The 64,631-nt window shown below is 32.0% G+C and overlaps 5 protein-coding genes and 1 long non-coding RNA gene across 15 annotated transcripts; 3 read left to right on the top strand and 3 right to left on the bottom strand.

The window, feature by feature from the left end:
- Positions 1 to 4,863: 4,863 nt before the first annotated feature.
- LOC121128018 (protein TTE1956) lies at positions 4,864 to 15,369 on the bottom strand. Its single transcript, XM_071892833.1, has 7 exons — positions 15,228 to 15,369; positions 14,841 to 15,167; positions 14,677 to 14,785; positions 11,220 to 11,500; positions 6,348 to 6,669; positions 6,042 to 6,295; positions 4,864 to 5,367 (listed from the first exon to the last, which is right to left on the bottom strand). The coding sequence occupies exons 4-7, from the start codon at positions 11,237 to 11,239 to the stop codon at positions 4,971 to 4,973; spliced, it is 993 nt and encodes a 330-aa protein (XP_071748934.1). The 5' UTR covers positions 11,240 to 11,500; positions 14,677 to 14,785; positions 14,841 to 15,167; positions 15,228 to 15,369; the 3' UTR covers positions 4,864 to 4,970.
- Positions 15,370 to 24,861: 9,492 nt separating this feature from the next.
- Positions 24,862 to 27,070, top strand: Pus1 (Pseudouridine synthase 1). Of its 2 annotated transcripts, none has more exons than XM_040723257.2 (5): positions 24,862 to 25,381; positions 25,450 to 25,567; positions 25,678 to 25,844; positions 25,983 to 26,253; positions 26,312 to 27,070. In XM_040723257.2, exons 1-5 carry the CDS (start codon positions 25,366 to 25,368, stop codon positions 26,868 to 26,870), a joined length of 1,131 nt encoding a protein of 376 aa, XP_040579191.1. In that variant the 5' UTR covers positions 24,862 to 25,365; the 3' UTR covers positions 26,871 to 27,070. The 2 variants fall into 2 exon arrangements, with proteins under 2 accessions (XP_040579191.1, XP_040579190.1); XM_040723256.2 differs by having other exon boundaries at positions 25,246 to 25,381; positions 25,654 to 25,844.
- A 2-nt stretch (positions 27,071 to 27,072) lies between these two features.
- nvd (cholesterol 7-desaturase nvd) lies at positions 27,073 to 28,836 on the bottom strand. The gene is made up of 4 exons (XM_040723255.2): positions 28,564 to 28,836; positions 28,392 to 28,503; positions 27,694 to 28,220; positions 27,073 to 27,634 (listed from the first exon to the last, which is right to left on the bottom strand). The coding sequence occupies exons 1-4, from the start codon at positions 28,765 to 28,767 to the stop codon at positions 27,278 to 27,280; spliced, it is 1,200 nt and encodes a 399-aa protein (XP_040579189.1). The 5' UTR covers positions 28,768 to 28,836; the 3' UTR covers positions 27,073 to 27,277.
- Positions 28,837 to 46,969: 18,133 nt separating this feature from the next.
- LOC121128486 (uncharacterized) lies at positions 46,970 to 51,051 on the bottom strand. 4 transcript variants are annotated; one of them, XR_011783216.1, is made up of 6 exons: positions 50,661 to 51,051; positions 47,763 to 49,447; positions 47,619 to 47,710; positions 47,363 to 47,531; positions 47,243 to 47,298; positions 46,970 to 47,197 (listed from the first exon to the last, which is right to left on the bottom strand). It is a non-coding gene; the product is annotated as an uncharacterized lncRNA (long non-coding RNA). The 4 variants fall into 4 exon arrangements; XR_011783214.1 differs by having other exon boundaries at positions 46,970 to 47,177; XR_011783215.1 differs by having other exon boundaries at positions 47,243 to 47,531.
- A 1,124-nt stretch (positions 51,052 to 52,175) lies between these two features.
- On the top strand, positions 52,176 to 57,136 carry SF2 (splicing factor 2). 3 transcript variants are annotated; one of them, XR_005868021.2, is made up of 4 exons: positions 52,176 to 52,845; positions 52,897 to 53,069; positions 53,171 to 53,413; positions 54,277 to 56,489. XR_005868021.2 is itself a non-coding variant. In XM_040723630.2 (3 exons), exons 1-3 carry the CDS (start codon positions 52,482 to 52,484, stop codon positions 53,351 to 53,353), a joined length of 720 nt encoding a protein of 239 aa, XP_040579564.1. In that variant the 5' UTR covers positions 52,358 to 52,481; the 3' UTR covers positions 53,354 to 53,836. The 3 variants fall into 3 exon arrangements, 1 of the variants encoding a protein (XP_040579564.1); XR_011783212.1 differs by lacking the exon at positions 54,277 to 56,489 and adding an exon at positions 56,685 to 57,136 and having other exon boundaries at positions 52,358 to 52,845; XM_040723630.2 differs by lacking the exon at positions 54,277 to 56,489 and having other exon boundaries at positions 52,358 to 52,845; positions 53,171 to 53,836.
- A 2,270-nt stretch (positions 57,137 to 59,406) lies between these two features.
- On the top strand, positions 59,407 to 64,445 carry LOC121128059 (uncharacterized). 4 transcript variants are annotated; one of them, XM_040723629.2, is made up of 5 exons: positions 59,407 to 59,913; positions 62,365 to 62,491; positions 62,791 to 63,114; positions 63,214 to 63,491; positions 63,632 to 64,445. In XM_040723629.2, exons 1-5 carry the CDS (start codon positions 59,902 to 59,904, stop codon positions 63,770 to 63,772), a joined length of 882 nt encoding a protein of 293 aa, XP_040579563.1. In that variant the 5' UTR covers positions 59,407 to 59,901; the 3' UTR covers positions 63,773 to 64,445. The 4 variants fall into 4 exon arrangements, 2 of the variants coding, with proteins under 2 accessions (XP_040579563.1, XP_040579562.1); XM_040723628.2 differs by lacking the exon at positions 59,407 to 59,913 and adding an exon at positions 60,498 to 61,188; XR_005868020.2 differs by lacking the exon at positions 59,407 to 59,913 and adding an exon at positions 60,799 to 61,188 and having other exon boundaries at positions 63,214 to 63,573.
- The last annotated feature ends 186 nt before the right edge of the window (positions 64,446 to 64,631 follow it).

Below are 64,631 nucleotides of genomic sequence, written 5' to 3'. Positions count from 1 at the left end.
AGATAAAACAAAAAAGTTGCGCGTTATAGTCGAATTTGTTGTGAATTTTTACTTCCATATGTGGTACGAAATGAAAGTAGATTTAAATATTTTAACAGGTTCGTTACATCAAATGCAATTAATTTTAAACATACAAAAAAAAAAAAAAGGGATTCACTTTCAAAAAAAGTATATCAATGTAACTTGTAGCAAAAGACTCTGGGTATGTTCTACTATCTTTGTCATCAAGGTCTAAGCAAGAAGATAGACCATTAAGGATATCCAAAAAAGAGAAATAGAGTTTTTTCCCCCTCGATTAACTTTTTTTTTTAGAAAAAAGTCCTACAAAATTTTTTGGAAAATCAATCGAAAAAAAATTTCTCAATTACCTTTTTTTAGAAAATAAATCCTTAAATTAATTTTTTTCTATAGAAGTTATTTTTTTAAATTTCTTCATTTGTTAGGATTAGGGGCTACAGCCCCCCCCCTATACGGCGGAAAAACTGTTCAGCTAACATCAAGCGATGCTACTTCAATTATTAATATCCAAAATTGGAACAAAGCCAGTGAGTATTTTATCACAGTAGTCATTCCTCAAAGTCAACTGATTAGTTTTGTCTCTTCACCGCTTCGACTTCTCAAAATACCTTGGCGCACACAAAGTTGCAGTAAAATAAGTAACCCATGCTTTTTCAATTCGGAATACTTATATTAAGTTTTTAGAGTTTATCTCGGATGAAGGATATAATATATATATTCCATAATAAACTAAAAGAAATAAGTCTATAAATTTTGCTTGAATTTATGTTCCTTCTTTCCAACTTGTTTGGGGTAAAGCTTTTATTTGCTATTTAGTTTTAGATTCATTTATGGGGAGATACTTGTACCATACATATATCACCATCAGAGAGGATCGTCGCATTAAGAACCTACCTAATATGTACCAAATGTAAAAATCGTTAGTCTCCAATGATAATAAAAATAAAATTGAAACAAAATATTTACAATTGACCATTTTAATTTATTTCTAATGTGGGTTGTTATTAATGCTGTGTTCCTTTAGTTTTTATTAAATTTAATATCTCATTCATTATTATTTATTATATCTAGTTGGATTTTATTTTAAAACATTATGTGGTCACATTTGTGTATTTCGAGCTTCCGGTATAAGAGCACATTTAAGGACTATTTTTTAGGGATTTTTTATATATGAAGCCTGAAAAGGAAACTTTGTCTACACAACTTCTCAAATTATATGGGAAAAATTGGTACCAAAAACGACGATCCTGAACATACATCGGCAGACAATGGGAGCGAGAGGATCACTTCAAGAAAACTCAGAGGTTCACTTATCTAAGGAGATACGAAGGAATTGGAGGCCTAATAACATAAATCCTAATTGGTCCTACAATGAAACTACTCATACTGCAATAGCAATGCTGTAGGTTGTCTTCAGGCATATTTGCGAATAATTTTAATAAATTTATTCGTTTAGACAATTACTTGATGCGTAATTTTATCTCTTCTGGAGACCATTATCCTTGCTCGAACCTCCCGTCCGAAAAAGAGATGCCAAACCCGGACGTTGAAGCATCGGTACGAATCTCTAAATATGGATTGAATTCCTGGAGGGTAGGAGAGTGCGAGTCTCTTAAATTTCTCGAACATTTTAATTCACTCAGATTCTGAGATGACAATCGGATTGATCGCCGAAAGGAGGCCTCTGAGAAGGTTCTGCTTCAATCTTTCCTCTCTGTTTCTTCTTTGGTTCGGCTCATTCTTTAGGAAGTCTTTTATGCCTTAAGATATTTGTGGGCTATAAAGTAACTTCCCAATTGCATCCAAAGTATCTCTTTTGGAGGTAAGAGCGCCCATACAGTCCTTGTTTTGCATTGCTGTAAGGGGTCCTCCCCTGCTGCTTGTTCCTAATCATGGACTCTAACCTTCCCTTTGAGTCAACATCACCTCAAACTTCTCTCAAGCATGTCTTGGCCTCTGTTTCCATGCTATTTGTATGATCCAGTTTAAACTCAGAGGTTATGGTTGGAACAGCAGCGGGCTTCAAATACTTTTGGCCTCCGATTATGTTCTTGGAAAAAACATTTCATGTTCAAAACTTAATATTATTAACTGAGTGACATCATAGAAAAAGCGACATCTTGCGCAAAAATATTAAAAGTATATTCCTTTTAAATCAATTTTATCCAATAGATAATGGTAAAAAAGAAATTTCGATGGCAAAATCAAGATTTATCATCGAAATTTCACGCCTTTTTTCTGTACTGTTTAAGGTATAACCTACACCAGAGATGGGCAACTTCAATGATAAAGAGGGCCAAAAAAATTTAGCACTAACATTGGAAGGCCATATGACCATGCACTTCAAATAACTGTATATGACAGACGCGACAAATGATTCTCAATAAAAACACATATCATATGTATTTATATCCGTATGTTTATTGCACAACTATTAGAATATATTAAAAAAATGCATTTTTATATGTCCTTCAGAAGCAACAAAGACAAAACATTTGCTTAAAAAAAGTGTGATAATGAATTTTAACTCCTTCCTATAAAAAGTTTGCTTAAAAAGCTATAGTAAATAGCTCTCATTCAATAAGGGCAACATTAATTGAACCTAATGAGAGACCTGTGGTTTGACTCACAATGGATTGGATGTGAATGTCAATTTTTGTGGTTCAAAGGCGCAACAAATAAAACAGAGTATCATCGGAGTGTCTGTTTCTCTCTTTGGACTTTATGTGATTCATGGTGGAAAGGCTGCTCTCATAAATTGTAAGTCCTTTCAAACATGCTGGCCATTGAGAGGGTAAAGTTTCTGATATGTGGACTCATGAAGAAGTCTACAAAATCCGAATCCCCTGCCGTTGCGCTTTGCTTAAAAAAAGACTCAGGTCTACCTGTAGCTTGCAGAGCTCAAGCATATCCGTCCCATATGTACTCTTATCCAAAGCTAATGAGATGTACTTGCAGTTCTGCATGACTTATTTCAGTTTTACCTCGATATGACCGTGAATAAAACCTCCGTGTTACTGTGCGTAGGGACAAAACCACAGCTTCAAAGTTTTTAGCCATGTTTTTGTTACCACATGCTTTGACCATTTACATTACACACATCTTGAACACTTCATCATCCGACAGTGGCTTCTTTGCCGTAGCAAGATCGAGTGCCACATCATAAGACGCTATGATGGCACACTCTTGGCAGGTCGTGACTTTTGTGAAAAAGTTATGTTGTTGACATAATTTAGATTTGAGGTCTGCTACTACAGCGGCTCTGGCATCTCCAGTGTACTTCTCATATTTAACCTCATGCAAGGTGTTGTAATGGTGACTTAAGTTGTAATCTTTTAGGGTTAATAATGTTTCCAAGCAATTGGTTTCCTTTTGAAATTGATGAAGAGGTACTCTGGAAATCTTCGGCAACACCCCTCCCTCAGAACAGGGATCTGAAAATGGATCGTATAACGAGTCTTTCAGTATGAAAACAGGGGCGTCCTCTGCAGGATTATATTTTGTGGAGGACTTGGTTTTTGGAATTTTTTGAAAAAAAAATCCAAAAAAATCAAACATCCACAGTTGTTTACAAAAAATATTTTTTTTTGATTTTTTTTTAAATCCATACCTATTTAACAAAAATAAAATTTTTCAATAAAATTTCAAAAATCAAAAGCATTTAACAAAAAATTTCAAAAATTATATTTGCAAAAAAATCGAAAATTCACAGTTGTTCACAGAAAAATTATTTTTTTGGAAAAAAATATTAAAAATGAAACTTCTATTATTATATTTTTGGAAAAAAAAATTAAAAAATGCATAGCTATTGAGAAAAATTATATTAAAAAAAAAAGAAATTTCAAATATTAAAGTTTTTAGGGAAAAAAAATTCAAAAACCCACAGCAGTTGACAAAAATTAAATTTTTTTGAAAAAAAATCAAATACTTAAAATTTTGGAATGTTTTTAACTTTTTGGGGAAAAAAAACCAAAAGAATTAATTTGAGGGGAGCTATAGCCCTCCAACCCACCCCTTGCGGACGCCTCTGAACAGTGGTTCGATTTTTTTGGGAAACACAATAAAAGAGTAGCCAAAAATAAATACATTAAGTCTTTAGGATTGGCTTAGCCAGTCTCCAGACCTCAATCCCATAGACCTCTATCAGTGTCAAACTTACAAAATCAACTAGGGATCAAATTACTATTTTCTCTTATCTACAAATGTATTGAGGATGATATTATTGTAACTCATGAATATAAATAAATAAACAACTAGAAATTTCTGCTAAATACTTTTGTTTATCAAGGCATATCTTTGATAGACATTTGTGAAATGCTCAATTTTCTTAACTCCCATACATTTTTGAATTAGCATCAGGGAGGCACTTATAGGAGACACTAGTGAAGCCCTTCTTTAGTGACACAAAATCATCATGAAACTGTGCGAGGTTTACATCTCCTTAGTGTTCTAGTTACTTAAATTAAGAATGTTTTGGACGTGGGTTTTTGGCAATGATTTCTACAACCATGATTTTTGCAGATCTATGAATTTTCATTCCCAAGTTTTTTTATATTACGTGATACACCAATACATCGGACTATGAACATGATTAGTTATAGCAAAAGACATGTCTCTAATTCATAACTAATTAAAAAACTTGCTTCTACGAAATCAATAGGGTATGAACGTTAGCTACGGACTGTCACACCACTTTTCGTATAATATATATATATATATATTTATTTTTTTAGTTAGGTCATGCACTATTAATAATTCTCATGTTCTATTTCCTTTTTTATAAATTTGAATTACGTTGCACTATAGTCGAAGCAACGTTCAAATAAAAGTGAAAAATCTTATAAATTTTGATAAATAACATACACACATATATTTTATTTTCTTTCTTTTTCATAAATAAGTTATCAAATGAAGAATTTTATCTTCGATACGTCTTTAAAATATGAAAAATATTAAGTTCTGACGTCCTTATGAAAAGGCCGAGGAAGAACTTTCCATCCCTTCTCATCTGCATGAAAAAGTGCTACAATCATACCAAAGTAGGTTGGAGCCTTTCTACTAAAAATGTCTCCTCCAAAAGCAGATCGATCCAAGATCCCCTGAAGAATACCGAAGATACTCATGGCACATGGAAACGTTTCAAGGGCAAGAGTGAGCGCTCTTTCTAGGAGTATGGTTCTTGATCCCGAACGAATCCACTGCTCAATAGTTTCATCAAAAATTATAGCCTTTCTAGATTTGGGAAGTTCCGCAGAGCCAGGTTCGGGCAGGAATATGGGATTTTCTTCTAAAGTTTTGTGACAGGGAGACAGATTTGCACTGGCAATGAAAAACACACGATAATCAGTTCTGAAAAAGAAAATATATTATACTTATGGGTATTATTGAAAGTAGTTTTATTGGAAGCATTACTGTAAGGCTTTGGAGTTTAAAGATACATACACGTACAAAAAGTTATAAAAATATAAGAAAATGTATAGGATTGAAGTAGTGTTCTGTACATCATTCGAATAAGGCAAAAACGAATCCAGAAGATTTATAAATCATGTACTTGGGTATATATTTTTTTACTTTAGTTATATCCTTAATTGCTATTTATTAATTATAAATGGGAAATTTTAATTCCTGTGTAATAATGAGCTTTAGAAGCCAACAAGAAATGAGGACATCATTACGTTTTATTGGTTCAACTACAAGCAGTCGCAAGAGGAAGGAAATAAACGCAAATCCAATTCCTGATATAGAAAGAACACAAAATCTACATAATTACTACAATGTCGATCCTCAATTCTAATCCGAGCCCTACAAGAACTTAAACATATAACTCCCAGGAAGAGCCTCATTGACTATCTCCGTCTGTCATGAGCACACCCACTAGTTATTACTTTATAATTTGATGTCTGTCTCCAAGAGTTATATAAAAATGCCGCTTTCTAGGACATATTTTATACATCGCTAATGAAACTCTACTAAGGAATGTACAATTGTACGATGTATAGCCGTTCAATTTAACAAAAACTAACCTCTCAAAAATATCGTATAGCTCATGGCCAACTTTTACACATTGTGTAGTTAGATCAGCTAAATCACCATCCCAGTGTTTCTTTTCTTGTATAGGACTTGTAATAATTACCACATCGTATGGACAAATCCTTTTTCGTGTTCCAGTTGTACCTCGCTGCTCAGAGAGAAAAAATAGTGGAACGACCTCACTCCATCCAAGTGGAGAAGGACGATCACCGAAAGGCTTTATCAGATTTGAATTGATTCTTTTTTTCTGAAACAAGAAAAATAAGGATTGATCAAATTCATTCATCCATCCCTCTTACCTGCAAATGATTGAAAATATCAAAGGCAAAATCATCTTGAAAATTAACAGAGACAATAAATTCCTTCCAATGATCATTCCACTCTGCAGATCCAGTACCGATCCTTGATGCATAAATCCCAATAGAGTCGGAGAGATTTATACCATGCGGTGTAGCAAGGACAATAATATCTGGCTCGTGATCTCGAACATAATCACCCACATATTTAGCGGCTGTATGAAGTTCGTCTACTCCAGGAGGGATTTCTTCCATTGTAGGATCTAGGATCATGGATCCATGAGGAAGAATAGCTGAACCAATTAGTACCATTGCAGTGTGATAACTAATTTATGAATTGTAAATAAATATTGTAGTAAGATTTTTTTTTTTTTACTTTTTGAATGGTCCTTGCCCCCCCCCCCCCATATGTGCCATAGCCGGGAGACTTTCTTTTATATTTTTATTTGAACTCCTCTACAACTAAGTAATGTAACATATTGTACTAATTAAAATATACCTACATTTCTTTGGTTTGAATAAAAATGAGGTTAACTTAACAAGAAAGGGGAGTTAATGAATAGTTTTTGTTCAAAGTGTTTTAACACGTTCTTTGGTGGAAATGCGCGATAACTCAGTATATACTAACCCACCAAGAGAGTTAATTAATTCTGCAATAACCTGAAAAACAAATTATACATAACCCAGGAGCAGTTGAATGAAATAGCAGAGGGCGCTTTCCTTAGTCAAGCGATTTGTTTCAGTTCTACATTAATACATAGTTCTTGCCTTTCATTTTATTCAAGTAATCAAGATTGATATCAATATGGAGAAAATATATTTTGCCTTCATATTTTTGTTACTAAAGAATGAAGTACACAATGGAAAGACCTAAATGACTCATAACTATCCTTCTATTTAATCCTAGCAAGAAGCATAGTTTGCATGTACAATGTAACTAGCTACAGCTATTGATTGCTAATCATTTCATTGAAGAACATAAACAACATTTCATTAAAATAATGCAAACAAAACTATTCGCTTTTCATTAAGTGTATTTACAAAAAAAAATCCTCAATGAAAATAATTAATTAATGTCACGTGTCTTCATTTATCTCTTTCAAGAGTCAAAACCCCTTTTCAAAATTCAAGTATGTAAATGACCCTGTTGGAACATAGCAGTTCATAGGCAAAAATATTTTGATGTTTAAACGTTTTCATAGCAAACATTTCAAATAAAATCTGTGAAATCAGGAGACACCAGCCTTTTTGTATGCATGAGAATGCATGCACAGAAAACTGCACCGGAGAAAATTGTCCGTGGAAGATTTACATGGAGAAAATTACCATAGAGGAAAATTGACAGTACTTTATTCAAACTTAATGATGAATAATAACACATTATAAACTCGCTTAATATTATTTATTTAGTATTTATGTATTTTTAAAAGATTTATAATACAATAAGCATATATTTCAAGTCTTTAAAAATACATTATTTGAAATGTATTGTATTATTTTATGTAGGAATTTATTAAATATAGATAATTATTGGAACAAAATTATAATTACTAAAATTTTATTTTATTTACAATTTACTCAGAGGATTATATAAATTATTTCCAAAATAAATCAGTTGGATACTCTAACTTTTCCAAAAAGAAAAACAAAAAGTAATTAAAAATTGAGTGTATCCATTACAAAATTTAAGAAAAACAATTATTGTAATACAATTAATGTTATTTACATGTAACGTAGTATCCATAAGAAAGAGTTAAATGGCGTAAAAACACAGAAAAAATGCAGTTTTCAATTTGCAAAACGATGGTTAAAAACATTTTTTTGGAATCAGAGTGGTTCCTTGGATGTATTGGCAGTGGTTTTTAGCAATTCCACACTATCCCCGGGCCAATCCGAGGGCAAAAGGTATTCGGCCATAATTTAAGAAGCAACTATTCTATTTATTATACTCTTCTTAACCAATCCTCTAGATACATTTCTTAGAAGATTGGATTGGATTGAATAAGAAAATTACAAGGAAATTCTATTGCAATAATGTTACTCACACTTGAAGAAATATGTTTAGATATTTGTCATAAATAATATTAAGTGAATTTAAAATGTGTTATTATTCATCATAAAGTTAGAACAAAATACGGGCAATTTTCTCCAAGGCAGTTTTCCTTGTACCCCCAGAACGGTTTCATCGTTTTAAAATTTGCAAATCGGCATTCATTTTGTCTTAATCATACATGACGCAATGGTCTTATTTAGAATGTGGGGCCGTCGACACCGTGGAAGGGAGTGTAGGGGATATCATCGTCCCAAGTTTATTCTAGATAAGATATTTTTTGAAGTTTAGATTTATGTAATAATCAGAAAAGTTTAATGAACTCCCCCCCCCCCAAAGGTTAATATAAATACAAGGTTTGACCATCATGTAATCAGGCTTGCTAGAATTTTCAATCTGATTAATGGTACAGACTGCTGGACAAGACAGGCAAATTTTGAAAATACACGCAACCACTCACATTCTATGACGTCACTATTGCTAAAATTTTAAATTTAATGAATCGTACCGACTGCTGGGCAAGAAAAACAGAATTTGTCAAAAAACGCAACCCCTCATCTGTTGTGACATCAATATTAAAAGGAATTCAAAAATCAGTCGTACGCGCGTTATGGTTAAAGCTGGGCTGTTTGCTCAAATAAATTACTGTTTTGAGATTAGAAAAGGAAAACAGTTGGTAAAATTTCCCTTTTCCTTATTGATTCATTCTTTCTTGAATGATTGTTGTGCTAATATCTCCTCAAAGAACCTATTGTCCGCCGAGTACCTTTGAGTTTGTACAATAAAGTTAGTGAAATGCCAAAAAAATATTATCCCTACGCCTGGATTGAAATTAATGGAGGCCATGAAATTTGGAGCTACCTACTGGACGACAACAAATGCCGATGTAAGTACTCTTACATCCCCCCCCCCCCCCATCCAGAGTCAAACGACACTTAATGTCATCAGAACTTTACTGCTTCTTAGCAAATTCCCTAACCTCCAGCACCTATCGTCACACGCTAGGGAACTTGGTTAAAAACAGTTGATTACTATTTCAATAACTTCGAAATAATCAGGGAATATTTAAACAAGCTTAATGAAAAAACACCAACGGTCGTTAAAGCTAAGGAGATTATAAATGATGAGTTTATTTATCAAGAATTTTTAATAATGAGCAATAATCTCAACCCAATTACTGTCTTAGAAGGAAGAATCTTGACAGCGAATACATATCGATTTGATAAAAATCCAGCGTACAACGATTTGCAAGACCTAGCAAAGTATGATAGGAAAGAGACGGATTTTATATCTACTCATAATTAGTATATTTTTTTCTGTATAGAAATGTCTCATTATTTTGGTGTATTTATATGGTACATTTGTCCTTAATAATTTGCTGAATCAATTCGTAGTATTTAACTTAAATAACTTCAATTTTGTTTCATTTGTCCCTAATAATTTATTGAATCCATTTGTAATATTTAGTGTCGATTGTCATTATTAATTTGTTTCACTTTTTGTCTATAGCTACTATTAAAATTTCTAATTAATATTTTTCTTTATAATTAATCATTTTGTATTTGTGTTTTTTATTTTACCCATACTTCTTTACCTTAATATCTGAAATATAAGTTATAATACTTTAATTTATAAATTTACTAATAGTTAAATAAAAAAACATTTATTGCTACACTTCATGTAAATCATACAATCAGTATGGGCACATGTAAAAGTAACTAACTTTTGGTGCCCCTGCAATAGTTTGCCAGATTAGGTATCCTAGTGCAGTCTGTCTTGAAGGTGTTCTAGGGATGGTGCATTGTTTAGACAGCCCTCGATATCAGAATTCATTTAATAACTAGAGAGGCTAGAGACGGAATGTTTAAATTTACTTCTAATCTACTGCTATGGGTTATGTGATACTCATAAGTTTTTGACTACTCGTTGTATGACATATCATGTCAGCAACTTTTATTTATATTTCCTAATAAATCTCTAATATAGTAATTTTGAAGTTTTGACATGATTTCCAAGAAGTAAATCAGGTATTCCTGAATTAGAAAATTTCAACTATTCATTTTTATACCAGCATCACGTCATATTCTATCTTCCAAAACCGTAACTTTTAATTACTAGTACCATATGTCTCACTCCCGCTTTTTACACGCACTCCCTCGATCCTCATCCCTAGTTATGGTATAACCTTGTATTTCTATTAACATTGCCTCCCCTTATATTTCCCCATATCAAACTCCGTGTTAGCGGTCAAAAAATCGAGATGTTAACAAACAAAAATGGCATTTCGTTAATATATGATTCTATGATTGACTAACGGGAGTACCCGTCATTACTCGGAGTTATTAGGAATCTTGAGATAGACAAAATGACAAACAAGCTTTAATAAAAATATAGATATAAGATATGTACTCCCTCTTTTTTTTTTTTAAATATGACACGCTCAGCTTTGGCCACACACTAAAAAAATGAGGAGTCGCCGACCAACAACCCTTGTTTCATTAATACAGAAATGTACTACTGTCTTCTTTTTTAAGATGACTTTTTGATATTTAACTACGCATCCACTTTTTATATTGTTATTTCTTTGATTGAGTAGTCATACAGTTCTAAGATTTGAATGACACACTCAAAATGAGCCATTGACAGACAGATAAAATTTGTGTTCAAAATTACATATTTGAGAACTAAAGTCCTTACTAATGAGCATTGTTGGGCAAGTTACTTCCAAAATGTAATATATTTCATATTACTAGTTACTTGCATTTGAAAGTAATACGTTTCTTTACAACATTACCTTCTGTGTAGAGTAATAATTTATTTATTACCAGGCTTCCCACCTGCACATAAAGTGCAACTGACTGTGAGATTCTTGTCTATTTCTCTGATAAATTGAAAATAATGCAAGTATAGCCACTTAGAAAATGTTGAATTATCATTCGTTGTTGCCATCTTGAAATCTCCAATCCAAATCGGCTTCTTCTTATCTTGATTTAAGACTTTCTTCTTCTCCTCTTTATTTACGGCTGTTGTGCCTGTGTTGTTTTTTTCGAAAACACCTCGCCTGTGAGACAGCTCGGATTGTAACGCGCGTTACCAGACTCAGTAACTGTAATAATAGTAACGTAATATATTTAGTAGCGCGTTATGTTACTCAGTTACTACCAAATGTAATTTATTACAGTAACGCGTTGCTTTTGTAACGCGTTACGCCCAACACTGCTAATGAGTAATGTATATTAAAAAACTTGATTAAGAGATTAAAATGGTTATCTTTATTTTAAAATATAAAAACTTACAATAATTTAACACGAGTACGAAAACATACTAACTGGCAAATATTTAAAAAGAAAATGAGTTTAATATCTTTTTTGGGGTAACCATAAATGGAGATTTTGATTCTGCATTTTTTTTTTTTTTGTCATAAGTCAATGCTTTTCTATATTTCAGAAGTAATAAAATGCCATCTACAATGTGCTATGAATCTATTCAGTTCGAAATCAGGATATGTGACTTTAACAATCCTATCTGCAATGCAGTGTTGCATTCCTTCGGAGAAATTGTGACTATTTTATATTAACTATTAGCTGCAGTTGTCTGCAATCCATATTATTAGCTTTTTACAAGCATAATTATAACACTATTTCACTCGAATAGCTTTGTACATGTACAAGTATACAACAAAAATTTCAGTCAAATGTATCATCTCTCTGTCTATAAAAAATGTATTGTATATTCTTGAAATATAGACTTTATTATACAATCCAATTAGATATCGTTCTTAAGTTCTGAATTTAAGATATTTTGATTGCAAAAATGTACTATCTGGTAAATGTATTTTATAAATCTTGTATTTATAACAGATATAAACAGTTAAAAACTAACAATATAATGAATAAATTATACTAATGATCATAACAAAAATTGAATTTCCTATTTTCAATATGGCAAGGTCACCCAAATATTAAAAGTTAAATATCAGGCAGTAGAACTAGTAGCAGGGTGGGCGAAGTGTCATTCAAGAGACAATATTATATACTTCTGTTGAAAATAGAGTCCCACGGTATCATGCCTTGGAATAGTGAATCATTTGTGTTTGTCGTCAAAAAGAATATGTTCTAAAAATGGTTTGAGAGAATATTAATATATATATATACAAATTGCTACTTAGAAACCTGAGTTTTTATTTGTGCAATTTATAAAAATCAATTAATTGCTTCAATTTCTAATGTATCTACATAAGACCAGATTTCATAACTCATTTTCATAATTCAAAATTTGCAAAGTTCTTAGATCAAGAATAACATAACGTCACGGAAAATGATGCTAGAGAGTTAAAATGGATGCAGTCAGATTTAGTGTCTAAATTCTAAATTGGTCAATATCTTCAAATTAGATACTTGGAAACCCTTTGTTGATTCGCCAGTAACTAACACCTAATTAACTAATCATCCACAATTTAATAAAATATATTGTTTAAATCAAATATTGTATTTTTCTGTAATAAAATAACTATTGCTGCTCACTGTATATAAGTTCAAGCTTTTGTACATACATCTTTTCACCCTGTGTCAATGATAAAATAAATCAATTATTTATCAAATTTCTATAAAATGAGGAAACGAGTAAAACAATAAAAAGTAATGATGATCCTGATTATTAAGATCCCTGGGCTTGTTTATCAGTAACAAGCCAGAGTCATCTAGAGGTATTTGGAGAAAATAACACTCAAAGTGTCTTCCGCATGTCTAATCTTGATTTGGTAGCTGTCAAAGCAAATAATCTTGCTTCACAAAGATATGTTTTTTTTACAATCTTATGATAATATCATAACGTAAATAATTAATTTATCGTATTGTTGACCCAGGGAAAAAAATGCAATCCCTATAAGAGCTTGAACTGATTTACATGACGGAGCAACATAATTTCCTTTTTTTAGAAGCAGGGGCGTCTGGCAAGTGGTGTGCTGGAAAGGCTGGAGATCCCCCCACAAAAAGAGTTAATAAAGTGTTGGTACTTATTATAAAATATACTATTTGAAAAAAAAAATCAAAAAATTAAATTTCACAAATTTTTTACAAAAAAAATTTAATTTTCTGTGAATAACAATGGTTTTTTGATTTTTTTTCGAAAAAACTTAATATTTGAAATTTTATTTAAAAAAGTTTTATAATAAAAATTAATTTTTGAAATTTTTTCGCAAAAAATTAAATTTTTATTGAATATACTTTTGAGAATTTTTTCAAAATTTAACATTTGATAATTTTTTCGAAAATATTTAATTTTTTGTAAATAGCTGTAGATTTATGGAATTTACTCGAAAAAACTTAATATTTCTAGAAAAATTTAATTTTTGGATTTTTCTTATGATAATATCATAAGAACGTAAAAAGAACATTGATATTGTTCTTTGATTTTAATCCAGAACAAGTCTAGAACATACCATGGAACCCGGTGATTGAGGACCTTTGCGTAAAATGAGTAGTGAAAATTGAATAAATTATAATAAAGTTAGATCATAAAGATTAATAATTAATTACGTAATATCCTTTTAATTTCAATAATAAACCTAAATAATACTTTTATGGAGCTTTTCATAAGGATTAATGAGTTTATTTCCAGTGAAGGAAGCTTATAAAATTTCCCTGATAATTTTTGCAATTAAAACATAACATAACATAATATGAACAAAAAAGAATCGGACAATAATATATTTTTATAGCCAATGAGGTCATGCTTCAAAATAAAAATTTCATTAGCTCAAATACACATTATGCAAATATCTCAGAATAGCAATATTCTAACAGTTAGAAATTAAACAATATTCCCAAAAGCAAATATGTGCCTAATTATTTCGTTTCCTGCTTGATTAAACTTTAGGGTCTTATTATCACTAAGGAATACATTAAAACTCTGATATTGTACACATAAGAAATTTTAAACCCCAGGATTCGGTGTTGTTATTGGAATACCACGGAGCAAAAGGACTTTGGATGACTAATAGGAAACCCCATACCCATAATAAAAGAAAAACAAAACTTTATGAGTTCTGCAGTTCGTTACATCCTATGGAACGGGGTATTTGTCCGGCACTTGGAAAAGTATGTTCGAAATATGGGAAGAAGAATCATTTCTGGAGCTGTGGTAAGACGCCCCATACACCTGCAGTTTCCACAATACTCAACCTCTCAAAGGAACATCATATGGAGGATCGAGTGTATGATTGGTTGCTCGTATGTGGGGGAAAAATTAAATTGTTTACTTGATTTAGGGGCTAACACCAACCTTATCCCAGGTCATATGGTTCCAGATGCCTCTCTTCTCAAATATAATTCTTATGTAAAGGTTTTCGGAGGTGGTAACCACAATAGGTTTGGCGTGTCTCCCTGTTTCACTGAATGGGGATAAAGAATTTAAACTAAATTTTATATGTATTAACATTGGCTAACCTATCTTAGGATTTTTTTCTTGTTTAGATTTAGATCTTGTAAGACTAAACAATTTGGCTCCACTGTGCCGCACAGTCAAGGGAAAGCATAGTGAAATCGATGTTCTCAACCCTGAATTTTCTGGGAACTTCAAAGAAACTCCGGGGCAAACAGTAAATCACACCAAAGCCAAAGTTCATGTTTGTTAAGACCCACGTCCTCGATATATTCGTGCTCACCATGTACCTTTAGCTCTTCGTGATGTTGTTAACGATGAAATTAAGGCTATAGTTTGTCGTGGTACTCTGGAGAAGGTCCATACTTCGGAATGGGCCTCACCCATCGTAACTGTAATGAAACGTGATAATAAGGTACGCATTTTTGCTGATTTTACAGGGACTGTCTCACATATCAACCGTATCCGTTGCCACACCCGGATGAATTATTCGTTGGGTTGTCTGGAGCTCGTTATTTCTCCAAACTTTACTTCACATGATCTTATGAACAGTACAAATTGGATGAAACTTCTAAAAAGTTTTTATTAATTAATACAGCTTTAGGCTTATTTAAATATAACGTTTTGCCGTACGGGTTAGCCTTTGCTCCTGTTATTGTGCAGGCAGCCCAAGAGAAGCTTTTTGAAGGGATGTCTAGTATTAAAGCATAAATTGATGACGTATTAATTTTCACTAAAGGTGAAGCTGAGAATATTGTCATTCTCAAACAAGTGTACTGACGCATTAGCTCTACTGGGGCAAGGTTAAAGAAATTTAAATGTATATTTATGTGTTCTGAGCTGACCTACCTTGGGTTTCGAATATTCGAGAAAGGAAGATCATTGAACCTTGAGCATGCACGTCTTGTCCGGGAATTCCCCACTCCAAAGTCGTGTTCGGAAGTTACGTATTTCCTTGGATTAGTACAGTTTTATTGTCACTTTATTAAGAACATATCCGAAGAAGTTTCCCCCTTGTATGATTTAACTAAAAATTAATCAAGCTTAATCAAGTTTTAACAATATAAAGAGTTCGGTGTGGAATGAACGATGTTTTATGCATTATGATCCTTCTTTACCTCCCTCCCTAACTACAGATGCATCTCCAATTGGTCTAGGAGCAGTACTCTCCCAACTGGACGAAGATATGGAACGCCCTGTTGCCTTTGCATCACGTAAATTGTCTACGTCAGAAGCAAATTATTCACAGATTGACAAAGAATCATTTTTGAATTGCTAAAATTTGAAAGATATATAATTGGGACAAAAGTTTATGATCAAGACCGACCACCATCCTCTACAATACATGTTTAATCCGGGAAAATAACTTACTGGTGTAGCGTCCGTACGGCTCCGTGGTTTGTTTTTAAGTTATCAATTTTTGATTATAACATATCATATGTAAAAGGGTCAGCTTTTACTCACGCTGATTCTCTCTCCCGTGTTCCATTGGACAAACCATATATTGGTGATGATGCAACAGATGGAATGATATGCAATTGGCTTGTGTCGACAGTCATAGAAGAACATGAACTTATTAAACAGACGAGTAGCAAAAAAATGTTATCTTAGGTGCTATCTGCAACGAAGTCTGGAAGTTGGAATGATGTAGAAGCTAAATCATTCTTGTGGAAACGCAATGCATTATCCGTTCGGAATAACTTACTGTTTTGGAGTGTTTGCATTGTAGTCCTGCTAATATTAAGAAGTAGTTTCCTGCAGCAACTCCATGTTAATCACTCTGGTGTTGTAAGGATGAAAGCCATTGCAAGGAGTAGACTATGATTGCCGGGTATCGATCAAGACATTGAGGAGTTTGTCCATGCATTTAAGATGCTCCACGGTCTCAATATGCCCCCTTCTGTCTGGCAAGCGAATGGAGTATTCACGTGGACTACGCCAAGATAAATGGGAAGGACGTCCAGATTATGGTAGAGCTGGTTCAAAGTGGATGGACGTAGTGAACATATCTAATACAAACACACTCGCTGCGCTGAAACGAATGTTCACGGTGTTTACGAGGTTTGGGTTTCCTAAAAGTGTTCATTCTGACAATGGTCCATAATTCTCAAACAGCGGATTCAAGTCTAAACTTTCAGTGGGGAGTCTCCCTCTCACTTTCCCTACCATATCACCCACAATCAAATGGCTTTGCAGAACGGGCTGTTCGCTCAGTTAAAGAAATGATAAAGAAGAACCTGGCCTTTCTCTCGATGAGATCTTGTTCTCATATCGAGCAACTCCATTGGCTTGTGAGAAATCCCCAACGGAATTGCTGTTTTCGCGGCCTCTTAGGACAAGACTGGACGGAATTCTGCCTGATCAGACGCGAGAACGAAAAGAAAAATTTAAAAATGGAATGGAGGTATTGTACCTTAACCTGGGGAATAGAAATCTTAAATGGCTCCCAGGCATTACCATCTCCAACATGGATCAACAATTTTTAAAATTGGACATGGCATTCAAGAGTTGAAACGCATATCTAAATCAACTCCGACCTCGACGATCTCGTTGATTGGGGGGGGTTGCATATGCATGTAAAGCTGATATTGATCTCATATTTTGAGTATTCTCTTTTAATGTACAATATTGTATTATTAAAATACAGTTCTGTTTTAACCCTTTATCAGAGTATTACTTTCTTTCTTCCCGTCCCCTTCTTCCTGTTCCTTCCTCTCTTAAGTTCCTCACGGTGCATCCCGTTCTCCTGGCCCCTCATCACTTCGGCGTCGAGTATACAATATTAATTATATCTATTTATCCAGGTATTGCCATACACACCATACATCAGTTGGGATCACTTAATCAGATTTTTGATTACTTTCAATTAGCCATCTACAATACTATTCATTTCCTCATATTTGTTTACGAAAACTTATCCATAAAAACCATCCTCAGAAAGTTTGTAAATATAATTTTGTAATAGTAGCAGCATAATTAAAAAATACTATTTGAGAATTTTACGACAATAAAATTAATATTCAATTAATCCAAACAAAATTGTGGTTTATGAACAGTGAATAGATAATCACGATAATTAATTTATGGAATTGGTTTACGCTTAGGATTAAATAATATATCCATAAATTATAATAGTAACAACAAATGAAAAAATACATAGCACGCAGTTCTTATAAAGTACACCCGTTCGTTTTTAGTGTTCAAGTACTTTGCCTATGTTTTTTTGTTTACGTATGTGAACGAAACTTTTCGTGCTAAAACTAGACAGCCAATCTCATATTTCTTGTAAAAAAATCCTCTAACATTAAAATTTCCTAAGTTATAGCGCTTTCAAAATATTCAATTTACCTACACTCCGTTGTACATTTGCTCCGTTTCTGAAAGGACAGGACTATATTTTTTGTCCATGGTCGTATATTATATATGTTAAGAGCTCTTCAACTTTTTTAAATAAATAAAGCACAAACAATTAAAGATTTTGCCAAATTTATTTTTCGGGACAAATTAAAAACATATATATTTTTATATGATAATTGAAAATCAATTTCTCTAGCGTGACCACCAAGCTTACTGAAATCCAATCGCTGAACCCAATTTTCCAGTACTTTTTCCATTAAATTGACCTATATTGGAGCAATTTTTCTCCGACCTCTTTTAACGCCGCCGGCATATTGGTGTATACCATTGACTTCACTTGACCCTCAATAAAATAATCTAAAGGTGTAACGGAAAAAAATTGAAGCGTCTCTAATGAAAACCCCTTTATATTGGCCATTTTATAATTTCTAGGAATAAATTTTGGCTATCATATTAAATGTACTGCTAGGAATTTAATAAAATATTACAAAGCAATATAGCAGTATAGTATCAAATAAAATATATGTAGTATATAAGTATACAACTAAAGTGGTAGTGTGACATTCGTACCGAATACTCTCCATTAGTGTGTGCTAAAACCGGTTGGTAGGGGGATGGGCTGAAGCTAGAGAAAATTGTAAATGTTTAAAAGAACTACCTTTCTATATATTACACTATCCAACAAAATGAAGGTCATTGAGCGTCCATAGTCTGAAACCCACATTTATTATTGTTATTTAAGCTGTAAAGACAAAAATGATATTATGAATTTCAACTTCCGCAGGTTTGGTCTTTAAAGCCTATTTTTAAATTAAGTTTTTAGGGTATAACAATTCTTCAGTGCCATATTTCGACATGAAAGAACTACCTATATAATGAAAATCACAGTAAATAACAAATTGATACAAACATTTTAACATTTGAAAGATGAATAATTTTTTTACTTTATTTTGATTACAATTAATAAAAAATGTGAATAACCACTAAAAAATCTAGTAAAATTAAGAACATAACTTAGAAGCTAATATGTTTTTTATTTTTTCTTCGAGTGGTTTAATATCATCACTGAATTTATAGAATAGACCTTATTTTTCAATTTAAAAAGAAAATACCTTTAAAAAAAAGCTCGATTTGGATTCATTTTTGTTAAATTTAATCTTTAATATTTATTAAGAAATTTAAATATAATAAGCTGGGTAGGTTGTTTGAATATAGATTACATTAATATATATATATATATATTTTTTTTTTTTTTTTTTTTTGGGGGGAGGAATTGAATCGTTTATTAAGTTATAAATAATAATTTAGATTTGATAGGATTAAAACAAGTTTATAGATGTTTCATATTCAAAAAAATAATTGATAGTTATAAGGTGATAAACGATTCAATATTTTGAAAATGTACGGAGACATCCTTGGAATCCGTGCTGGGAGCAACAATATAAACCAAGACCAAGGTAAAGCCCTTTAGCCACATTGTTTCCAATGGGGCCTTAAATGTGGCAGCAGGACTCGGCTCCCAGCCACACCTCGAAAAAAGTTTCAAATTGATCCAAGTTAATTTTGACCACTCCATCTCACCGACTTTTGGCCTACAAACTTCCCGGATCTGAATCTGATCGTTGTTATTTGTGTAGGGTTATATCGAAATACAAACCATCCGCACCCTCTGCAACATTAGTCATTAGTCAGATCAAAAAGGTATTCCAGGATTTTCCATGTGACCAAAGGACGAAGGTCTTCTTGCACTTTTAGCCTCGTATAGAGACTGTAATTGAGACTGGAGGTGATTTTATTAATTAAAAAAATCGAATCTATCAAGCTTTTACAATCTAATTATATTTTTTAATCTGATTACCGATTGGAGGGAAAATTGCGTTCCAAAAAAAAATTAAAATCTTTTTATGGCTCAGGTGGCCACCCTCTACATATATATATAGACCTATAAGCTAAATCAATTTAAACCATTAAAATGGATACAAAAAGATATACTTGAAATCTGCATTATTTCTTATTCCTCAAACATATTCAAATATTATTATTCTATTACAAAAATGTAAATTACTCCCATTCATTTTTTCTTGCATTTGTATTATTTCACTCTTTCATCTAAATCAATTTTATCATCTTGGCTATGAATATCAATAATAATTATTTAATCCTTCTGTGTGTGGTTTAGGCGATTATGACAACCCATGTTTCTATTTCAGGACAAACAGTGTTTTACTTGTAAAAGTATCCAATATGTAGGTAGATATATTTGTGGGATCTGAAGCTAGAAACTGATTTCTGCCGATAGTTCCATTAGTTAATTTTCTGACAGAGGGTTTTTTCAGGAATGTAACTACAAACATCATACTTCCATTATCAGATTTTTTTAATCTATGGTTATTCCCAATACAAGACCCGTGTTCCCCGTGTCTCAGCCTACTTCAATATGTTTATGTTTTGTAGCAGCTGGGAATTGTTTTACTTATTCGCTTTACTATATAAAAAATATCTCTTGCCTCCGCGGCACACCTGTTAAGAATCTCTGCTTTAATATAAAAGTTTGAATACATCAACAATATTCCTCAAGTTCACTTAGTTACTCTTATATATCTGGCAGAATTCTCAGTAGCTTCTACAAGTAACATCAATTGAACTGACCGGAAAAAAGAGATCGTAGTATCATCTGAATATATATGAATGAACCTGAGATTTTTTTTTTTTTTTTGCAGTATGATCTTTTTGCAACTTTTAAGAGTATCTTTATACTGAATAAAGATATTCTAACTAAAATGTTCTTTAATCCTTGTAATAAAGACAAATTCATATATTTAATTAAAAAAATAATTTCTTGTATGCATCCTCAACTGATTTTCAACCTTATTCACTCAAACTCTTGGTCTAAGTTTTATAATTGTCATTAATTACCAAGACTTATTAAAGTTTTCTTTAGAAAAATCTTAGTTTTACTCTTGAGCTTGATCCATAAAAGTTTTCATCCAGTGCAGTGGTTCTTAACGGGTAAGAGAGGAACTTAGTATGTACAGGCTGATGAATAAGTTTAGAAAGATATGTTTTAGTTTATAAATTTATTGATTAGAATAAACGTTTGTGAAGGTGATGAAATTGTAATATAAATTAATTATGAAATTTTTTGTTCGAAATAGCCACCCTTTCCTCCTCGGATTACATGGTGGAGACAAAGAGGCATATGGGCAGAGCCAGCAACAACAATTGTCTCTTAGTAGTTTCTTCAAGTATCAGTGGTGGGTTGCATCCCATTTTGGGACCTGGCAGTACCCAAAAACATCCTTAACATATGGGGTAGAATTGGGGTATTGGAGGGGGGGGATCTTAGAAGTTTCTTCAAATATCGGCGGGGTTGCATCCCGTTTTGGGACCCGGTGGTGCCCAAAAACACCCCCAACATTCGGGGTACGATTGGGGGGGGGGTTGTAAAGGACTCTTAGTAGTTTCCTCAAGTATCAATGGTGGGCTGCGTCCCGTTTTGGGACCTAGCAGTACCCGAAACCATCCCTAACATTTGGGGTACATTGGGGTATTGTGTTATAACTATTAATTTTTGTGAAATAAATTGGGATGTCGAGAGGGGGCCTTAAAAGTAATTTAATTAGTAGTGGTGGGTTTCATCTCATTTTGGGGCCCGGTGCTACATGAAATAGCCCCAAACTTTAAAGGTATAAATGTGGAGTTTATGAGGGTTCCCTACTGTTAGAAAGTGTAGGAGTAGTGGGGAAAAAATCTCGGACGGGAAATGTCTGGAGATAAATGTCGTAGAAACTTTTCTCATATTTTGAAAGGTAATATTTTCGGGTGGACGATCTATCGATCAACGTTTAGTACGGTAGACATTTTGTCGTTCGACATTCCGTCTAAATCCAGTTGCCACCAAATATAAATAGATTTCCGGAAAAGTAATATCTCCGAATATCTTATCAAGATATTTCATTGTACTAAGAAGCTTCAAGTTAAAACAGCCTGTTTAGCTATATTGTATCTTTATTATCTTCTTTTCTAGCTAGCTAGAAAAGAAGATAATATAAAAATAGCTAAGAATAATGGATCGACTAATAAAAACTATAAGGGGGAGAAAAAAAAATGATTAGGGAATCAGCCCTAGGACTGATCCAACACTACAAACTATAATTTTTATCATTGTGATCAAAAATTTCAAATTTATTACAATTTCAAATAAAATGTTCCACTTTTGCCATTTTTTGTACATACAAGACATTTTTCCCTGTTAAAAAAAAGATGCAGCAATAATTATATTAGTTTTAGAATATACAAACATGATATATTTTAGAAACTTAGGAATTTTAAGGTAAAAAATAAGACTAAATCATATAGATGTAAGAAACATATATTTGTTAAAAGTACTTTGTAGCTCCCAAAAGGGCATTTTTGGGAGTTTTTTTTTTGTTAAAAAGTTCATTTTCATGACAACATAGAACAAGCCATCTCAAGGCAAAGGCAAAAAAAAAAGAAAGAAGTTCAAATAGAATTTTTATAACCATACAAATGATTCATCATCTCAATTATTGTTTAAGGTCATTTTTGTATGTACTTTGTACATTTGCAATCAAATTACTTGCTTGTATCTTGATAAGGCTTTACAAATTAACATGACATACATATGTTGCATGATAAATGCACGGATTGTTTTGTTTTGTATTTCCTTGTATTTTAGACCTTAAAATCACGAAGTTTTTTAATCAAGTAACATATTAATTAATAACAGGTGGGGTGAAAAGTTCATAGGCTAACATAGTAAAACCCATTTATTTGACAAAAATCGATTTATTCAGTCAATGTAGTTTCCTTTGTGGGGGGGTGGGGGGTACAATGATTATAGAAGTCATAAAATTTCCCGATACATTTTTATATTTCGATTTTTCTTAATTCTCTATTTTTTTCCAGCGAGCATTCTTTGAGGTGTGCAAACAGGTAAAGTTGCTGTGGGCCAGATCTGGAGAATACAGTGGATTGGGAAGACATTCATAGCCTAATTTTTGCAATTTTGCCATCATTTTGAGTGATTTGTCCATTTTCTTGATGAAAAATCACTTTTTTCTTCTCCAAATTGCAAGCCAACTGTTTTCCACGCTTTGGATTTGTTTCACCGCGTGCAGTCCACTCGGTTGACTGTCCATAGTAATGGGGCCACGTTTGTCCATGGTCAATATCGACTAAAAAAATTTATTTATTAGGGTTGAATTTCGCTAAAAAAGGATCCGAATCATGAACACGTTGTTGCTTTTGATCAATTATGAGCTTCATGGCACCCACTTTTCTCAACAGCTTTTGTATGTCCAAATATTCATGCATGGTATGTTCAGCACGTTCCTTTGATATATGTAGAGTCTCAGCTATGTCGGTCAACTTCACCTTACGATAGTTCAAAATTATTTAGTGGACTTTCTGGGTCTTTTCGTCGGCAACTGCCTAGAAAAAAGCAGTGATAAGAAATTGACCTCTGCCCCCACTAAAACCTTTCCTGGCCTCCGTTATTAACTATTGTCTTTAACACTACCCGGATTGGACTTTGGACCGCGCACAATCCGTTTCACGCAGGGCCCCGCAATAGCTTCAGCTGTTCCTGAATAAAAAGCTTGGAGAAGGAAAGCTTCCCTTAATTTTTTGGCACTTCTCGTTCCAAAATATGTACATCGATTCAAATTTTCATATTCATTTTTTATCCTTATTTTTGTAAATCATGTCTATAAATCAACATCATTTGCATTATTTACAAATAAAGTTACATTTCTGCAACATGCAATCGTGTGCATAAATTAACATTTCTTATCCATATTTATTGTAAATAACATATATTGTAGTTGCCCAAGTTAATGTATGAGGTTTTTTTAACTTTGTACTTATACCTGGATTATTGTTTAAAAAGTGATTGATATATTGTGTTACTTATACGTATTGTATTGAATGATCGCATCTTATATTGAGTAGCAACATCAAAATAAATTTTTCAATTGATATTTATCAAATATGTACGAATATTTAAAAAAAAAGAAGTAATAAATGGAGAAAAGGATTATATAACCATAAAATAAAAATATGGTATTCATTCATTATGGGGTTCGTAGAATTATATATAATTAAATTTTTACCCCTTATCAAAAATATATTCGTCTATTGCCTAGTTTTATTATATACCTAATACTAATGTGTTTATAAGTACATCGTTATAAATTTTTACTTTATTATTGTAATAGAAATACAAACTAACTAACTAACTATTTAGTGTAAATACTTGGATATTTTTCTATAACTATCATACTGTTCTCGTCCTTCATCGATCAAAAATAAATAAAATGGTACAATTACCAATAATTGTATCATTTTTAGGGATTTTTAGTACATATTACATTGATAATATTCAAATATCAGTGTGTATCATTTGCATAAAGTAGTATTCAATGCAGATGTTATTATCACAGTTGATATTTTAACTACATGAAATGAACAAATTTACCATAAATCTTAATGAAACTCCATCAAATGGTTTCAACAATAAAGATAAACTCAATATCTACATTGATTAATACTTTATGCCAATGATAAACTATTTGAATTCAATCAAAATAATATGCACTGAACATCCCAAAAAAATTGCTAGATTTGATGTTTTTTGACCTATTGGGGATGAGAAGAGTAATAACTAATAATATAATAACAAGATACAAATATTTTATTCTTTCGATTGTAATAGTTGATTTTTTCTACAACAGAGAAATACGATTGTATTACAGTGTTATAACATATTTTTAATGTATTTTAGAGTCAGATATATAATAAAATAGAAGAATACACATTTTATAGATATTAACGTTTTAGTCTTTTTATCTATTGTTCCTATTTGGACATTCAATAACAATAGACAGAGTTCATGTTATTTTTCTTAATAAATAATTAATATTTATTAGTTACATAAGCGACTTCAGTCTACATTATTTGAAGACTTGGTAGTTTAGGCATCAAAATGATGCCGTCAGCTGAAAATTCTCTATTAGTTGTATATTTATATAATTAACTTATATACCTATGCTAGGTTCCGGGTTCGTAGTTCTTAATTTTAGCATTCTAGATTCTAATATTTAAAAAGAGTTCATTCAAAAACTCATAGATGTCGCTATACGTCTATAGCGTTTAAAGTAATACTAATAAATGTAAACAAATAAATAAAAAACAGCGTTACATGTGAAAAATATGTTCCGATCCGTTGGTGAGTGAATGTTACTATAATTCATAAAGTTGTGCTCCGTATATATCTTTATACTTATTTGAAAAAAGGGATATTACGTAAAATGAGTACGATGGAGTCTGGGCGCCCGGATTGGCCGTGGAAGAAGGCTAAAAAAGTAGCCATGATGCTCTCATTTTCGGGAAAAAAATATCTTGGAATGCAAAGGTTAATTTTTATGTCATTGTAACACGTGATTCTATATAATTTCAAGCCTGTTTGTTTTCATGTGTTTTACGTCATAATAATCGCAGTAATGCTTTTGAATATTTTTCTAGAAATCAAGGATGTTCTACAGTGGAAGAGGAGTTATTAAAAGCACTTCGTGACTCTGGAGCCATTCCCCCAGAGTGGTATGATAATGCCTCTAAGAGCTTCTTTCAACGAGCCTCCAGGACTGATAAGGGGGTCTCAGCAGCCAAAATGGTTGTTTCACTCAAAATGTGTAAGCTCTCATAAATTATTTATTTTTTTACGCTAATTTTGAACAATATAATTAATACAAGTTAAGCAAAACATTTCAGTAGTTACTATTGTTGTATTTTGAGTCCTCATAATCAACTTTTTTTTTCTTCTTTTTCAGTAAATGAAGATGGAACTAGAGACAAAATCAACGCCAAACTTCCCTCTGATATCCGTGTTCAAGATGTTAAACGAGTAACAAAGAACTTTAACTCTAAAAACTCTTGCGATGCGAGAACGTATTTGTATATGTTACCCACACTGGCATTTGCTCCTATTGACTCAATTTCTGATGAGAGCTATCATATCACTTCAGATGTAAAAGTTAAAGTAAATGCAACTCTAAAACTTTTTGAAGGATCTCACTATTTTCATAACTACACGTCCGGGAAGTAAGTTGAAGATTTAATGCATAGATAATTCCTTATTTTTCTTCATTACTACATTCAGATTACCTATGGAGCCCTCAAGTCTTCGTTTTATCACTGACTTCGAAATGCAAGAGCCATTTGAAAGAGATGGCATCGAATTTGCCATAATTAAAGTTAAGGGCCAAAGCTTTATGCTAAACCAAATCCGTAAAATGATTGGGATGGCCATTGCTGTTGTTAAGGGCTATGCATCAGAGCCTGTTATAGAGGAATCATGGGGTGTTCAACGCATTGACATACCTAGGGCTCCTGGATTGGGTCTACTTTTAGAAGAAGTTCATTATGAAAGATACAATTATAAGTTTGGTAAAGACGGATTACACGATGACCTGAAGTGGGAGTCAGTAAAAGATGAAGTTGAGAAATTTAAGGAGGACTTCATATTTTCAGAAATTGTAGATACAGAAAGAGAAGAGAAATCCATGATTACTTGGATGGGGAATTTACTCCTTCATAAGTTTGAACCACGACATTTTGAAAAAGATATGAAGCAATTTACTCCCATTGAAAAAGCTAAAGCCTTGTTGAAGTATGATAAGAAGGAGAGTAACGAAAAAGAAATAGATGATGACTCTTGATGATCGGAATGAATTATCTCATTATATTTTACTTATACGAAGTTTCATTCAGAATTTTTTTCCGTTCTAATTAAAGATAATATTTTGTTATTAAAATATAATAAGTAAACTCTGTATGAACTATTCTTACATTTTTAACTTTCAATTCTGTCTACGTTGTATATTGATTATTTATGAAATAAGAAAACCGCATTACTTCATATTATTTGTTGAATGATAACATACATTTTAATGATGGAAACGTAATAATTATTCTCATTCGTTCTTATGGATTTAAAATTAATTTAATAATAAATACACTTAATGCCACTGATACAATGTATAATAGATATACTCCTAATAGTGGTAAAAATACAATTTTTATCGATGTGTAAATACGTAAGTATTTAAAAATAATTTAAAATGATTCACCAATCATTTTTGCTTAGATTGCATTCACCTACGGAAAGACTGTCTTCCGAATAAAATTGAGAATACCATCGTCTGTGCTTAAGAATTAATGCATCCTCACGAATTAATACTGGTTTTTTAACATACTTCTTGTGGTTCCAAACAGCTATATCCCTCTCCAGAAGAATGGATTCACCCCAAAGAACAAATTTGGCTAGAGGCGGTGGCCAGAAGCGATTTGTGTAAAACGTATGAATGACTTTTTGTAAAAATGGCTGAACTGGTATTATGCTCTGTATCATCACACCCTCTCCAAAAAATGGACTTTGAAAATGTAAATGAACAATAGAGGGACCAATCTGGTATGCTTTAACCTAAAACTCGATGTAATGTCAGATAAATAACATTTTAATTAACATATGTGTATACAAACATTCAAATCCATGGTTTGGAATCTCCCAAATATAATCATTTTATGATTAAGGGAAACTTTGGCAATGTGGGGATTGGTTTTATCGTCAGAAGTCCAGTTAACTTCCCATTTGTGATACGCCAATAGAGAAGACAATAAAATTTTAAAACTTCCAGGATTTCCTCCAGCAATAATTCCCGTACGATGAATAGCATCCAAATGGTTAACATCCGCTCCATTTTCTGGTATATCTTGGATATGACATGATATTTCGTATTCACTTCTACCTTGGTAAGACATTGTAGAAAATGTTTCTAATGTCACAGGTCTCCACAAGGGTCTTTCAGTTTCATTTGCATGATACCAGATATAAATATGGCCATTGAGCTCAGATGATTCCACAGTCTTTAACTTGGTGGATGGACGCTTTTCATTTTTAGAGTAAGGAATGCTGATACAATCACCTGTATGGCCATCAAACTTCCAATGATGAAATGGACAAATAATTGAGTCTTTGCTAACTTCTCCTCCATAATATATATCCGCTCCTACAGATTGGTACGTTGAATACAAAAATATTATGTCATTACTCTGGTACTTAAAGATAAAAATATATAAACTATACATATTTAAGACGATGTATTTACGAATATCATATCAGTTTCTAAATCTCAACAAGGAGATAAAAGAAACTTAGATATAGAGGGCTATGAGGTTACCTAAATGTGGACAATATGGATCCACAACAAAGACCTCATTCGATTCCAAACCTCTGTATATCAGAAATTCTCGTCCCAATGCTGATACTCTCAACTTCGAGCCCGAAGTAACCTATAATCACTAAGTAGAAGTATCAAAGGAACAAGCACATTACAAAAATTATCTCCTGACCTGAGTGCTTTGAGCAATGATATACCATCCATTGGGATATGGTGGTGGTATCGACCCTCTCCTTCTTCGGATTCTATTTAAAACTTTTTGTCTTGATACAGAGTCATTTTCAATATGTCGTACTCGATTCATAGGAATGAACACAAGCCAGCCTCCAATTAAACATGTCATTAACAAAAATACTCCTATGATCCATTGCAACATTTTCCTTCATTTCAAAACTCATACTGAAATTTTCATAGACATAATCATATCAAGATAAAAAGCTTACCTGTTAGTCTTGAGAAGAAAAAAATGTGATTTACGCATCCCTGTTTTAGGGATTGCGAACATGTTTTTTTAGGATCAAGATTTCTAATGTGGTGCTCTTTGTTGTCAAATATGGATGCATGATTATTTATGTAGAATGGTCTATTGTCAAACTATTTAATCATTAGATTCTTCTTTAGGTTATTTGTCAAAAATATAACAATTGATTTTGTGTAGAAAAATTATTTTGTCAATCCTTAAATTATACCACTATTTCAAAACATTTATAGTAAGGGGGGAGTGCACAATGTTAGTGCACTTAGGGATTTCTGCCTATGGATATAATCTTATTAATAAAGCAAGGTTTATCTTTATGTTTGTAAGAAAAACAGTCACTGCTCTTGGATGTATAACATATACCAATACATTATAAAGAAAAAAAGACCATAATGTAATCGGGCTTACTTGGCAAGACAGACAGATTTTGAGAAAACACTTAACAAATCATATTCTATGACGTCATTATTAGCAGAATTTTCAATTTGATGTATCGTACTGACTGACGGACAAGACAGTCAAATTTTGACAAAACATATAACCATTAGCCAATCTATGACTTCACTATTAAAAAGCATGGTGGAAGTCAAACATTAGTTGTACACCCGTTATGGTATAACCTTGTATTTATTAACCTTGGGAACACTGTATAAAATGGATTAAATCTCGTCGGCATACAGTTCAACTCAAGGTAATTATATATACAGGGTATGTCAATAACATACACCGGCCAGCGTTCATTTTCAAATTATTGTAACGTACCGATTTCTGGTCAAGCTAATTAGAAGGATTGTTTTTTTGTGACGTCAGCGCCGGTATGAAAGCTTAAACCTTAACTGTGAAACATTTTGATTTATGAATCTGCATTCACCCATCCTTCCCCTTCTTAGGAGTGCATATTTTTGTCATTTGGAGGATATCCAACGCACACAACTTCTGATCCTCTCTTCAACTTCATGTTCAAGGGATATCGACTCTTTTTTCCTCACTCGGTGGATCTCATCTATTGAATGGAAGAATCCTTCATTGTGCAAATCCCCCCTTGACATCAAGTTCTGAGACCATTTCAATATTACCTTTATATTAAAGAATAGATACATTCCTCCAAATCTTCTACGGAATCGTCGGATACTTCTTAAATAAGAAATAAGAAGTTCCATAAAAATACAGAATAATCAACTGGAACAGAGTGAGCTCTTATCCTCCATCCATACCTTATTCATTGGAATTTTCAATTCATTCCTCTATGTCTGAATTTTGTCGTCAACTATTTCCTAAAGCTAACCTTCTGATATCCTAGATGAAAAGTATATTCTTTCATTCTCGTTTCAAGAAACAAAAATTAAGTACTTATTCCCAAAATTCCCTTATCTCCAGCACCAATTACTACACGTTAGGGAATTTGTTTAAAAGTAGTGGATTAATATGTTGAACAACTCGATAAAGTAAAAGAATTCATTAATGGTCTTAGGAACAAAAATATTTATATTATATTTATTAATGCAGTTTGTATTTTATACTCTACTCATACTAAATAGATATATATAGATTACTATCATTATCAACATTTATTACTACAAAAATATATACTAAATAATAAGACTCTGTTAATGTTATGAAATAATAATGCAAAAAACATAACAAACTTAGATCTTAATTTGTCTCTTATCTTGAATATAAAAATATAGAGTTCTTGCTAATAGAATGGATTATAATAGTAGGACAGACTAAAAAACATCTACAGGTATGAGAAAAATCCCAATTATGAAATAGTATTTGCATTTCCGAAATCGTGTCGAAGTAATCAATAATATTAAAATAAATATATCGGAGAAAACATAAAAAGGGAAATGTACATTTTTATAATAATATTAATTGTTATTATAAAAAGTTAGCAGTAGTATGACTCATTTTGTATACTAACCTAACGAAATTTTTATTTCAATTTTAATATACTCGTATCTATGTTTATCAGAAGTTTTAAACTAATTTATGTATTTTTTTATGTTTTCGAAACATAGACATTTTTTCGTGAGGAACTATTATTTTTAAGATATATTTAAATTGTTTTAAAAACTGAGAATCATTTTAGTCTTTATTAGTAAGATCCGTCGCTTTATAATCGTTTTTTAAAAATCAATCGATGAATTTAGTATTATACAGGCTCTGACGTCACATTCCATCGACAGTGGAAAAAAAGAAAACGCGTGGTGGAGGACAAAAAGCGTTATTGACCTCCCCTGTATTTCAAGTTACATGGGTTCAACTCATATTAAAAAGGGGAAAATTGGAAGTACTTTATATGAAATTTTTATAAAAATGAATTTGATTTTAGATGATGTTGAGTAACGAGCTAGAGTACTATTCCCTGGCTCATCAAATCATATTAAAAAAAATTCTCAAGCTTTTATTATTACAAGTTCATTCTTGGGAAGAGAACGACAAAGTATTGAGAAAGCAAAATTGGTATGTTCGTTGACGCCTAATAAATCCAGGAAATGCCGCGTACTACCGCTAGTAATTAATAAACAACTTTAAAAATTTATGTGTTTTTCTTTATTCAAAAGGGGATTTGGATATGTTTCAAAGATTTCCAAAAGACCAAATACCAGTATCACCTTGACTAAAAAAGAACAATAATCTGACTAGCTAAAATCATCTTATATAAAATATTACATGGTCAACAAAATTGTTCAAATGAGACGACTTCAAATTGAAATACATCATATATATGTATATGAGTTCCAACTAGTATTGTATATGGGCCAATGCAAGGGTCGTTTTTATGAAAGGCTGAAGTGAGCAGAAACTCAGCAGGAGCCCAGCCCGTTTAGGGGTTCATTGATGATTTAAAATTAAATTTTTATTTTTCCCCCTGGTAGGAGGACACAATAATCTTTTGAGCTCCAGGACCTATTATTAGGCTAAGACAAACTTGATCAAGAAGCCACATCCCATCCTTTGTATAACTTCCAAGACGTCAAGTTATGAGACAGCATGAGTCATAAAAAAATATGCAAACGTAAAATTGCATCAAAATTTGTAAATCTGTAGTCTATGGGGCTGTAATATTCACACTTGTCCTCTTCCTTGAAAGTCGCTATACTTATGATGACGTATACCTAGACAAAACTAATAGATCACATATGGATACGTATAATTAATCATTTCTGTTGTTGAAGTAAACGTTTTTTATTATATAAATATAACTTGAATTTTAGATAAAGATCAACCATAAATAGATTTACACAAAATATTTTTCTATATGGGAATTGAATATCTGTAAACAAACATCTCCTCGCCCTCTCTATTCCATGGTGTTGCTAAGGTCATCCATTCTTTATTTAGTCAAACCAACCGATCCAGTAGTTGCTCAAGGTCTAAAAGTTTCATTATAATTCATTTTGTACATAGGTATTTTGTCATCTGAGATTTATCTTTAAAGAAAAAATATTGGTTTCGAAGTAAAATCTATGCATTACACACAAGAGCCCTTCCAAGTGTGTTTTCCTAATAAATGTATAAAACATTATATGTATGACTTCGTCGAATTTCTTAAATTATATGTACATACATACATCGTCTATCCTTTATAGATGGATTTAATATACAGGCAAATAAATACCTATAGCATGGAACGACCTTGTGATTCAATGAGATATTTTTACATACATATTTTGATCTTGTATGTTATCCTTCTTAACAAATAATGAAAACATCATAATTAATATTCGCATAAAGCAAATGGATGAAAGCTACTAGTGCTGAGTTTCGGTTCGAGATCGATTATTTTTCGATCATTTTTAATAAGCTATTGAAATCAGTGATTTCAAATATTTTAGGTCACAACTTAAGATAAGTTGTAGCATCTATTAAGATGACTTAATTTTGCAGACCACTGCTGTTGTGGATACTTAACTCTCCTCGTGTTTAGGATTTATGTTATAAACAATCCTTAGTTTCAAGGTAAATTTGAATAAAAGTTATTGGATTCCAAAGACGCAACTTATTCATCCGGGGTTGTTATGGGACTATGAAATGACTACTACGCTTCCTGAGGAGATAGAGCAAAAGATCCTAGATCTTGCTGCTAAATTCCGTCATAGGAGAAGGTTGTCGGTCCGAGATCTACTACAAATAACTGCACCAAAGATACGAGATCTTGCCGGAAAAGTCCACCATAGGAGAAAGTTGTGGGTTCGAGACCTTCTACAAATAACTGCACAAAATATCCATGGTCTTGCAGCTTAATTACTACTAAGGAAGAGTTTGTCAGTCTGAAACCTTCAACAAATAACTGTGCAAAAGATCTGGTATCTTTCCCGCTAAATTCGAGGGTTGTCAATCCAACACCTTCAACAAATAACTGAGTAAAAGATCCGAGATCTTGGTGCTAAATTCCAGTAATGGCGAGGGTTTTCAGTCCGAAACCTTCAAGGAATCGAGGTTTGTGACGTATCGCAAATTGATTTAGAGATATTTAGTAAAGTATACAATAATTGTATTATAATTTGTGTTCCTTCTTTCCAACTGGTTTGGAGCGAAACAACTTTGTAGGATTACAAATGTATATTTACACTATGACATAAAATAGTAAAAATTAATTAAGTCTACTGTATTAATGTCATATTTTATTTAAAGCGTAGCTTAACATTTGTCAATAGTCCCTCCCACCATCCCCTTTACTTAGTTGAAGTTTCGGTTATCAGCAGAAAGAGGAGGAGGACATGCCGTAGAGGTTGTGAGATTCAGGGTGAACAGATTCTTATTATAAAATTTTGTTGTCTGTTTCTAAAATAGCTACAGTAGACTTAGTTAATTTCTATTTATGGTGTCGATGATAAATTATATATATTCTAAGTATTAGTCTCATGAAGTAATTTGTATTACAGGGTCCTTCCACCAGTAGGTCATAGGGAAGTATGGCGACGCCTCACTTTTTTTATTGATGACATGGTTGGAGATTTGCCACCGGTTTCACTGCCAAAATGTGAAAAAAATATTAAGGGTAGAGAATAGGTTAATAAGTCTTTTCCAAGGGTAAAACTGTCTGTAGATTAGGATTTTTTAAGTTTCAATCCTGCATTTTGTGTCATTTCGCCAAGAAGTTTGAATTTGTGACCAATTTTGCCCAAAAATGACTGTTTTTAAGTGAAAAAAATTTGGGAATCTACAATGTAAATTTAAAATACCATTATTTATATTAAAATGATAGATAGTGGCCAGGACTTCAAAATAAAACTGTTTGTTCAGTTGTTTCTTCGATAACTTTTGTGCAATGGCCGTTTAAAAAAATTGTCTGAAGTGACAAACAGGAATAAAAACTTTACACTTTTCGATTAATGTCTAGCTTTAAGTAGTCATATCTACTAATAGGAAAGGCCTACATGCTTGATTACCTATCATTTTATTGTTAATTTAATCAGATTTAAATTCATACCTAATTCATACCCTTTTTTTTCTTTTTATGTAGAGGAACATTTAAAAAAATATATATAAATATTAGACCCGGTCCCTAATTTTGTTGACGTGTGAGAAAAAAAACCACCCGTCATTAAAATGTACATAAAAGCATTTGGAGCTATATATTTGAAAATTTAATCTTTTTTACCTGAAATAGTATCCTTTAGGATGATGTTTTTAATTTTCTCTTAGTAATTGTAATATTTTCGAATATAGAGTTTTCTTTACGACTCAACATAAACTCGATTTTTGAGCAAAATTTCCATGTTTCGGAACGCGAGATATTACCCAAAAACATGACCAGCAGCTACTTGATATTAATTAAATCAAGGTCCAATTTGTCTTAGAACAACTACAGGCTCTCAAAACCACAGGTGTTTGACTAATTTATTCATTTGTAGAATTTGAAAATGCTGAAGATATATTATTATTTCCGTCGGATTAGACATACCTTTAAAAAATGGGGATATCTAAAAGACATATTTTGTATAGCTGACTTCAAATTTGAATGGTACATAAAATTTTGCTTAAGAAAATATGTATTACTTATATGACTTGATATTTTCCCAATTTAGGCAGTGAAACCGGGGTCGAATCTCAAACCATGTCGCATATAGTAAAGACAATCTTTTTGAAAATAGCTATTAGTACTACATAAATTTTAATCTGGCTTTGACACAAGCTCCAAAAAGGAAAACAAAATCATTCAAGTTCCTGACGACTGTCACGAGCCAACAATATAGCATTACAAAACAGTTTATGTATTGTACAGGTGTGCGCAACTAAAACTGAACACTCCTTTAAATTTTACGCCATGCACATATTCCGGATTTTATTGAGTTAAAACCGCTTTATACTTCGAGGCAAGGGTCTTGACTAGTTATAAACAAAACTCCAGCAAAATCTAAATAGCAACATTGAAACAACCGCCGATAATATGGAGAGACGTCGAATCGCAATTTTGGAACTTTCCGCGCGGGGAAAAACTCCCACTGACATTGCCAAGGTTCTGAACTGCAGCCGCACAACTGTTTAAAGCGTGGTAGCCAAAGGGACTCCTGGGGTGACCACAAGATCTAAGTCAAGGCCTCGAAGGTCGGAAAAATGGTTGCTGCCGTGAAAAAGTCGGTCGAGGACAAGAGAGGCAAGGTCACCGTCAGAAGAACCATGTACCGGCTTGTTAAGAAAGAGCTTGGCCTTAAGGTCTACAAGAGAACCCTTTGGCAAGCCCTCAAGCCGTAAAATTTAAAGGAGTGTTCAGTTTTAGACGCGCACACATGTTTCACCAATAATATAATCCTGATGTTAATTGTGTATGATGGAATCAATTTATATGAATTTAGTGTTGGGGTTTACCGTTTTGTTCTGATTATGTACCTTTATCCTTATATTTCATAATTTCACTGATCAAATGAGCACAAAAAGTCTTGTTTGCATTGTAAAGCCATTTGAGGGTGTCGATTTTCTTCAAATTGAATTTGCAGTGAATAAAACAATACAAATAGATAAATTCAATTTAAAAATGTCATGTTTAAATGGTTTGAGTGCTCAGAATTATGGATTTTTAAGACTAATACGTTTAAACATATTTTTCCCATCAATACACATTAGAAAATCAAATGAACAAACCATCCAGAAATGAAATTCTTAAGTTAGTTGCGTTATGTATGAGTATATAAATAGTAATAATAATTGGATCCTACTTATTATCCATAGTTCCTATATTCATCTATTCAAGTTATCTATAGACTAGGTTCCGTGATAATTAAATAAAGATTTCCTTTTGAAATGCGTTGTTTAATTGGGAATTCCAATGCTGTATAATAGATTTTCAATTTAGATGTGCAATTATAAATACAAATAATAACTAAAGAACTATGAAGTTATGCATGGACAGTTCATCAATAATTCTTGCACTTAAATACACATATATTTTCTTATTCATAGTAATTATATATAATCCATTAACAAAGAGGGTTTATTACTAAGTTTTTATATTTCACTTAATTTTTCCCCACTTTCTAGAAAACAAATTGTATTATTATATGTAATGACATGGTAATTATTCTAAGATTTACATTGTAGCTATAAGACAGAAATTTATTAACTTAAGTAATTAATTTGATGACTTGAACTTTCTTTAAAATAGTTTGAAATTTGATTCTGTGCCCCACTTTAATAATATACACAAATATCAAACAGATTTTAATACTATGCTGAAGAATAGAGTTGGATAAAATTTTGTATTCCTATTAATCCTATCGATACTTGCATATAGAGTTGAAAAACTATGTATGTTGTATGAAGTTCCATTTCAATGGAAATCTGTCTTTATATGTTGCCGCCTCTACTCAGAAATTCGAGGTGGAAAACTTAATAAATAGAAGTAGCATTGTGTCTGTCCTTATTTATTCACTCCAGTACAGTCTTAGCACCGGCTCTATCGGTCTTTGGGATCTGCTAGTCAACAGACGACTGCAAGAACTGTATGGCTTTAGGGCCCATTGTCGCATGATACCAACTGGAACATTCCCGTAGCAAGTTTTAGAGGAATTTCATTCTAAAATTCACCAGGAGTTTCTTGAGGACGATGAATTGAGGTCAGACAATCTACTTAAGGTGGGAGGCTTGCCACGTTTCCTACAAGAGTAGTCCTTTATAGGCCCAGAAAGAAGTATAGGATGCTCGCCACTCTCCTACTCCTTAGAAACAAAGGCATTCACAAGGTCCTTTCCATTCTATTGGGGGCAAAGAAATGGCTGTATCTTTCTGGGAAATGACCTTGGAGTTTATTAAGAAGGAACCCCCCTCTCATTAGGCTTCAAGATTCAATTTTTAAATCATTTATGCAATAATTTATTGGGGACTCCCCGGAGGTGGGGAAATTGATGTAAATTCCTGAGGTTAAATCGGAAGTTGGTACAGCTCAATACTGGCTTACAAAGGGAATGCTCGTTATTTTTAATACTGAAAAGTAGATAAATATTAGCCTGGACTACAGGCGAAGAGATTGATGGACCCTCCTACAGGAGGCTACAGAAGATGCAGTTATTGAATTCGGAATATAATAAGTTTTTAGAGTTTGTCTCGGATGAAGGATATATATATGTTACCGACAAAGTATGAAAATCTAGCATTAAAAATAATACCTAGGTAATGTATATAATATTCTGATGGTCTCAGGCAAATTATTTAATTAGCGACATTTTTATCATACATAATGCTGGGCCACATGTCGCAAAGTATATTATACCGGGTGTAGAAAATGTACAAAGACCTGACACTAAGTAGTCATTAAAATACTCATAATTGATCATGATAGAAAATTTTATTTTATAATATTTTTTTCTATACCAATGCACATTAATTATGAGTATTTTAATGATACTTAGAGGCAGGTCTTAGTACTTTTTCTCATGATCCTCCACTGCTGGTTAACGGAGGTGTTCGGGGCATCAGTATTCGGGTTGCAGAATTTGCAGGCCTTCTTGTCAATTTGCCACCAAATGGGGTAATCCATTGGATTCAGATCGGGTCTCTGAGGGGGCCAAAGTTTATTGCACCAGAAGCTCATGTTGCTACCCATTCACTCTTGAACGATATTAGCCCGGAGCCCGTCCTGTTGAAATACGTACGTGGCCTTGTTGGACTTCTTCATCATCTTGGTGATATAAACTTGAACTATAAAATATAAATTTGGAGGCATTTTTTCTCCAGTTGATGCCACTTCCCTGAAAATCACAGAGAGGGCGGATGATTGGTCTTGGTGACTGTCCTAATGCTGTTATCAGCCTTGCCAAAGCATACCACCAATCATTTTTCTTGTTGTAGACGGATTCAACGGTCTTTTCATGAGAGAAAAAATTTCCCGGTCAGTGTTGTGCTTCAGATCATTCAGTAGTTGTTGACATCGCTGAAGAGCACCTTCTTCTTCTTGGCGTACTCTGACATTTTTATCGTTGGGTTGACCTTAAAGGCATCCATGATGTCTTCAGACTTCACTTTGGTGGGCCTTCCCCTCTTGGGTTTGTCTTAAGCTTTGCCTATATCAGAAAATGATTTCTGACCAGACAGACTGTGGCCTTGCTGACGCGCATGCCTTCATAATGTCCGAAGGGGTCCTCCCGGCTCGAATTAAATTGCATATAATGGCTTTTCATGCCTCCATTGTGACATATACATAATTTTTGTGTACAACATGTACATCAATCAAAGGCATATAATCTAAGTTATTCAAAAATAATCGGAACTTTAAGATTTAATCAATCACACCTATTCAAAAATGCATTTGTAGAAGATACCATTACTTTTTCTACACGAAGGAATTCCAAAAATCTTGTTATTTTAAATAAGTTTAGAGTCACCATCAGCTCCTACGTCCTCTCTTCACTTTGTGTAAAAAAAATAATGTAGTTGTGTTACACCCGGTAATTTAAGTACTATACTGTAAATAATTGAATTGAATTGAACAAAGAGGGATTACCTTCAAATATAATAATAATTACCCCAAACCTTAGGATCTAAATATATTCAAAGATGCTAGAAGGAGGTTTTACCGCACAAATTTAAGTTTGATATAACTTAAAAGGATAATTGATGATGTCATAATAATGAAGGAATATTTGATGAGTATCATTTTGATAGTAGCGTATCCTTTTCCATCATTAGAAATTACGTATTAAGTATAAATAAAGGTTTCTTTTGTTTTGAGTATTATTTGGAGTGTACTTGCATTTAATACAACTCTCTTAGCTTTATTTATCTGGAACTTACGCAATATATTTAGTTTCATCATTTTTTGAAAAAGTATTTTCTCTACATTTTCCCCCGTGGTTTCTAGTGCCCGCATGTTGGAAGACAGAGTAGTGGCGGAGCAAAAACCACTCCCAGCTGCCAGGCAACAACGCTTCTACCATGAATTGTCTCAAGTAAGACCCAAAGTTGCTTAAAATAATGTTTAACCTTCTGGAACTAGATACCAAATGTTAATTGATGAAGTGAAAAAAGCAAACACAATCATTAAAAACCCACCAAGAGTATATTGGCTTCTGAAACATTATGACGTAATGATAGTAGGGAATAAGACCAAATTAATATAACCCTTGGAAGAATATAATCGAGTAATATTCTATTTTATAATTCAGACTCGGAGTTATTTGTCATTCTGGATAAGACCCATTGGGCTATCGGTCATGGTGGAAGAGACTAAATGTTGAAGAACTTGCTCAAAATACAAGAATATTACAAGTTATGATATTTAACTATTTCTTCAAGCATGTGAGCCCTGCCAGAAAAAAACAAAAAGATACTCAAAGAGATATTGGGGTTAAGCCAATGGTGTCTTCTGAGTTCAACTCTCGCTGTCAAATCGACTTCATCGATTTTTAAGCCATCCTGACCGAGAATACTAATTTATAATGCTGTATCAAGACAATCTTACTTACTTTGTGGTTCTCAAGGCATTGAAATCAAAGAGGGCGGAAGAAGTAGCCTATCAGCCCATCAACATACTTACGTTGCTTCGTGCTCCAGCTATTCTTCAGTCTGGTAATGGAAAGAATTTGTAAACAAAGTTGTAAATCGACTAAAGGAGTACTGGCCGGTCTTAAAATCGTATACTAGAAACTACACCACAGATGTTTGTGGGGCATCAAGTATTTTCCCACTTGCATCCATAGGATCTCTTTAAGAGATGACAGCGCCCTTGCAGTCCTTGCTGTCAGAGTAGGGTTCTTCTCCTACTGCCTGTTCCTAGCCATGGACTGCATCCTTCTCTTTGATTCAACTCCTCCCATGTATGTCTTGGCCTCTGCTGTCATGCCATAGATATGATTAGGTTCCGGTTTAAACTCAGAGATTATGGTTAGAACTGCATCGGGTTTTAGATACTTTTTGGCCGTTGATCATATTCTTGGAAAAAAACATATCAGACTTATAAATAACTAAGTGATGTCATTGGAAAGGTGACATCTTCGAAAAAATATAAAAAATAATGACTATTGCATATCCACAAGCTAACGGTCTTGTTTTGCTACTTGGTTTATAACTTTACATCAGTCCATTTCGATTTTCTTCAATATTATAATAAGCTTTTTTTTAACCAAACCTTTATTTGGTATAACTGCTTGTCGGACATTTTGATTTTTTAAAAGATATTTTCCGGCAATGTATGGCCGAACTATAGTGGTGCCGGGGTACAAAGTCAGTTAAAACGATAAAATAATAAATTTGTATTGGAACCGTTACTTAAAACGTTATTAGAAAAAATTGGTCCCCCGATGACGTATCTTCTCCACTACCAACTCTATTACAAAATGGTTCTTTATATGGAACTATATAATTATTTATAATATATTTATATATAAATAACACAGGAATAAAAATGGTCTTTTTAATTTAAAAAAAGTCATCAAATTCATGAGCTAACCCCCCCCAAACAAATAATAGTGACAACACTTTTTTCACTCTTCAGTTTGACTTAAATATAGATGGAATAAAATCCTTTGTTCGTATACTTACTCCAAGTGTGTATAATTTGGATATTTTCATGTGTTAGCTGGAGGAACAATATGCATTATTCATTATTTCTGCTTCTTCAACTACTGTAGTTGATTTTAATGAACACATTAATAAATTAAAGCTACTTGATTATTTCAAGAGCTATATAACTATTAATAATTCAATGGTTAGTAATTTACTTTTGCTACTAATTGTATGAATTTTTAAGATAGTAGATTTTTTTCTTCTTCATAACAACTATTCTTTACTTTATGCCACCTCCACAAAGCATGAATAGCAGTGCTTGTCCTCCAAGCTCACTTGACCTCAACCTAATGGACTTATTTGTGCTGAGATACAGTTGAGCGACACACCAACAGATTATCCTGCAATACAAAATCCGAGCCAATTTCTAGGTTTTGGGAGGAATTCCGGAATCTGCCAAAGGAGACTGTCCTCAATATCTGCTCCCGTTTTTTAGTTCTAGTCAATACCGTTATTGAGGTATAAGAATAATAATATATGGATAGAATAATTTTTTTATTATTCAGCTTTCCTTAGGCATTGGTTTTTATTAAAATCGAATGATTAGTTTAGGAGAAAATCAATTTTTTTTTAAATCGTTAAAAAGAAGTCGTATCCTATGTATATGTTTAAATTTTAGGAGGGTCCCCCCCCCTCCAAAAAAAAGAGGGTCACTGGTACTTAGTTTTCGAAGAGCATCAATCGTATTCAAGGAAATAAAAAAAGAAGTGTTCTAAGACGAATTGCTATTTTATATTATTGCAATCTGTACAATACATATCGTTTAGTTAGGTATACAATTACATCTAGGGATTAAAACCTTTTTGATAAAATTTTATTTATCTAACTGAAAAAGGGAATCCTTAATTTTTTTTAAATTTAATAAAAATGTATACTATAATTTCTACAACGTTTTTATTTCAAACTAAATAATTTACATAATTTGTCATTCGACTTCACTTTCACAATACTTAAAAAAGATTTGAGGAGTTAATAGTGTCTGTAAATTCTTTAAAAAGTGTATTACAAATATCAAAAGATGTAAAACTAGATTTTGCGAATCAAATTAATAAAATTAAAATTCTCATTTATTTCAAATATTATAAATGATTCTATTTTCATTCCTTGATGGAACGTATGTCTGATTTCCGTTCGTCCAGCTTGGAAAAACAATGATAAAAACTTCAAAAATGGAGACAGATACAGACTTTAGATATAAAATAAAACTTGTTTATAATTCTGAGTTACGTGCCTCAAAGTTATTTTTTAGGTTTGGGTTGTTGATTCAAAAAAGCAACAAAAAAAATTAAATTAAATTTCTAGAAATTTTTTTACCAACGGAAAAGGGAGAAGGTATATTACATAAGAATTGAATGAGGTAATTAGGTAAATGAAGAAAGAAGAGTATTAGTAAGTCAGTTTTTTAGTATGTATCGTCATTAAAAGAACATCATTTGAAGAAGGAAAATGGCAAGTCATTGCGTCAGCTACAATCAGTTTTGACAAGGTACAAAGGAGATAATAAAATAAATAAAGACATTTGCTAGAATTACTCCGATGTCGATCCCCAATTCTACTCTGAGCCCAACAAGGACTTACAATTATAACTCTGCAACAAATCCTCAGGGTTACGCTCCATCTTTTATGAGCACACACAAAGTCCAATCAGGTTTTGAATATAATTGAATCTATTTAGGAAAGGATCTTTACTAATCAGGAATTAAATAAGAATAAAACTACTAAAGAAAACAAAATTAATTATTCAGATTACCAATTTTAAAAAAAAGGACCAGCCTAAAAATGCAACGTGTTTTCATACCTCGCAATGACAATAGATAAATCACAAGGTCAAACATTTGAAAAAATTGTTTTATATGTGTTTTCACATAGTCAATTGTATGTTGGATTTTCAAGACTGTCAAAGGGGGTTGCAGGTTTGATTATATTAACATCAAATGGAAAGAAAATAACAAAAAATGTTGTAGTCATGTTGTTGCACACTCTTTTATCCCCAAGGATACAAATATTCTGAATATATCTTAAAGGAAAAGTCAACTTTGATGTAGTGTTTTATTCTACTTTGAATACAAATATTTAATCATTCAGTAATATATTAATTATCTTAGTAAAGAAGTTCCTAATAAAACTAGATAAACTTTCCTCACGGTGACTTTCTTCGCAATAAACTTGTTTGGGATGAACTTTCCTTGTGATGAACTATTCGGGGGATGAGTTGTCCTGGGGGTGAAAAGGGGGGAAGGGAATTTTCCAGGGATCAAAAAGAGTTCGGTGAATTTTCCTGTAACCAATTATTACTAAAGAAAATGTATTTAGTATTGTCAATAATTAAATAATTCGATATCAACTACTAAATTAATATAATGAATAATATTCAATAAAGATGATTTTTGCAAAAATGACCATTGATAGCCGTTGACAAGGGTCTTGACCGTTGTTGTCAGATAATTAATTATCCTTCAATCTCAGTCAAATCGTAAATTGTATTAAGATAAAATGATTGGTTCTAAAAATAAGGTATGTTGAGATATGTGAAGATTGAATATATTTTTCTTAAGTTCTAACCTGTATCTTTTTATTTTTGATAATTAATCTGAGATTTTCCACGCATTATTTAAAGATGTTTAGAATAAAATTTAATATATTTGCTAGTACTGAAATTTATCATTGATGAGGGGCATTCAAAATATATACAAAGTTGCTTTCTTCATCCTGAGATAGCATGATAATTGTCTCCTCTCCCTCTCTCTCTTACAACTTAGAAATATCGGAAAACTTATTAAAACTACCATAAAGGTGAACATCGAAGGGATAATGCTCAATGCCCTCATACATACTGGAAGTTCAGAGAATTTTATAAATCAAGAAATAGTACAACGTTATAAATGGCCTATCAAAAAGTGGGAAAGAGATGTGATGCAAGCAACCCCTTCTCATAATTTATAGGATAAGAGAAGGTTTCTCTTTTTCCTAATGGGGTCGAATTTAAAAATATATCTCTATCTACTCTTCCTATTTTGTGTTGTGATTGCATTCACGGCCATGATTTCATTGGTCAATATAGTAGTCTTCAAATTTATTTTAGATGATTAAAACCACCATTACAATCATTTACATTAGCCACTATGGAGAATATTCATTTTCCTAAGCTTTTCTCGAATATCCTACTTAGCTTCTCACCTAACTCAATGAAGTATAGAAACTACTCGTACGCAGATCAAACGTTTATCAAAAATGAAATTCAAAGACTTTTATCAGAGGAAGTCATCGAACCCAGTTAAACTCCCTGAAGAGTATAAGTATTTCTCAGAATTAATGAAAGAAAATACTAGTAAATGATTGTTTGTTAACCATCAACAAGTTTACATTGTTGGATCATTTGCCAAAAATTTATAATTTATTGAAAGATGTAGCTCAAAATGAAATTTCAGTACGGTTGATCTTAAGAATACATACCGTCAAGTTCCTATTCTTGCGAAAGAAGGAATTGATACTGGATTTGAAGCCTGTGGAAAACTCTTACAATTTAAAAGAATATCTTTTGGTACAACAAAGGGTGTTGCTACCTCATTCCAGAGAGTAATTGACTTCATAATATCATAAGAAAAGTTAGATAAGACTTATGCATACATCGATGATGTAACTATATGTGACGTTGACAAAGGTGATCATGAAAGTGATCTCGAAGCTTTTCTAAAATCTTAGGATAAATATTTTTTGACTATCAATAAAGAAAAAAGGAAGTTTTGTAAGACTGAAATTACATTACTAGGTTGTTTTTTTCATGAAAGGACAACTCATGTCTGATCCAATTCATCTTTCCCCGCTACTAGACATGCCTAAATCCGTAGACAAACGTTAACTCAAGAGAGTATTAGGTAAGTTTTACCATTACTTTAAATGGGTGTCTCTCTTTTCAGAGAAAGAGAGACATCTTATACTTGTTGCTTCATTTCCATTGAGCTCTGAAGCTGTAGATGCCTTTGATCTTATCAGGGAGGAAATTGCAAACTCTACCATCATCCAAACCTTTCCTTGTCGAAACGGATGCATCGAATCATCCCATATGGCTACTCTTACTTAAGACAGTCGGCCAATAGCTTTTTTCTCTTGTACCTTATCCGTGAGTGAGCAGAGGGACTCCTCAGGTGAAAAAGAAGCCTATGAAATATTCATAGTGGAAGGTTTGAGAAATACATAATGACTTATGCCATCCTGGAATCACTCGATTTGCTTTTTCTGTTAAAATTAGAAATTTACAATATAAGAAGTAAGAAAAGTTAATTTGAACTGTCGAACTTGTTTGGAAATAAAGCCTTGTTTTTTAAGGTTAATTGAGGGAATACTGATTAAAGGAACACTACTTTATGAACGTCTTAGTTTAGATTCTAAGGACATTTACCATTTGGAATGCCGTCATTTATACATCCAGATAGAGGGACTGTATTTATGTCTAAAAATCTTAAAGATTTCTTTCTTTCTTTTTGAAAAGGATTGCTATCACTTATTTTTATAATCCTGAAAGCAATGGAAAAAATGAAATATTCAACGGCACCAGGAGATTGGTACAGCTTGGATTGAAAAACAAGAGTCTATGTGTGTCTTATTGGGAAAAAGTTTTACCTGATCCTCTCCACTGCATTAGGTCACTCTTGTGTGAGCATTTTCAATTCAACGAAAATTAACTTCTGGTCAAAGTATTCCTTCCTGGCTTACTAATTCCAACAAAGATATAATGAAAGTACATGTTCGTAGAAGCTAAGATGATTCTCTGCTAGAAAAAGTAAAAAGAATTGTAACTAATCATCATATGCCCTTGTTAAACAAAATGATGGACGATAGAAAAATATACCCTTAAAGCATCTGGCTCCGATAGGAAATAATGATGAACTTGATCATCCTGCCACCGATTTTGATGGGACTAAAGCTGAACCTGACACTGATAGTTGTGAGTGTGTAACCAACTCTCTGAAAAATAAATAGGGGGCACCTCGGTCGGGACAGGTATTTTTATTTTTTTTTAAATACGGGACAATTCCGTTTTTCAAAGGACGGTTAGAAACCAATTTTTTTAAGTTTTTCGGTTTTTGTAAGTCTTTGACCCTGAATTGAATTAGATACATAGTTTTGAGTGACATGAACACATGAAAAACAAATTATTATCCAGCAAATTCACTTTCATAATAAACAGAAACAACTGAATAAAATAAGAATATTTATTTTTCCAATTGAATTTTAATAACCATTTTTTTAAACTCAACGTATTACAGGACAACGTGCGTCCCGTTTCAGCTCAATACGGGACGGGTACTTTTTTTTCTAAATACGGGATGATTCCGTTTTTCAAGTTACAATTGACAACCCTATTTGTGAGCCTATGGTCAATGAAGAAGAACATTCTATGGATAGGATGTCTCAAAAAATACTGACTGTGAAATATCAGAACATGGATTGTCGGGAGGAAGATCAGCTTCTTCAGATATTGGTTCTACATCTTTGAATGTCCTAAGAAAGGAACAAAATCCTCCAAAATATCTCGTAGATTATGTTTCAAAGTAGCCGGGGAGAATGTGATAAATTTCGTCTATAGTATTTTACTGATGCACCACTAAAATAGTAATCGCATGTTTTTTTTTTTTTTTTTTTTGTATTCTGATTTAAAAGAGAAGAAAGAAATAATTGTGATTAGCTCAAACTAATAAGACTGTGTTATAATGAGTTAAATAAAGCCTAGCCTAAGGTCAAATCAAAGTCTATTAATTTCTCCACTTCACAACAGTCCAACAGCTCTTCCCTTCCAAATGAAGCATAATCATGGTGCGCCTCGGGTTCACGATGTCGTTTTTAGAGGCTCAAGAACACGTTTTACAAAAAAGTTCGTCTGGCAACAAACAAAGATAGAGACTGCATAAATCATATGCAACAAACAGAATTAAAAAATATGCACTCGTCTAGGAGAAATATATTAAGCGTAAGTTTCTGTTCTTAGACTTATGAGTCACCCTGTAATATTAATTTTCAATATCTTACTAAAAATGTAGCTATACATTTGTATTTCTATCGATAAAATAAGATAAGATTTTATAACGATGTGATAACATATTTTAGAATATATTTTAGGGTCCTTTATGTTTTAAAACTAGGCAATAGATGATAATTTTTATATATAAAGGAAGGCTTAAGTCCTTTTATTTGTTGGCCCCATATTGTGTATGACCTTTTGAATTTATGTTATGTCATTGTTGTAATTTTGAGTTCTTCCATATAGTACTAGAAACCTGGAAGCGAAGGTTCAAGCGCTCCCGCTACAAATGGGGTAGAAGAACTGGGAAATTAATATAATAAGATGACTTATATAACATAAAATTACCCTGTATTTTGTTATCAGCTGTCGATATTTCCTCTTCTTTTCACCTAATCAATGTTCTGAAAGGTGACTGGTTGAATTAGAATTAACTCCTTATAAACTGTGAATTGACAAACTACTAACTGATTTCAGGACTTTTTTGGTTTCTTTTTTGGCGGAAAGGTTGTGATTTACATATAATAAAGGCAATGACGTGCTATGGCATGTCCTATTTAAGTGATTAAGTTGAATGTTGTAACTTGTGAGTAGTATAATTGTACTTTTAAATAGTATGTGATCTGTTGAGTACTGACTACATAGGAAATAAGTTATTATGAAGACAGAGGAAATAATATTTAAATTAAATTATTATCTAATGTAGTACAGTGTAAATACATACATTAATGTTAATGCTTTATTCATATTTTGTCGGTTTTAATTCCAAACCGAAGGATGTGGTATGTCAAATCAAAATCAATCTTGAACAAAAATCTAGAAAAAGAGAAGTTCTTCATTTATTTTTTTGCTTTGTAAATATAAATACTCAATATTTCCTTGATCAATGTATGTATTCATACTCAGGGCGTCTGTGAAAAATGAAGAATTTAAAAAAAATCGCTCTAGAAGAAAAAATTTAATAAGAAAACATGGGCGAAAAGATTTCTTATCTTAAAAAAAGATCATTTCATCAAATTATGCCAAAAAATAAATATATATATATAATTCTGCAGACACCCCTCATATTTAATTTATTTGTTGGACGTATTATTAGAATTCAATTGAGTTAAAACCTAAGCTCAAACTGAATAATAGTTATTTTATAAAATAATTTAATTAAGCCAATTAATTTGACAACAAAATGCAAACAAAATTCCGCAGTCAGTAGGTCATATCAATATCTACATTATTAAAGCTAAGTTTGTCAGTCTGTTTGTTTTTTAACAACGAGCGTGTGTATTTTAAGCTCAGCCCGTCATATTAAAAAAAAAAAGGTAGTTCATATAAAAAATAATTAATGCGACTTTAAATGAGGTAGATCAACGAGGATACAGAAAGAAATATATATGTTAAACAATATCTTATCTAAATTTAATCTTTTAAAAAATAAATGTATTAGAGACATAGATTGTATTTTATCACCAGCTGTGAGTAGAGAAGATATTATGTAGAATGGGAAAAAGACAACAGTCACAATTGATTAATTTAGTTAATTATCCCAAAAGGGCGTTCATGTTTTTCTTATTTGTAGAATATTCTTTCTTGGTGATCATTTAATCAATTTCTCTATGGTGTGTAGGCTCAGGTCGTCATATTAAAAAAAAAAGAGTGTACAAATATTTAGGGTTATAAATCCCAAGCATTTTTTTATATTAAAAGTTTTGCTGTTGTTGTTGTTTTTGGCAGCCTGAACAATATTATTATTTTATTTTGTTAAACTGTTATCATAATTCTTTCATTCTTGAGTAACAACGTGTGAGTGTCTTTTTGAAAAACGGAGAGTAATACTGAGGCTTTGTTTGGAAGTTATATTCTATATTAATAAAGAGAATCTATATCATTAAACAAAAAGTTTGTCTATTCGTTGACACCTAATAACTCAAAGCAACTACAGCTAGCAATAGATTAAAATACTTGTCAATTTTCCCCAAAATTATTTTGAAAAAATTAAGAGTCAATACTCATTACATCTTAAATTATCCCGAATAACAAAAGATATATAAATCCTCTTCCAGTTACAAATGTATTTTTTTTATAGCTATCGAAAAGTCAATAAAATAGAATTTAAAAAATAACTATTTTCAATTGCTCCATTTATAAAATTTATTCAAAACTATTTGGACACAAGTTTTTTTTAATGACAATTATTACTATCTAATTAATTAATTATAAGAAAGGGGTTAATAAGGGCTAAAGTTACAAGAATATAACATATAAAGTAACTAATGGATAGTCTTTGTGAACCATTGCATCTATCTGTAGAACAGAAGCAGGCTTGAACGTCCATTCCATCTTTCATTTTTTGATAATGACATCCCTCAATCGGTAAAACTCCTTTTACGGTACCACAAAATGAATGTGAGGAGTCCACACCTCCCTCAGATGATTTATAATATACCAATTTGATACACATATCAGTTCCCGAAATTTCACAAAGTGGATTACATTCACCAGTGGATTCACATATTTCTTCAATGATCGTGGTATTCGGTCCATTTTCGTTATCTTTTCCTTCAAGTAGAAAAGTTGTAACCATTAGCTCTTTATTTCTAATGATGTACGTAAATGCAGTTTTGTAAAATAAATTGAGCATGAATAATAAAATTTAAAAAAAGTAAAGTAAATAAATAGTAAAACTAAAGTAAGTGTTCAAATATAGTGTAAGTAATTCATTTTTATAGTTGGGTATTCAAGCATGAAGCCATTTTGCCGTTTCAAACCTAAACATTTGAATAAATTAATGTTGTTGTTTTTTTCTCAACTAGTAAATATCAATATTCTGTACAAGTTGGGATTTATATGGAGCTTATATGTGATGCGTCACCATTAAAACATTCTTGAACAAAAATCGAGAAAAGAAGAAAATCCCAATTTATTTGTCTACTTCATATATAGGTACATGCAGGCAGGTTTGTTAAACTATTACAAAAAACAAACAAAAAATAGATTTAAAGGTAATAATGTACTCTAATGGGTGGTGCTTTCCGCCACGGTTTAGAGGCTGTGATTGTTGCTGAGGGCGACCATATTGAGTGAACATGTTCATAAAGGTCGGGTCTCAAAGTTTTGTTTAAAAAAACTTCAAAATTATTTATCAAAAAAAAAATTATTGACATTTTTCTAAAATCAGTCATTCAGTCCACGTTTTGCTTCCGAACCCTGTATACCTAATGTTATTTCAATCTTGATATTTGAATAAAAAACTTCCCTCTTCTTCAACAGGAAAAAATATGTTGTTAACATACATATATGCAGGCCAATATCTCATAGACATACTTACGTCAATTATAGGCCTTGTATTCTGATTCGTGGAATAAGTTAAGATGCCCAAAATTTTATCTAACGTTTCTAACCTTTATTTGAATTAAGATACATATATTGGCCCCGATAAAGTCGTTCAAAATTAAAATCCATCCTTTTTTTATTGAGAAGATTAATTTTGACTACTTTAAGTGCAATTTGCAATGCGTCCCAAAGGTTAATCAGAATGACTTGCTGTTAGAAATAAACGATAATTCGCTGAAGAACAAAAATATAATATAAACTTAATTTTGAGAAAAATCATAATGACTTGTTTTTGTGTTGACAGGCCACGTATGTATCAACTATTATTAAATTAACAGTATCATTATATCACTCATCCACTTGTACTCGACATAATATATTGTGTAGCAGAGACAATTTTTTTATATCGATTAAATTACGTTATTAGTCAATACATTACCTATTGTGTATACAAGAGGTTCGAAACAAGGTTCTTCTTCTTTAAAATTTTCCTCACATCTTAGATTAAGGTCAGCACTTGATGTCGATGACGTCATGGGCCCAAGCCATGAGAAATGGTAGCAATTAACCTTTGCTGTTGTGGTATTGACTAAACTTGTACGACTGACACCTCCTTTAACATTATTCCTTACAAACACCAAATTTTGATTCTTGATGGCACCAACTTTGAATGAAGAAATAATAATAACACCGACGATTATAATGGTATGAAATTGAATGACTTGCATCATTTAAATGAGTTAATTCACCTTATAAAATAGAATCACATAGTCATTATTGGATAGAGTCCATGCAAATCTTTATCTCATTTGAAAAATAATATTTATGATTAAATTTTCTCTTGATGGAAGCCATATCTAATATTTTTAATCCTTTATAGATAAGATTACCTCCCTACTTTTTATGCTCATAACATAATGATTAAATAATGATTATTAATCAGGCATTGTAAAATCCCTTTGATCCCTTGTCATTAAGTATTTCACATAATGCAGCATTATCATTGATGACTTACTTAAGTGATAAATAATACATCTACCCTAAAGAATTATTGAGTACAAATGTTTAAGTATCATAAAATATTGATCCAACTCTATTTTACACAATCAGCTAAAAAAGTTACTTTATAGCTTAAACTGACCATTGTACTTTGTGTCAGCTAGTAAATCCTTCTTTTTTTCTATCAACTCCTATTTCCACAATACAAATTTGTCATTTTTTTAATATATTTTTTTGAATTTTTCATTAAATATAGACTTTTTGGCAAATTATGTGTGTTTCTAGGACTAATCAATGATATATAGTTATATACGTATGGTAATTACAAATCATTTTCTTTTCCATATCCACTATTTGTATAGTGAAATATGATTCTCCTTTCCCCCTTCTCCTTCAATCTTTTTAAATGGCCGGAACACCAAATCTACGAATTTGTTAGCATACAATATGTAAGGCTGAATATTATTATAGTTCACTGTATATACATATATATTATGTAGTATATGATCATTGATTGTTAACAAACACGGACTGTCAATCAATATAATGACTACATTCTATACAACACAGTATATATGTAGTATACAAGTTGCCATTTCTTTATCTTAAAATACCTTATTTAACTACAACATTGATCATTCTAATAACCAACTACTAATTCATACTATCATTTCCTTTTGATATACTAAAACTAATTGGTGTAATATATTTATGAGTAATAGAGATATTTATGAGTATCAGATAATACTTATATTTTAGTAATTTGTATTAAAATAGTTTAAAATTACATCATTAGTAATCAATAATTCATAGTATATTCAACTATTGTATTATTCTCATGTCAAGAACTGTCAATCTTTCATTTAAAATTATTTCTTTCATTTTGTTATTGGAACTTGTACACAACATATACATTAACAAATAACAATAAATATATCTTTGATTAAAAGCCAGGCTATATATTGTGTTTAATTGGACTTGTAATCCCTTTTGGTATCACTGTAAAAGAGGGAGTTTGGCCAATGAAATTGAATTCTATAGTAAAAGGAGAGAGAAGAAGAAGGAAAGTTATTGGTGGAAATTTGAGGAAAGAGTAGTTTGGCCGGCGAAAAAGAAGAAGAAAGAAAAAAGGAAAGAACGAAAAAAAGAGAAGAGACGTAGTAGTAATATTGACTGTTGTCTATTGAGTTGCCTACTGTTTGCCTTAGAAGGAGTTGAGTCTTCAGCCATCTTGTTTCTTCCGCTATTCATCTTATAAAGAATGTCTCGTGAAACTAGGATCTACGTAGGGAATTTACCTCCAGATATTCGTACTAAGGATATCGAGGACTTATTTTACAAGTATGGGAAAATCGTATTCATCGACCTTAAGAATCGTCGTGGTCCGCCATTTGCCTTCGTGGAATTTGAGGATCACCGGGATGCGGATGATGCGGTCTACGCTCGGGACGGGTATGACTATGATGGATACAAACTGAGAGTGGAGTTTCCACGTGGTGGTGGAGGGTCCTTCCGGGGGCGAAGTGGAGGCAGAGGGGACGGTGCGAGTGGAGGAAGCAGCAGAGACGGAGGACGGAATCGGGGGCCTCCCACGAGACGATCCCAATTCCGAGTCGTTGTTTCTGGTTGGTAGATTGAGTTTGGGTTGATTGTTGAGCTAATGAATGTTGTTGCAGGTCTGCCGCCGAGCGGGAGTTGGCAAGATTTAAAGGATCACATGCGAGAAGCGGGCGACGTGTGCTTTGCGGATGTGTACAAGGATGGAACGGGTGCATGTGAATATTTGAGATATGAGGACATGAAATACGCTATCAAAAAGTTAAATGATACCAAATTTAAGTCTCACGAGGTGATTTCTTCATTCATGTTCATCCAAATCGATGGCATCCATTTTTATCAACTAAGTTGCATTCTTGTTAACCACAATGTTCTATACTTTTTATTTCATAGGGTGAGACATCTTATGTTAGAATAAAAGAAGACTATGGAGGAGGTGATCGAAGTCGTAGCAGATCGAGAAGTCGTAGTAGAACACCTAAAAGGCGGAGAGGGTCTCCTACATATTCGCCTGTCCATCGTGAAAGGAGTTTCTCCAATTCGAGATCTAGGTCTCGCTCTGGGTCGCGCACATGATTAAATTATATCTGAAGTTTTCACAATTGTACAGACGGATTGTTTTGGCTATACAAAAAGGTTCCAATTTTTCTGACATATTAAAATTTTGAGCTCTTAATAATAAAAAAAAAAAGTGGCATTCCTTTTAAGAGTGTGACGTTATACATGTTTACACACAACTCAAAATTATTATTTTTTTCTTGCTCGCTGACAATACACCTGAAATATTTGTTTCCTGAGCAGCGTAGCTTTTATATATACATACATATATATTTTTGTAAAATATGTTTTATTTCATCGATTTCATTTTCTAAATGATTATGTGATACAACACAATCAAAGTAATAATTTTGAGCTATTTACTCAATTTAATGGTTAGTTTGTCTGCCATCATTTTTGTAGCCATGTTGAGCTTACATAAATCAATTGGGTATTTGTTATCTTTAATTTTGATTGAAATGAATTATTAATCAACTACTTCTGAAGAAATAGTTAAATTCACATTTTTGGTTTCCGTTTGTCTTCTGCTGTACTGATATTCTTATGTTTTTAAATACACTAAAAAAAAAAAAATCTTTAGAAGATATAAATTAAGTGAATCTTAATCCTGCTTTTGTTAGGATTTACATTTAAAAAAAATTATGGATGGTATTGTTTCAGGGAAAGTAATAATTCAATAATTATTTCACATCCACTGTTGTTATTTATACCTTAAATGGATGGTTTTATGTACCACTTTATTTTTATTTACGATCCTAGTTCAGACGACTTGATTTTTTTAAGACTAATATCAATACTTGTTGTTTAAATTGACAAGACGAGACAAGTTAATTGCAGAGTGCTTCTTAACTTTTTAAAATCAAAGTTAATTTTAGTAATAATAGCCCTTAAGAATACTAATGGTAGCATTTTTTTCTATTTTTTTATGTTTCACCTTCAAGCATCATTCGAAATGTTCATAAGGAGTCTTTCACTCCAGGATTAAGGACGGGATTCTTAGGGGATATTAATTGAAATCGGGATTTCCATTCTGAAGCCCAGGAGATTCGGATCAGTCACCTCGGGATTCAGGACGGAATATTTATCATTTCTAGAACAGGATTTCATTCTGAACATAGGATATTTGGATTTATAACTGGATTTTATCATAGTATTTTGAGTACATAAAAGGATTTTTTTTTTTAAATCGGGATCTGCCAGGATCAACATAATTAAGGATTATCGGGATTGACTTACATTCAGTTTAAATTATTTTCAATAAGACAATTCTATGATCAGTTCCAGTTAGCACACTCTAATGGTTTCAATTAATCTAATTGGATATACATATGTGAATAAGTGATGCTTGGTTTTATTTGTTACTTAATGAAACCCAAATTTTAGTAAAATGGAAATAAAGTTTAAAATATACATTAAATGTTAATGAACACTTCCACCTAGCACGGCCATCTCTATCGAAAAGGATTGACCAAGATTCGCAATTTTAATTATCTAATTGGAAAATGTTCTTCGTTAACTAATTTGACGGCTCATCTATTGAATTGAAGAGGCCAGAACTATTTGCGCCCTATTCTCAAATAATAAAACTTTTCAGATTGTAAACACGCTTTCGTTTTTATATATACACGCCGTGATAATCCCCTTCCTACAAGATGGATATGTGTTGATACCATTCTGGTTTTATTTCTCAAAAAATAAGCTTACAGACCATTGATTTAACAACTTGCATCATGACTTACGGAAACACAGTCTTTGGGGTTCTAAGTTGATACTTTTATTACATAAAATGGACAATCTAATAAATTTAGATGAAACTTCATCAAATGGCTTTGATAATTATAAAAGATTACACCTGCATTGAATACTATTTGATGCCTATGATTCATTGAATTAAGTCTACTAAAATGGCTAGATTTGTACAAAAAAAAAGTTTGCAGTGTTTAGGGACGAGTAAAGGATAATTATTATTTCCTTTGTGATAGTTAACTTTTATTTACAATATGGAAATAAGATTGTACAATGATTTAATACCATATTAGCTACTTAATATAGCTAGACAATTAAGGTACAAGAGTAAGGTTATTTCCATTTTTGGTCCCATTTTGACATACAATAATTAACTATTTTCCTTAATATTAATCAAAAAGAGGTTCTTTCTTTTAAAAAAACTTAGTTGTTTAGGCCCCTAAAATGATTGACGTCAACAATGGTAACGTAACATAAAAAGTATATTTTCAACAACGACCACAAATATTTAATTTTTTACTCAAGTTAGACCCATTCCCATTATGTCTTGCATTTTTATAATTTAGAGTGGTCCTGAAATATAATAATATGTAAGTGTTTATTTCTGCTAACAAAATTTTTATTTTGTTGGAAAATATAATCCAAAAGTTTGAAAACAGATTAAACGAAGGGACCTAATTGTTATATTTGTGACTTAAGGAGCTCAATTCAAGGATACATTGGTTAATGGCTATAGTCCAATGGCTTGTCCTGCTTCGCCGGAGTATTTTACATTTACAACGTGGAAACTTTGAAAGAAGCTTGAATTAGTCGATTGATGTTCCTAGCTATAAACGAATATTACATTCCCTCACATACTTTTTTTTTCATCTCTTGTAGAAAAGAGTCACTTCCATCAAATTGAAAATTTATTGATATTTGGTGTAATAGCTATTTGCCAACATGGCAATGGCTGCCGAAGCCTCACTTCCAATTTCATTAACACAGGTAAATATTGCTTTTTGCAAGGTATTAATATTTGAATAGGATAACTCAGCGAATTCCACTCTATTATCAAATATACATCGAACTTCATGTCGTTTGAGTTGATCATTTAATGAGAAGATTAATTCGAATTTAAATTTTGGTATCTATAGATATAGTTCTTCAATTTAAAGTTTGCAAATCGAAGGAGTTAAAAAGTTTCTGTTCAACGTTTTCTAATCCATAATTTAAAACAAGGAAAATGACAATTTTGTTCCTAATACTTCAATATTCTGCGAATTTCCATCCCGAATATTAGCTCCCTTTAAATACTTGAATTTAACCTTTTCTACTTTATCTGGATTAGAATATAAATTCCTATTGTGTGAAATTTGAAGGGTCATTTCCCGTTCTCTTTTGAAATAAATCAGCTTATCAGGATCAATTTTAGCCTTGTTTATCAAATTTTTATTGTGGTATGAGTCTTGTTTTCCACACAATGACTAATTTTAGTACTTGCTTTGTTTGAATTTTAAAGTCCTAATGTTCCTAAGATTTGAGTAAAAAAATTATTGTATGTCATTTACAAAAGATTGCTTATATTAGAGTGAGTATTTATCTCATTTGAAAATTTTTTAAGTAAATATGGGGTGTATTCTGAAGAACAAGGCGAGCTGTTTCACCAAGATATGCTTATAATGAGAACATGATGGGAGACTAAATGTGGTGACAGATTCGAGAAAGGGATATGGAATATAATCGGGAAAAAACAAAAACACTTAAATCATGTAAATAAATAATTTGTGAGAAATATACTTATAGTTAATAATATAGACATTGTAATAACAATTCTCAAATAATATAATGAATAAAAGATTATATTCAATATTATTCACTACTATAGTATGGCGTACATAATTTGGAAGAAAAATTTCCCTGTTTACTGTAAGTAAATACAAATCAATTAATTTAAATATAAAGCATCTATTAACTTGTTTTAATTCCCTGACATAAATTATGTAATTATATAGACTCATAAGTATTTAATTTTTTAGTGGAAATATTATAATGATCTATATTTACGCAACCTAACCAGCTTATTATGTTTAAATTTCTTAATAAATATTATATACTGAGTTGAACAAAAATCAACCTTTTTTTAAAAATATTTAAAAAAAATTGAAATATAAGGGCTATTCTATAAGTTTAAGCTATCATATAAAGCATTTGAAGAAAAAATAATAATAATATTAGCATCTAAGTAAGGACCTTCATTTCACTCGATTTTTTGGTGGTTATATACATTTTTTATTAAATGTAATCAATAATTCATTTTTTAAATGCTGAAATGTTTTTATCAATTTATTATTTACTTTGATTTTCATTTATATATCATTTTTTCATGTCAAAATATGGTACTGAATCTTAGTTATACCCTAAAAACTTGATTTCAAAAAAATGCTTGAAAGGCCAAACCTTAATGGATTGAAAGTTTTAATGGTCATATTCGTTTTTACGGCTTAAATAACAAAATTAAATGTGTGTTTTAGCCTGCGGGCGTTCCATTTTGTTGCATAGTGTAATTATTGATAATAAATAATAATTTCTGTACTTATTTGACGTTGCTAATAAGACATTGTAAATTATAAAATACAGTATTGTATCCTACATAGTATTAAATAATTTATGTGTGTGTGTGATGTACGTCCCGTTTAGAAAAACAATGATATAAACACATTTATTTCAAAATCAGAGACAGACGCAGACTTTAAACATAGTAAAAAAAAAAAATAAGACAAGTAGGCCCTGTAGATTTAGTGCAGATGGTTGCATAGTGATAAGAAAACTGGGCACCGTATTTTTCTATTTTTATTGAATTTTTATTTATGAAATTTTCATTGAATAAAAGTTGTTCAGAATTTTCAGTTACGTATGTATAGCTACGTTTAATTATGATTAAACCAGATTCATGTACTCTGGAAGACAAGTTTGATTTTTTGCAAATAAGTTTATATTTTTCATAAAACAATATCGATTTCCCGTGTCCCAATTTTTTTATGGTATGGGTTGTCGATTTGAAAATGCAACTAAAAAATTATAAATCCAAAAAACGAATTATTTTACTAACGGAAAAAGGGAGAATGTAATTAAAAAAGGGGAATTTGGGAAGATGATTAGTGAATTAATCTTAGTATATATCTTCATTATGGTCGAAGAAGGAACATGGCCAGTTATTAATGGCAATAAATAAATCACAAGGTCAAAAATTTGAAAAAGTTGTTTTATATTTACCAAAATCAGTATTTTCACATGGTCAATTATATAATGCATTTTCAAGAGTGTTAGAAGGGGATGCAGGTTTGATTTTATCAACATCAAATGGAGAAAACAACAAAGAATGTTTTATACAGGGTTCGAAAGCTTAACGTGTACTGTAAATTAAGGCTAATTATGTGATTAAAATGAAGAGGTTTTGTAATTTTTTCCGCATATTCTGAATCTCCTGTCCTTTCTGCATAAGCAAACAATAATAAACATTTCTCAAATCCTTCATCATGAGTGAGCAAGAAGCAAAAAGGTAGAGGATATTATACCTTTTGGATGCCAAAATTGAGGTGGCAGAGATTATGGACATTGTGAAGTGCTCCAGGAGCCTCATTTTTAAGGTGCCCGTTGGCTTGGGGATCACCAAAGGAGGTCAAGGGTGTTCCGTACAAATCATCCGATCAAACAATGGTCCTGGGAGTCGTGGCGTCCGACGGCAAGAATATGCCTCCTTTCTTTTTTAAGGCTGGACAGAAAATCGGCCAGAAGGCCTACTGCAAGGTGCTGAGGTTCACCATACTGCCATGGATCCAGACGACAACTATGTGTGGAGCCTCACACACATCGGTCAAATGCTAGAAGTTCTGCGCCGACAACATGGCCAATTTTTTAACCCAAAAACATGAGGCCATCATCTTCGTCAGATTTGAACCCGTTGGACTTTGCTGTGTGGGGCACTTCGGAGAGGGAGACTAACTGGACGTCTCACCCGAACGTGGACTCCCTGAAGGCCGCCATTGTAAAGGAATGGAAAAAATTGTCCAATAAGTTCATCATCAACTCCTGCAAGGCTTTCTGCCGCCAAGTGGAGGCTGCGATTGCTGCCGAGGGTGGCCATATTGAGGAAACATGTTCATAACGGTCGTGTCTCAAAGTTTTGTTAAAAAAATTTCAAAATTATCCATCAAAAAATAAAATTATTGACATTTTTCTAAAATCCGTCATTCAGTCTAAGTTTTGCTTCCGACCCCCTTACAAGTAGGTTTTACAATAGATATTTACCTATTATATAATTATAGTTTATAGTAGATCGTTTTAGTTAAGAATTTTAACAGAAACAAGCCAAATATAAATGTTATCTCTTTAATTTTTCATTGGCTATCTTTAAGATAGCGTGTTCGTGCTAGTACTATTACTTTTATCTTCTTTTTTATATAGAAAGGCAAAAAAAAATATATATAACCCTTGAGTCCTTTAGCATAACTGCATTGACGAACCTAATAGACGTTATTCAAATTCTTCCCAAGTATAGTAGTGCATTTTAAAATACTTTCTTTGCAAATAACCTCTTCACAATAGCAAGGCCTATAGTGATACGCCTCTTTTCTTTGCTTAAATGCGTACCTACGTGTATGTATAAATTTATATAATAAATAGCAGGATAGCTCATTTTTAATAAGTATAACTTGAGTCATAGTCATGTAGAAAAAAGGTTCAAGTTATATTCCTTTCTCCATTGTGAAATTCTGTGATAAATTTATCTTGATAAGGAATCCAATTTGAATTTAGTGCCATTTAATTAACCAGAAAATATGACTAGAAAGGTAAGATTATTTTAAAGTTGTACGTATTATTTCTAAGTTTCGTTGAACTTCATCATTTCTACCTGGAGAAAGTAACTCTTTCCTCAAAGTCACCATTTGAAGGCATGATCTATAGACTATATATATATTCATTTATATTGTGTACAATTGCAACCACAAAATGAGATAAGTCACTGTAAATCAAGGATTTACAGTACTTGACTCGAGGATAATACAAAAAAATGAAAGTTCCATGGATAGTCTATATATATTAATGATATAATTCCTGACTATTTTAATACAAGTATTCTCCGACAGTTCTAATACTCATAAATACATAAGAACCATGTAGTGTTTAATAGATCAAAACGAAATGTGAGCATGAATTAATAGTTTGAAATGAATAATTCAGCTGATCATTGTTGTAATTAAATAATGCGTTTTAAAACGAAGAAATTGTAACTTGCTTATAAAAGTTGCTACTTGTATCTATCATACATACATTATATTCTTATGAATAACTTATACAGTTTAACTTATTGTAACATGTTTTGGCTAATATAAAAATATGTAATAAAAATATTTGTTCCTAAATTCTGTCAGTACTCTTCTCTTATAAAAGTTAGTGAGAAATATATAATTCCTTCCTCAAATAAATTGGAAAGTTTTTTTGTTTTTTGCAAAGCTTGAGGTCTATGAAATGCATTTAATAGTATAATGAAGAACAAAGAGTAGCTACGAAGCATATAATATCCTAATTCCTACACACTATAGTCGTCATGAACGATGTTACATATGATTTTATATAGTAAATTCTTTCTTTTAATAGATTATAGTCACATTCCTTGTTGGTACCCCTTAGATCCATGCCGCAACAGTTTCTTCTTTTTGTCGTCTAGTTAGTTTTGTTGTTGTTGCATGGAGTAGCAGTAAAGGGAGAATGAGGCGCGCGCTGTCTCTCTCACTGTCTCTTCAAGTGTTTGTACCTATATAACTCTACGTCAGTTTGCACAAGTTCCGCGCACGTAATTCTTATTCTTTTCTTGCTAAAAATCTCCGGTTTTAATTTGATCTTCTTCGAGTTACTTCACACAGCCCAGGATGATGGAGAGCAATAAGGAGAATGCCAATAGTGAATCATTGTCCGGGGTCATGGATGCGGCGAAGGGGGATGTACTGTATGATGAGTTCGTTGTGTCTGCAGGAGATCGATTTTCGTCGGATGAGGAAGAGGTGATCCTTAACGGGGATGAGAAGAAGTTACAAGGCAAGAAGAAGAAAAGCTCTCCAGCAAAGGTGTGAAAACTGAATCCGTGTCGTGGGAGGGCGGGAGATACACAGACGTCAGCATGGGGTCGCTTCTTTAGTCTTTTGTATCCTTCAGAGGCCCTTTAAATTAGATCACAGGGATTTAAATTTCCCACAATTCTTCATTTTCCCTTTTTTCTTAGTAACTAATTGTTCTCCAATCCCCCATCCCTTGCCCAATTCCTTATTTGTATCCATTTTCAATCCAGACAAAACAATGTATCCTCTTTATAGTCACACTACTTCAATTTCATCTCGGTGACCCGTCAAGACAAAAGCAAGTGTGAATGATTTTTCTCAAAAATGAGACTGCATTACATTTGTATTCTTGTACGAAATATCCTCTATTTTCTTGAGCGAATTATTCTTAGCAACTCTTTAAGCAATGCTACAAATAGCATTGCTTAAAGTAGCAATCATTGATCGTCACAATAAAAGAATGGAAAATGGATAGATTCTATGTATTTTAAAGGGCTCATATCGGAGCGAATATAAGTCTTTTAAATCAAATAAAAGGTCTAAACTATACCTGTAAATACTGGTTTCTTCACTTATCCCAAAAAATTGAATAGTAAGCCTATTATAAACTCAAATATGAATGAATTATAGGCCTGTTTGCATATATGAAGTAAAAATTATATTGGAGTCTATCCTTGTTTTGATTTTTGTGTAAGATTGTTCTAATGTTGACGCACAACATATTTTCTTTATTTTATAGTCAATTATATAATAAAAGGAAACGAGCCTATAGCTGTTATAGTTCTGCATGTGAGTATGCTGCAGGTAGTTAAGTCTTTTATCTATTAAAACGACGATCCTTTACTCTCTTTTCACATCTTCATCTGAACAAAAAGCATGTTTTCACTAATACTAAGGTACAGCTTTTAATCATGCTGAATGGACAATTTTATTTAAAAGGCACTCACAAAACCTCCTTTTGATGAATGAGGTTGAAAAAGTTTAATATCCAGAAAGTTGATTTGACTTTCCATGATCATGACCGCAACAGAAAAAGTTCATTCATCTCAAATTCTTAAGGAATTATTTTTTCAAACTTTCTTGAACTTATTATTTTCTTTTTAAAGGAAGAACTTCATTCTATTATTTATATAAATATGTGGGTTTTTTTCATACAACTATGTATATACATGTATTTGATTTCAGGCTGCAACCAATATTTTAACTGAAGACAATGCCATGATTGTTGATGGGCTACACATAACGGATTTAAGCGACGATGAGCTTTTTAGAAAATTACAAGAATATGGTGTGGATGTAGGACCAATTGTTGGTAAATACATTCCTTTAACATCATTTATTTTTCTTAATTGTGTTATTTTCTTGGGCAAATGCTGTTTCCATGCGATAAACATTTTTTCAAGTAGATGCGTATTCAAATCGTGTTTATGAACAATATGAGAAAGGTTAAATATATCCGTAAATAAGCTTTTTTTTGCTTGCTTAATAGTATATTTTGAACAAAATCGTGTCGAAGATTTATTTAGTATTATTACTTATTAATTTATCTCTAATGAATTTTAAAAATTGTTAAAGCCTTCAAATCATACATTTTTGTGTTTTAATTTCTAGATAGTACCCGTAATATCTATCAAAAAAAGTTAGCCATTCTAATGAGAGGTGAATCTAATTTCAACAATTCTATATCGTCACATCATGAAAATGGAACTTCGAATGAATTAAATGGAAAGGAAGAATTTTCTGCTGACGAAGAAGCTCTTGAACTCTCACCAGATATTAAAGAGGAAGAAACTTCACCAATTGCTGCTTCTGAATCCTTTCTCAAAAGGATTTCTCGTCGCTCTAATGCAAGCTCTGTGAAGAAGATTTCGATAACTGCTTCGCCAAAAACAATAAATTCTTCCATGATACCTGACGTTAGACCTAGGATTTCCAGTGAGTAATTTATTTCTAGCCATTTGGTTCTTTACTTTTGTTTGATTTTTCTTATTTTTTATTAATGGGATGTTAATTTAATCTTTTCATTTTATTTAGGCTCTTCCCATGTCAAGGCTGAACGATTTACTCCTACTCCACGTAGAAGTATTCACTCCTATCGGGGAAATGAAAACGAGGAAGGACTGAGATTAAGATACAGAGTGTCAGGTAGTAGCAATGTTCTGCGCCAGGAAGATAGATCTGATTTGACGAATGAAAAGTTGGATGCAAATATTGAATCTAAATCTGTGTCCACATGTTCAAAGATTCTTCATATTCTCCCAAATATCTTTATTCTTTTGGTAATTGTTGCAACTGCAGTGTACGCTTATCAGGTAATTGGAACTCCTCCTATGTGATAGATTCTCGTTTGGTTTTGGTTCTTTTGTGTTCGTGTATGCGTGTGTTTTATAGGGTGTAAATTATTGTATGTATGTACAATATTTCTGTATTTATTCATTCAAATCTCTTATAGAATTTTGCTCAGAAAAAAGAATTATCTAAAGTCGTTGATGAAGCTATCAATTGGGCTCATAAGACATCACAATCAATAATAGAAAAATTTTCATCTCCGCCAATTCCTCCTTCAGTGAATCAACCTTCAGCGAAAAATTAACTAACTTTTTGTGCATCCATGGATACTAATTAGTCTTTTTTTTCCTTTTTTTTTTTTTTGCCTGTATCAACAACGTAGCTCACTTTTAATTTCCATTTTCTTCATTATTAAGTGTATACTTATTCGATCAAATTTGAGGGAAAATGTTATTTTAAGAAATATGCGTTAATAAGTTTCTCCATCTCTTTTTTTTTTTTTTTTTTTTTTTAATTTTTGAAAAAATAATAATACATTTTCTTTTTTAAATAATTTGAATTCATTTAGGGCATACGTCTACTTGAGTTATTCAATTATATTTCCCTTAACTTAAGGCAAATTTCAGTAAACTCTTTCATTCTTTTGTCCAAATGTTGATTTTTTTTTTTATAATGTATGAAATAATGTTATTATTATTGCAATACTGATTCAGTTATGCGTTATTTATCGTATCACTGGTGCCGTTTGGAAACAAAAAGTTCTTTTAAAATATATGATATCAGGAATTAGTAATTACTTTTTATACTTTTTTCTTAATCTTTGCTCTCAACCCGCCCCTCACCCACCTCTCCGACAATAATAGTTCTTTTAATATGTATAAAACGAATGGTCCACTTCTTTATGACAAATAAATATATTTTTGTTCACAATATTTATCAATATTTAGAAATACATCAGTATTTTCCCTTAGCACAAACATTTTTTTAAACTTAAATCTTTCTTTTACTATTCAATCGTCATCAATTGTTACAGGTGTAATGACGATATTTTATCGAGCTTAAAAAAGAAGCGATATATCTGCGGATATGAAATGCGACTTTGAATTTTCCAATTGTATAGGAGTCATGTTTCTATTTTTTTTTTTTTTTTTAACTAGGCAGTG

The sequence above is a fragment of the Lepeophtheirus salmonis genome, chromosome 13, assembly GCF_016086655.4.
Source record: "Lepeophtheirus salmonis chromosome 13, UVic_Lsal_1.4, whole genome shotgun sequence".
In the NCBI taxonomy this organism is placed as follows: Eukaryota; Metazoa; Arthropoda; class Copepoda; order Siphonostomatoida; family Caligidae; genus Lepeophtheirus; species Lepeophtheirus salmonis.
Note: the sequence above shows the minus strand (reverse complement) of the source record. Positions and strands in the feature narration are given on the sequence as shown.

Bases quoted from the DNA above. Each gene is read 5' to 3' on its own strand.
- LOC121128018 (XM_071892833.1), bottom strand. From the start codon at position 11,239: ATGTGCAGGTGGGAAGCCTG. The intron at 6,670-11,219 runs GTAATAAATAAA...TTCATAAATTAG, and splicing joins ATGTGCAGGTGGGAAGCCTG to TTATCACACTGCAATGGTAC. The intron at 5,368-6,041 runs GTTAGTTTTTGT...TTTCTTTTTCAG, and splicing joins CTATACGATATTTTTGAGAG to AACTGATTATCGTGTGTTTT.
- Pus1 (XM_040723256.2), top strand. The intron at 25,568-25,653 runs GTTAATTTTTAT...TAATAATCGCAG, and splicing joins AAATATCTTGGAATGCAAAG to TAATGCTTTTGAATATTTTT. The intron at 25,845-25,982 runs GTAAGCTCTCAT...CTTCTTTTTCAG, and splicing joins GGTTGTTTCACTCAAAATGT to TAAATGAAGATGGAACTAGA.
- nvd (XM_040723255.2), bottom strand. From the start codon at position 28,767: ATGTTGCAATGGATCATAGGAGTATTTTTGTTAATGACATGTTTAATT. The intron at 28,221-28,391 runs GTAACCTCATAG...ACCAATCTGTAG, and splicing joins TCCATATTGTCCACATTTAG to GAGCGGATATATATTATGGA. The intron at 27,635-27,693 runs GTTTGTATACAC...ATCGAGTTTTAG, and splicing joins TCCAAACCATGGATTTGAAT to GTTAAAGCATACCAGATTGG.
- SF2 (XM_040723630.2), top strand. From the start codon at position 52,482: ATGTCTCGTGAAACTAGGATCTACGTAGGGAATTTACCTCCAGATATT. The intron at 52,846-52,896 runs GTTGGTAGATTG...ATGTTGTTGCAG, and splicing joins ATTCCGAGTCGTTGTTTCTG to GTCTGCCGCCGAGCGGGAGT. The intron at 53,070-53,170 runs GTGATTTCTTCA...TTTATTTCATAG, and splicing joins CCAAATTTAAGTCTCACGAG to GGTGAGACATCTTATGTTAG.
- LOC121128059 (XM_040723628.2), top strand. From the start codon at position 60,994: ATGATGGAGAGCAATAAGGAGAATGCCAATAGTGAATCATTGTCCGGG. The intron at 61,189-62,364 runs GTGTGAAAACTG...ATTTGATTTCAG, and splicing joins AGAAAAGCTCTCCAGCAAAG to GCTGCAACCAATATTTTAAC. The intron at 62,492-62,790 runs GTAAATACATTC...TTTAATTTCTAG, and splicing joins GGATGTAGGACCAATTGTTG to ATAGTACCCGTAATATCTAT.